The sequence below is a fragment of the Sarcophilus harrisii genome, chromosome 5, assembly GCF_902635505.1.
Source record: "Sarcophilus harrisii chromosome 5, mSarHar1.11, whole genome shotgun sequence".
NCBI classification, from domain to species: Eukaryota; Metazoa; Chordata; class Mammalia; order Dasyuromorphia; family Dasyuridae; genus Sarcophilus; species Sarcophilus harrisii.
The window spans coordinates 199014235-199084077 of NC_045430.1; the positions used below are offsets into that span (position 1 = coordinate 199014235).

General features: G+C 40.2%; 3 protein-coding genes across 7 annotated transcripts; all 3 read left to right on the forward strand.

Moving 5' to 3' along the window:
* The first annotated feature begins 6664 nt into the window (after positions 1-6664).
* Positions 6665-25695, forward strand: ZNF212 (zinc finger protein 212). The gene is made up of 5 exons (XM_031939351.1): positions 6665-6810; positions 13055-13444; positions 13581-13707; positions 15911-16015; positions 19903-25695. The coding sequence occupies exons 1-5, from the start codon at positions 6787-6789 to the stop codon at positions 20787-20789; spliced, it is 1533 nt and encodes a 510-aa protein (XP_031795211.1). The 5' UTR covers positions 6665-6786; the 3' UTR covers positions 20790-25695.
* A 1262-nt stretch (positions 25696-26957) lies between these two features.
* ZNF783 (zinc finger family member 783) lies at positions 26958-38527 on the forward strand. Of its 4 annotated transcripts, none has more exons than XM_031939350.1 (7): positions 26958-27255; positions 29774-30175; positions 30310-30391; positions 30661-30777; positions 31349-31501; positions 34363-34476; positions 36200-38527. In XM_031939350.1, the coding sequence occupies exons 1-7, from the start codon at positions 27232-27234 to the stop codon at positions 37039-37041; spliced, it is 1734 nt and encodes a 577-aa protein (XP_031795210.1). In that variant the 5' UTR covers positions 26958-27231; the 3' UTR covers positions 37042-38527. The 4 variants fall into 4 exon arrangements, with proteins under 4 accessions (XP_031795210.1, XP_031795208.1, XP_031795207.1 ...); XM_031939348.1 differs by having other exon boundaries at positions 26959-27255; positions 30265-30391; positions 34407-34476; positions 36174-38527; XM_031939347.1 differs by having other exon boundaries at positions 26960-27255; positions 30265-30391.
* A 1887-nt stretch (positions 38528-40414) lies between these two features.
* LOC100929760 (zinc finger protein 398) lies at positions 40415-59893 on the forward strand. 2 transcript variants are annotated; one of them, XM_023504950.2, is made up of 6 exons: positions 40415-40958; positions 46693-47082; positions 47569-47695; positions 50605-50718; positions 54866-54982; positions 56371-59893. In XM_023504950.2, exons 1-6 carry the CDS (start codon positions 40935-40937, stop codon positions 57564-57566), a joined length of 1968 nt encoding a protein of 655 aa, XP_023360718.1. In that variant the 5' UTR covers positions 40415-40934; the 3' UTR covers positions 57567-59893. The 2 variants fall into 2 exon arrangements, with proteins under 2 accessions (XP_023360718.1, XP_012406572.1); XM_012551118.3 differs by having other exon boundaries at positions 40416-40958; positions 56368-59893.
* Positions 59894-69843: the final 9950 nt, after the last annotated feature.

Here is a 69843-nt window from a genome sequence, read left to right on the forward strand (position 1 = left end):
TTTATTATTAAATCTATTAGATCTATTTATTATTAGATCATTTGATCTCTTAAAAAAGTATAGAGGTAGCTAGATGGGTGCAGTGGTGACATCACTAGACCTGGAATCAAGAAGGCCTGAGTTAAAATCCACCTTCAGACACTATTTGTGACAATGAGCAAGTCATGTCATCTTTTTCTGCCTGTTCCCTCATCTGTAAAATGGGATATAATAACATCATCTGCTTCCCAGGATTGTTGTGAGAATCTAATGAAGTAATATTTGTACAAATATTACTAAGGCTTTTTGCAGACCTTAAAGCTATATACAGTATAGCAACAAAATAAGGAAGATGAACTCCAGATTTGTAAAGTGAATTTCCACATAACAGGCCACACAGGGAGGGCATACAATAAGTAGCAATTAGAGAACAAAGACATGATCGGAGATTGAATTATGTGTTTTAAAGAGGGCAAAAGCAGTACAGAAGTTCAAAGAGAGATCAGAAAAATGGCAGGTCAGGTGGTAGGGAGGCAGCAAAGGAGCTCAGAGGGCCAATATTCACAGGCTGCAGACATTCCTTACATGTGGCTTATGCAGCTCCTCTGCTACCAAGGGTCACTGTAGAATCAGGATTAGCGGGGATCTTGAAGATTCTATGATTCATTCTATGATTCAATCTTATATGAGGCCTGTGGGAATGTCACTTGTCCAAGCTCACATAGGAAACTAGTACTTTAAATAAATGAAGCATTTACTAAACACTATGTGCTTGATACTTGTACAAAGCACTGGGAACACAAAGTAAGGAGCTCACATTCTAATTGGGGAAACAAAGCATGAGGTGTTAAAAGAGGAAGATGCAGCAGCCAAGTAGACAAAAAGCCTCTTGTTTCACTGTACTTTCAATAAAAAAAATCACATTGGTTTCTGGTGGTGAAGTATCTGCTGATGGCAAAGCCTTGGGTGGCAAGAACTTTCTTTTCTGGATCTTCAAGAACTGTGGCCGTGGCATCTGATGGACAAGTCTCCAAGCTGCATCCCCATAATGGCTGTTTCCCATGAAGATACATGGCCCTTCCAAAAAGAAATGGGTTCAGGATCCTGGGCTGTTTCCATTGAGGTCTGAGCAGAGATGGTTGTCGAGTTGGTGGTCTGACTTACCTGGCCAGGCTGTCTCCCCCTCTGGGTGCCTTGCTGCTTTGGATGGCAGTTGGTGAAAATGACCAGTTCCCTTTTTCACTGGGTTTGTTTCCCTGGAGCATGGCTGTGAGAGTTGGGCTGAAAGGAAGGACTCATCGTAGTCCACGAAATGCTTCAACTTTTTCTAAGACTCCTGTACTTATCTGGCTGGTGGTGGCAGCTGGTCAGCAGTTATTGTTGGTGGTGAGGAACAAAGTGAGCCTTCCTCATAATTTCTACAATGATTTCTCCCCTCATTGATGGTTATGGGGGCTGGACTGAAAGAAAGCTGGTGGGATTTTGGGGGGACAAAAGGGGCATCAAGGTTCCAGACTGTTTCCATCAAAATTAGAGAGGAAATAATGATGATGGTTATTTGACTTGAGTGGATCAGGCTGCCTCTTGTCTCTCCCTCAGGGTATCTGCATTGTCCTATGTATGGAGATAGGTTGGTAGTAGTGAGGATGGCTGGCCCCTTCATAAGATTTATTTCCCCAGTGATAGTTTTGAAGACTGCTGGAAACATGTACACACACATATCTGTATATGCAAGTTCAACATGTGTGTATATAATGTAATATATATGTGATATATACACACATAGGTATATATACATAAATTCCCATAAACATATATATACTTGTGTGAATATATTTTAGACATACATAGACATACATGTGTATACTAGCACTAGCTCTAACTAGCCAGGAATGCCAATTATTTGGTGTTTTTTTTTTAACTTTTTGTAAATAATTTATTTGTTTTAATACACATTACTCTGAATCATATTAGGAGAGAAAAATCAGAACAAAAGAGAAAAACCATGGAAGAGATTTTTTAAGAAAGTGAATATAGCTTCTGTTGATTTACAGTCAGTCTCAATTTAGGTTTTGTTTTTTTTTTCTGGATGCAAACGGCATTTTCTGTCCAAAGTCTATTGGGATTGCTTTGGATCACTGAACCATTGAGAAGCACATTCTTACTGTTCCTGTGTACAATGTATCCCTGGTTCTGCTTGTTTTGCTCAGCATCAGTTCTTGTAAATCTGTCCAGGCCTTTCTAAAATCAGTTTGTTCATCGCTTTTTATAGAACATTAATATTCCGTTACCTTTATATACCATAGCTTGTTCAGCCATTTCCCAACTGATGGGCATCTATTCAATTACCAATTCTTTGCTACCACAAAAAGCTGCTACATTTTTCACATGTGGAGGAGAGCCAATTGTTAAATTTTTAGTGCAAGCATTTACACCTTGGAAGCTGACCAAAAAAAATACAAAATCAAGGCTTAATTTGTTGTTTTGAGGTTTGCCTGATCTTAATAAAGTGATGGAGAAATTATTAATAATGTTATTACACTTTATATTGTATTATGACTCCATATTTTTCCATGGAGCTTATTAGTAATTATTTTTTTCTTTTTTAATAATTACAACTTTTTATTGACAGAACCCATGCCAGGGTAATTTTTTACAACATTATCCCTTGCACTCACTTTTGTTCTGACTTTTCCCCTCCCTCCCTCTACCCACTTCCCGAATGTGTTAGTATAGGACATGTAGTCCTATACTTGTTAAATATGTCACAGTATATCCTAGATACAATATATATGTGCAGAACTGAACAGTTCTCTTGCACAGGAAGAATTGGATTCAGAAGGTAAAAATAACCCAGGAAGAAAAACAAAAATGCAAACAGTTTACATTCATTTCCCAGTGTTTCTTCTCTGGGTATAGCTGCTTCTGTCCATCATTGATCAATTGAAACTGAGTTAGGTCTCTTTGTCAAAGAAATCCACTTCCATCAGAATACATCCTCATACAGTATTGTTGTTGAAGGATATAATGATCTCCTGGTTTTGCTCATTTCACTTAGCATCAGTTCATGTAAGTCTCTCTAAGCCTCTCTGTATTCATCCTGCTGGTCATTTCTTACAGAACAATAATATTCCATAACATTCATATACCACAATTTACTCAACCATTCTCCAATTGATGGGCATCCATTCATTTTCCAGTTTTTAGCCACTACAAACAGGGCTGCCACAAACATTTTGCACATACAGGTCCCTTTCCTTTCTTTAGTATCTCTTTTTAGTAAAAATTTACTAAAACACACACACACACACACATACACACACACACACACTATCAGAGAATCTCGGAGAACAAAGTTTCAGTACACAGTTCACTCTCTTATTCCTTTTACTTATTTCTCCATCTTTGCGCCAATGGTCTGCCTTAAAATTCAGTTTCCACCAAAAATACCAGACTTGTAAATGCCTAGGGAGAGGCCTCTCCCCAAATTTCTTGGCTGGCCTTCTCTCCCCTTTCTTGATGAGGGAGAAAATAAGAATTAAATGCATAGTCATTTCTCTGTTCCACTGTCCTATTCTGCTAACTTCTATTGCATAAATAACAGCTAAAGCAAAAGACTAGTTCTCTAACTTACTTTATCTAGAGGGAAGTATGCAATATCACAGAAAGAACTGACAGAAAGGGCCTTAGCAAGGGTAACCGGGAGTGTTATATAGCATAATCCATTAGAAATACCATAGTCAGGGGCTTTAAGAAACAACTTCCTCTTCCCCTTCTTCCAACAATCTATAATCCCCCAAACTCATCCCACCAAATATTTTTTGCAAAAGGGAAAAAAAAATAATCACAAAAGAACAATCTGAGGTACATATTTGGAAGGTTAGAATAATAACAATAGCTAAGATATAGCAGAAGACCCATGATGAAAATAAAGAAATCAGGAGATAAGTTATGGACCTATCGTGCAGAATAAAAACATACATTTGGACTTGACCAATATAGGAATTTGCCCTGATAAACTATGCATATTTGTTATAAGAGTTTTGTTTTGTTTATTTTCTTTCAGTGGAGGGATGGAGGAGGCAAGAGGAAAGAAGAAAATAAATGCCTCACAATTGAAAAAAATTTTAAAAACAAAAACAAGAGACCTGGAAGAACATGAGTTTAAAATAATGACTAAAGAATCTGTCCCTTTGCTTAGAGTCACAATACCATCATGCAAAACCCAAGTTTCCACTCTTTCAGTCATCTTGTAGAGAGTTTCTCAGCCTCTCCTCCAGCTTCCATATTGCAACCAGATCAGTTTTCCTTACTTGAAGATCTAGCTATTTTACCCAATTTTTTCCCCAGAGCCCTTTCCCTGATATTCATTATCACGGCACTCAAGGTTCTTTGCTACTCAATGACTCTGTGAGGGATGTAGAAGACCCTTACCCAAAATGATTACTCAGAGATCATTCAGTAGAAGGCAGAAAAGTTGTTTATTGAAAACCTCCGGAGGATGAGCCATCCCATCGCGAGATAAGAAAGAGAAAGCTAGCGGTAGGAGAGCTAAAGAAGTAGTAAAAATTCATAGTTTTTATACAAGAAATTACATCACAAGTAAGAGAGCATTGAGAAGGGGAGGGGGAAGCATCTAATTGGTTGTTGCTATTTGGGGAGATTGGAATGGAAGGTTTCTATTTCCCTGAAATCTCCTGATTTCAAGGAAACAAAGTCAGGCCTTCAGGCTTAATCAAGCAGACAGTGGTCCAGTTAATAGAGTAAATATCGATAAATGTCAAATACCAATAAATGTCATCAGCTCAGGTTAAGTAAATATGTTTCTAGCTGGCCAAGGCTCAAGTAGATACGAGCCTGCACATATTATACAGGTCATAGGGGAAACACAGAAATAATAAAACACAGAAAAAGAATTCATACATCCCTCTAAGTTCTTCACCTTATCTATTCCCCACAACTCCCTAAAGGTTCACTAAGGTCTCTTCCCGATCTAAATCTATGAGTTTATCTTTGTTTCTCCAGCCTCATTTCACACTTCTCCATGGGCACCATGCTTCAGCCACATTAGAGTACACAGTTTCTTCTCTCTCTCTCTCTCTCTCTGTCTCTGTCTCTCTCTCTAATACACACTTATTTTTCATTAAAACAACACTGAAAAACAAAATTAAACCACGACCATACAATCGGCCTCTATGCACTTGGACTCTCATCATTCTTTATGGGATGTCCCCCCTCAAACCCATCTGTTGAATTGGTATCTGTTCTACAAGGCCAAGGAGGCCTTCTTGACTCTAGAAAAGCTCTTTCCTTTCTCTGGCCCCATACCCTAAGTGAGATAGATAATGCGCTTTAAAGCACTTCAAAACCCTTAAAACTGTGACATAATGTTCAAGGATCCTGGTCATTACTACTTCCGCTCCCTGATCTTTGTTTTCTTTTAGCCTACATTATAATTTTAGTGTGGTTGTGTATCACTATGTCATATAGTAATAAGATAGTGATACAGGAACTGCGTGGAAGAATAGGGAGTCTCCAAAGCCCTGGTGCAGTTTGAAGACTTAGCTGTTTAAGACTGCACCATACCAGCCCTTTTTGTAGTGGCTAGAAACTGGAAACTGAATGGATGTCCATCAGTTGGAGAATGGCTGAATAAATTGTGGTATATGAATATTATGGAATATTACTGTTCTGTAAGAAATGACCAACAGGATGATTTCAGAAAGGCCTGGAGAGACTTACATGAACTGATGCTGAGTGAAATGAGGACCAGGAGATCATTATATACTTCAACAATGATACTATATGATGACCAGTTCTGATGGATCAGGCCATCCTCAGCAACGAGATCAACCAAATCATTTCCAATGGAGCAGTAATGAACTGAACCAGCTACGCCCAGAGAAAGAACTCTGGGAGATGACTAAAAACCATTACATTGAATTCCCAATCCCTATATTTATGCACACCTGCATTTTTGATTTCCTTCACAGGCTAATTGTACAATATTTCAGAGTCTGATTCTCTTTCTACAGCAAAATAACGTTTTGGTCAGGTATACTTATTGTGTATCTAAGTTATATTTTAATGTACTTAACATCTACTGGTCATCCTGCCATCTGGGGAGGGGGTGGGGGGTAAGAGGTGAAAAACTGGAACAAGAGGTTTGGCAATTGTTAATGCTGTAAAGTTACCCATGCATATATCCTGTAAATAAAAGGCTATTTAAAAAAAAAAAAAAAGACTGCACCGTACTCTTGGGGAATCCCGTAGAGATCTTTCCTCCCTTGACAGAGGATAATTTCTAGTCCTTTTAACTTTATCTCGTTTGTGCATTTTATTTTGCTTTCAAATTATCTTTGTATCTCCCCACACTGTTTGCACACAGTAGGCGCTTAAAATAACGTATGAAAAATGGATGAAAGAAACCAGAAAATTTCAAAATGACAATGCCCTGCTAAGCGAATTATTTGCTTTTTGAAAGAGAGAACGGGTTTAAAAAAAAAAAAAAAGATGGCCTCTGCCCTGGGCCCGGTGCTGGCTCTGCGCATGCGCCGGACGCTCTGGTTGCTTTTCCTCCTCCAGAGCGCGTGGTGGCACTGTGCGTCGTTCTGCCCCTCGGCCGACGGACCGGGAGGCTGCTCTTGGCAGCGCAAGGCTGGCGGGGCGGGTCGCGGCTCCCAGGATGCAGTTTGTATCAACACGGCGGCGGCGGCGGCGGCTGCCGCTCCTCAGGGGGTCCGGACAAACCGACGACAGCTCGGCCTGGCACGCGGCCCGGTTGTGCGAGGACAACGGCGGGGAGCCATGGCCGAGGCGGTCTCTGCTCCGGTGAGCTTCTCCGGGAGGGCTGAGGAGCTGGCCCGGGGAGGGGTGGACGGAGGCGGGCCCAGGGGGACCCCGAGGCCTGACCTGAGGTGCTGGGTGCGGAGCGGGGACTGGCTCTGCCGGGGAGCGCCGCCCCCTAGGGGGAGGTGGCCCCCGGAGGCCTGCGCTCTGCTTCCTCCCCCACGGGGCGGGGGCTGCGCGCTGCCGTCCTGGGGAGCTGGCAGCGGCCTCCTCCCTGGCGTCTCGGCTCTTCGTTTTACAGAGGGGGAAACTGAGACCCGGGGAGACTGGCCCAAGGTCACGGCCCAAGAGCCCCCGTCCGCGGCGCTCTAGGGGTTACGGATCAGGCGCTAAGTCCTCTTGTTTGTTTAGATAGCCCGGGGGCCGGGCCGATTTTGAACTCGGGGCCGCGGACCCCAGAGGGAGCGTTCATCTCACTAGGCGCCTGTTGCTGGGGTGTTTGTATTGATCGGGCCTTTTTCTGGGGAGCGTCTCGGACCCGGGGCTCGGCGGCCCTGAACGCCGCTTGGAGTCGGGCAGGGACAAGCCCGTTTCTCGCCTCTCCCGTCGTTGTCCGTGATTCTCCTGAAACTTTATCTCCTCTGTCTGGCGCCTAATCGGCGCTTTGTAAATGCGCGCTGGCGGCGGACCCGGCTTCTTTACGTTCGCGTAGTATGTGAAATACGTGCGTGCTCTTCTCCGAGGGCTCCCAAATGTCAGATCCATTATTGTTGCGTCGGGTCACGCCCTTCGGGACCCTGTTTGGGCTTTTCTCGGTGAAGGTACTTGGAGGTGTTTGCCATTTCCTTCTCCGGTTCGGCCACCCAGGCAAGCAGTTAAGTGACTTGCCCAGGGTCACCCAGCTAGCTTTGGATTCTGGAAGATGGATATTTCTGACTCTAATAGGCTCACTCTAGACTCTTGGCCCCATTTTACAGATTTGAAAACTGAACATTGGCAGGGTTAATTGACTATCCTTTACAACATAAACTCGTGGGAACTTGATCGTGTTTAATTAAGTTTTGTCTTTTTTACCTTATTTTAGCCCAATAAAGAGTCAAACTACTTAATATATTATCAAGTTCCACTGAAATTCACTCAGAATAGAAAACAGAAAAATTCAAACATGATTAATCAATAATTAGGAACTATTATATATCAAACACTGAAGTAGATGCTAAGGATATAAATACCACCCCCCCCCAAAAAAAAAACAACAATCTTTTACTTTCAGAACCTCAACTCTTGAAACCCTTCTCCTCTAGGTTCACTTAATATTCACAAATAATAGTGACCCTCCGTGAATCTTTCCACCAATGTTTGATTTAAGCAAACTGAGCTTAGCACAAGTGCTGCGCACAATCGAAGTGATTAAATAAATAATGCTGCTTGAGTCAACTTTTTTTTTTTTAAGTATATTACTTTGAAGTATATTGAACCTGCAGCCCCATAGCTCCCTCTCAAAAGTTAGTGTCTGCTTCTGGGCCTTTAGACTGGAAACCTGCTGTTGCTTTGTTACTTCTAGAATTCTCTCAAATCCTGCTTTCAAACTTGAGCGTTGCCATGGCATATGTTTCTTCGGGCAAATCCTTTCTTTTTCTAAGACATTATTTATTCACTTTGAATAAAAATGTGATAGGATTGGCGATCTTTAAACTTTCTTTTGACTTTAGCATTTGGTGTAAAATTTAAAGCTATCTTTATACTTATAGCGCTGGATAATCCTATTACTTTTCTCTGGAAGAGTTTGTGACTGGAATATTGGTTGGAAAGTGATTGACTTTCACTATAATGTGTCCTGATCCTTTCGCAAAAAACTGAGTTTTGACATAAAGTACAGTTTAGATGAGTTCAAGAAATATTTATTACTGTACTTGGAGTCAGAGGACCTGAGTTTATTAGCTTATAGCATTGATTTTTTTGGAGAATGCTTTATAAACTTTTAATGTGATTTTAAATCTAATTATTTTTATTATTAATTATTATTAATAGATTTTAAATCTAAATATATAATTAGAGTTGTTGTTGGTTCCTTTAGCTAGTTTCAGGGGGATAAAAGATGAAGAATAACTCATTCCCTGTTCCTCAAGGAGTTTATAATCTAGTAAAGAGATGAGATATAATATTTAGAGGAGAAACTTGAAAATAATTAATAGGTGAAATCAAACATTGGTGGAAAGATTCACGGAGGGTCACCATTAATTGTGAATATTAAGTGAACCTAGAGGAAAAGGGTTTCAAAAGTTGAGGTTCTGAAAGTCAAAGATTGTTTGGGAGGGGGGGATTGGTATTTATATCCTTAGCATCTACTTCAGTGTTTGATATATAATAGTTCCTAATTATTGATTAATCATGTTTGAATTTTTCTGTTTTCTATTCTATTATGAGTGAATTTCAGTGGAACTTGATAATATATTAAGTAGTTTGTCTCTTTATTGGGCTAAAAGAAGGTAAGTGTCTTTCCAAAGGTGATAGCAAATCAATATCAACAAACATTTATTGAACACCTGCTACCATTAGGCCAATGCTTTCCAGACATGGAGCACTTGTGTTTTAATGGAACCCATAAATGCTGTTGCAAGAAAAATGGTGACTTCCTCTGGGATAAAAAAAGGGGGAGGGGGGCTCTGGAAATTTTGGAATAAGCTTGTAGCCAGTAGTTTTGGTACGTTTAATAGCTTATTTTATATTTTAGGAATGGAAATTATCATCACAATGGTATTACAGAGCTCTCACATTTCTTGGTAACAGATTTCTGAGACTGCCAGACTCTTGGTAGAATCTGAAATGTAACTGCATCCCTGACTTCTAAGTTCTCAGTTCAGTTTTGGAAACCATTTGTTTACAAAACAATATGAGGTTTGCATAACTTAAGATGCCAGTTGAGAATTCAAGGCATTCATTACTTGTCTAATTGCCAAATAAATGGTGTACTAATAGTTGTCTCCTTCTCTAAAAAACAAAACAAAACAAAACCCAAAAAACTATTATATCTGAATTTTCAGTGACTTTATGGAAGGCGGGAATTAGTGCTGCTTTGTCTAAAAGTAGGAATTTTCTATTGCCATTTCTAACCACATAAATAACCTAAATCTAGGATTTGTGGGAGAATTGATCAGATTGACTTGTTAAATTTGAAGTAATTAGTGAGACTGCTGGTGATATTTTAATGGGCCCTTGGAAGAAATTGAAGCCTGAGAGTCATTTACATTGATATGATAATTTAAACTTGGTTATAGATTAAAAGTCACCTGGGGAGAGAAAGTAGAAAGAGAAGAGGATTGACATCTAAACCTTCTGAATAGGAAGAGGAAAAGTCTCTGAAGAACACTTGTATGGGGTAAAAGAACCGGCAGAGTAGTTTCAAAGAAATCAATGACAAGGGATGGACTTGTCCTTTGGGATTAGAGATCTTGGAGCAATTTCTGTAGAGTGTAGAGGTGGAAGCAAGGTTTCAAGAGTTTGAGGAATGGGTGATTCCAAAAGTAGGTGAGAAAAATTAAGCAGTGAAGGAGGGAGGAAACAAATATAGTTTGTTGTAAACCATATTAGGCATACATTAATATGGGTTAATGTATATTGCCTTTTTCGTCTCTCTCTTCTTTCTGCTTGTAAATCCTGTAGGTAAAGGAATCTTACAGTGCCTGTTTGTGTTTTCATTATGTATTGCTCATATTTGGAATTCAACAAAAAACATTTGAATTCCAAACCAGCACATATAGTTATCATATGTTGCTGGACTTCAAGTCAGGAAGACCTGGGTTTTTATCTGCTCTCATTAACTGTGTAACAAAGAGCAAAACACTTAAATGTTAAAATGGGGATAATAATAGCACATAACTATTCCAGGGTTGTTGTGAAGATCAAATGAAGTATTTGTAAATTGCTTTGCACAGTGCCTGGAACATAGTAGTTGCTTAATATATGCTCATTCCTTTCCACTATTCTGTTAGAATGCCTTGGCCAGCAGGTAACTGTCATTTTTTATATTGCCTTCATTTTGGCACATATCCTTGTCTACTTTCATACCCTTGGAAAAGGTGTGTTTGGGTGAGGATGTGTCTGTGTGTCTATGTGACAGAGATGGAGAAAAAAAGAAAAGATCAGCAAAACAAAAATATTAATAGTCTTAAAGTATCTATGACTTTGCCACCCATGATCCCCCACCTCTGCAAAAATAGAAATAAGATTTATTTCTTCATTTTTCCCCATGCAGAGCTAACTTTGCTTAATATAATTATGTTTCATTTTTTTATTCTTTGCTTTTACATTGTTATAGTCATTGTTTAAATTTTCCCAGGCTTATTTAAATTTTTTTATATCTATTGTTTTGTGTGACATAATATTTCATTATATTCATATAGCGCTGTTTGTTTAGCTCTTCCCTAGTTCATGAGCATATACTTAGTTTCCACTTCTTTGCTACCACAGAAAGTGCAGCCATGAATATTTTAGTGTATCTGGAACTTTTCTTTGACATTCATTAGATATACTTCCAGCTGTGGGGTTTCAGCATAATTTCATATTACTTTCTAAAATGTTTGAACCAAAGCCAATAATATTAATAAAAGCCTGTCTTTTCAAATCTCTTCATACAGTGACTATTTCCATCTTTTGTTATGTTTGCTAATTTTCTGGATATGAGGTGAAACTTTTCATTTGTTTTTTCCATTTTCCTGAATGTGAGTGAATGGGAACAGTCTTTCATATGACTGTTAATAGTTGTCAGATCTTTTGAGAATTGTTTCAACAAGCATTTTTATAAGATGTTATGTATTTTTTCTTTTTTTATTATTTATTATAGCTTTTTATTTACAAGTTATATGCATGGGTAATTTTATGCATTTACAATTGCCAAACCTTTTGTTCCAATTTTTCCCTTCCTTCCCCCCACCCCCTCCCCCAGATGGCAGGTTGACCAATACATGTTAAATATGTTAAAATAGAAATTAAATACAATATTAGTATACATGTCCAAACAGTTATTTTGCTGTTTAAAAAGAATCAGATTTTGAAATGGTGTACCATTAGCCTGTGAAGAAAATCAAAAATGCAGGAGGGCAAAAGAAGAGGGATTGGGAATTCTATGTAGTGGTTCATAGTCATCTCCCAGAGTTCTTTAGCTGGGTGTAGCTGGTTCAGTTCATTATTGCTCTATTGGAGCTGATTTGGTTCATCTCATTGATGAGAGGGCCAGGTCCATCAGAATTGATCATCATATAGTATTGTTGTTGAAGTGTATAATGATCTCCTGTCCTGCTCATTTCACTCAGCATCAGTTCGTGTAAGTCTCTCCAGGTCTTTCTGAAATCATCCTGTTGGTCATTTCTTACAGAACAATAATATTCCATAATATTCATATACCACAATTTATTCAGCCATTTTCCAATCGATGGGCATTCACTCTGTTTCCAGTTTCTGGCCACTACAAAGAGCGCTGCCACAAACATTTTCACACATACGAATCCCTTTCCCTCTTTAAAATCTCTTTGGGATATAAGCCCAGTAGAAATACTGCTGGATCAAAGGGTATGCACAGTTTGATAACTTTTTGAGCATAATAGAATAAACCTTTTTTAAAAATCTACTTCTAGTATCCTTTCCCTTTTTTCCCCTCCTCTTCTCTCTTATATTTTCTTTATTTTTTTTCTTTTTGCTATTATATCTTCAATGTGCTTGGAATGTACTAGGTGCTTAGTAAATGCTTATAGACCTGTTGACTGTGACTTCATTTGACAGATAAGGAAGCCATTATTCATGCAACTAATCAGTCTTGGATTAGGAATTGAAAACTAGCTCTCTTGTTTCCTAATCATATTCTCCTTCCAATAACCTGACACCTAGAACAGAATTTACTACACAGCAAAACAATGGTTCTTCTAGTGGGATCTTAGCTGTTGAGTCTTCCCTGAAGGTGGTTAAGTTGGTCAGAGGATTATTTATAGATTTCAGTTATTTGGATTAATACTGTTGTTATTGTATTATGTTATTCCCACTTTCCCTTCCTTCTCCCCCCCCCAAAAAAAAAAAAATTCCAGAAAGCCAAGATTTAGTTATGCTGCTTTTGAGTTTCATCTTCAGTGTCTTCTAGTTGTAGGATGATGCTAAATATCTGTAAGCTCAGTGAAATCTTGATACTGCTTTTATTTTTTTAAGTAGGCATTGTTAAACTTTGAAATTTGATGATTTTTTTCATATTGTATGTTTTAAACTGTCATTTCTAATAATTTTGTCTTTCATTCCTCAGAACAAGGGAAAACGACGCTCTACACCTATAACTTCCTCTTCACTACTGCCTCCACCCTCAGAGAAAGATTCATACCTACAAAGTACAGAGATCTCCCTCTGGACTGTGGTGGCAGCCATTCAGGCAGTGGAGAAGAAGGTGGATTCTCAGGCTGCCCGATTACAGACCCTAGAGGGACGGACAGGGACAGCAGAGAAGAAACTGGCTGATTATGAGAAGACAGCAGTAGAGTTTGGGAACCAGCTGGAGGGCAAATGGGCTGTATTGGGGACCTTGGTACAAGAGTATGGGTTGCTCCAGAGGAGGCTAGAGAATATGGAAAATCTTCTCAGAAACAGGAACTTCTGGATCCTTCGGCTCCCCCCAGGCACCAAGGGCGAGGTTCCTAAGGTAATCTTTTTAGGTCTGGAGTTGGGGGTTAGAAGGGGATGCTCAACTTTGTTACTCTTAGTTTCTGGTTCTAGATTTTTTTCTTGAAGGGTGTCAATATGATGAGACACTAAGTGTGAGACCCTTGTGATTTCAGGTTCCTGGGACTTTTGAAAATGATGGAGTTTATTTCTCAGAGCAAGAATGGGAGAACTTGGATGATTGGCAAAAAGAACTTTACAGGAATGTGATGAAGAGCAATTTTGAGACCCTCGTCTCTTTGGGTAAGGAAGCTTCCCTTTTTAGAATTATCTTAGTTATTCTAGACTCTGGGCCAGTTTTGATCTAGGCTCAAATTTTTGTAATTGGGCCCTTATAATATCCATTGCCACCAATTCATAATGTAGGACTCTTCCTTTTTTTTTTCTAATTTTGAAAGATATTTAGAAATCCCAGTGCTGGTCCTCTAGCGTTTGTTGTCTTTGACCAACTTGGTAAGTCTTGATTTTTCTTGCTAATAAGAAAAGTATAATCAGATGCAAAAAACAGTGTCAAGAGAATTGGATTTGTTTAATCACTTTGTCTCTATATTCTTAGATAAATCCTTTTTCTTTTCTCATCAAGATAGATAATATATGTCTTATGTCACTGGGTTTTTATGGGAATGAAATAAGAAAGTGATATTTTTGAAGAATAGTGTTGTAAATAGTATAGTAGTCTTGCCTTTACGATCTAGTATATTCATAATATCGTAGATTTAGAGTTGAAAATAATCTTAGAGATCATAAATGCAATCCTCAGCTTGGTGGAATCACTTATTTATACTTCTCTTAAATTTGCTGTTTGAGTGAACTTGTGTTCCCTTATTACTACACAATTTATAGTAGTGGAAGAAGATGGACCAGAAAATTGTAGAATGTGACAAAGAAGTAAACCAGCTTATCTTTCCTTGAATAATTTATGGTTAAGTTTTTAAGAATATTTTGTGTTACTGCCTCATCCAGCAGCTTCATTACAGGTTCTTTTTGACTAAAGAATTTTTCTGTAAATTAGCTATAGATTCTATTCTATTCTATTCTCTTTTTTTTTTTTTTCTTTAATAGCCTTTTATTTACAGGATATATGCATGGGTAACTTTACAGCATTAACAATTGCCAAACCTCTTGTTCCAATTTTTCACCTCCTACACCCCACCCCCTCCCCCAGATGGCAGGATGACCAGTAGATGTTAAGTACATTAAAATATAAATTAGATACACAATAAGTATACATGACCAAAACGTTATTTTGCTGTACAAAAAGAATCAGACTCTGAAATATTGTACAATTAGCTTGTGAAGGAAATAAAAAATGCAGGTGGGCATAAATATAGGGATTGGGAATTCAATGTAATGGTTTTTAGTCATCTCCCAGAGTTCTTTCTCTGGGCATAGCTGGTTCAGTTCATTACTGCTCCATTGGAAATGATTTGGTTGATCTCGTTGCTGAGGATGGCCAGGTCCATCAGAACTGGTCATCATATAGTATTGTTGTTGAAGTATATAATGATTTCCTGGTCCTGCTCATTTCACTCAGCATCAGTTCGTGTAAGTCTCTCCAGGTCTTTCTGAAATCATCCTGTTGGTCATTTCTTACAGAACAGTAATATTCCATAATATTCATATACCACAATTTATTCAGCCATTCTCCAACTAATGGACATCCATTCAGTTTCCACTTTCTAGCTACTACTATTCTATTCTCTAGGTGGAAAATGTTTTACTTTATTATTAAAACCTTGTCTACATTTCTTTATCCGTAAAATGATTTCCTTAGAAACATATGTGTTAGAGGTAGGACTGAAACTGAGGTCTTTTAGATGTCAAAACTCTCATTCTTTTCATTATACCTTATTGTTTTTGCAATACTGCTGAAACCTTTCTTTTGCACTTAATCAGAGTTTTTTTTTGTATAATCATTATAAGTATCCATGTCTTTTCTGCTGTGTTAAATTATAAACTCCTTGAGAATAAAGTATAAATCATGCTGTTTTTGCATTCCCAGCAACTAACATAGTGTAATGTCTTAGTGCCCATTTAATAAATATTTATGGAATTGATTAGTTTACTTAAGACTTTATTTTTTGTTAATATGTAAAAGATCTCTAGGAAATAGAAAATGAATGAAATTGAGCACTTTGAGCAAAATAAGTTTAAGCACTCCTCATCTGTAAAATCAGCTGGAGAGAAAGTGATCAACCACTTCAGTCTTTGACAAGAAAATCCTCAAAGGGACCACACAGAGTTGGACACAACTGAAAACAACTAAACAATAACAAAATCATACAATCTAAGAATTTATTAAGTGATCTAAGCAGCCTGGAAAGAGAAAATAGTTGTAGTTTTCTCATGAATCTTCTGAGGTCTAGCATTGGGAATTTTGGTCCCAATTATAAACCAGATGCTCAGTTTTTCTTTTCTCCTCCCCCACCCCCCTTCTTTTTCTTAGACTGTGCCATTTCCAACCCTGAAATCCTGGCCCACCAGGAAGAAGAATCCAGTACAGAGGACCTGGGAGATTTGGCTGGGGAGAGCCCTAGTGGCCCCTACCCAGGTAAAGGGCTATGGGATACTTTTTTTGTTGTGGTTGTTTTTTTGCTGAGGCAATTGGGATTAAGTGACTTACCCAGTGTGGGATACTTTCTACTGCAACTTACTGTAGTCTCTCCCTTTGAAAGTCTTTATCCTCTTGCACTTCTCTGGAGCCCATCTTTGACTACTTTGTGACAGATTTTAAATGAAGTAGGTTTTTTCTATATTATTAATGAGTTTTTAATTAGCATTATAATAATAAACTTGTGAGCAAGAACCATACTTTATTTTCCTTCTGAATTCATTCTAGAATTCAGAATTCTAGATCACCAACTACATAATAGATGACATCATTGGGATAAAAAGGAAACGGTGCTAATTAAGACATTGCCAGTTCCAATAAAGGAATCTGACTGGTCAGTCAGTTAATAGTCAACAAGTATAAAAGCAGCAGTATCATGGTCCCTGATCACAAGAAACTCACAGTTTAATAGGATGACAGCATGAAAACAACTATATATGGGATACATTTAGTGTAAATGGGAGATAATCTCAGAGAAAGCACCATGTTTTCTTTTTAAAATTATATTTTATTTTCCTCCCAATTACATGTAAAGACAATTTTTAACATTCATTTTTTAAAAATGAGCTCCAAATTTTCTCTTTGTCTTTTCATTTCCCTGAGATAGTAAGCAAATTGATATAGGTTATCCATGTTCAGTCTTGCAAAACATTACCATATTAGTCCATGTTATGAAAGAAGATTCATATTTAAGGGGAAGGAAATATGGGAAAGAAATATAGAAAGTGAAAAGTAATATGCTTTGAGCTACATTCAGACTCCCATTCTTTTTTTTTTTTTTTTTTTTTTTTTTGAGGTGGATAACATTTTTTTCATCATGAATTCTTTGGGGTTGTCTTGGATCATTGTATTGCTAAAAATAGCTAAGCATTAACTGTTGATTTCTGTACAGTATTGCTGTTACTGGATACAATGTCTGCTGCTTTTTGCATCATTTCTTATAGGTTTTTCTGAAATCGGTCAGCTCCTCATTTCCCAATTAATGGGCTTTCCCTTAATTTCCAATTCTTTGTCACTACAAGAAGAGGAGCTATAAATATTTTTGTACAAATAGGTCCTCTCCCCCTTTTTAAAATCTCTTTGGGATACAAACTTAGCACTGGATCAGATAGTATACAGAGTTTTATAGCCCTTTGAGTATAGTTTCATTTTGCTCTTCAGAATGGTTGGATCAGTTTACAACTCTACCAACAGTGCATTAATTACCAGTTTCCCCTATCCCTTCCAACATGTGTCATTTTCCTTTTCTGTCATGTTAACTAGGTGTGAAGTGTTATTTTGATTTACATTTCTCTGAAAGATGTTTTGATTTGCATTTCTCTAATCAGTAGTGATTTGGAGCACTTTTTCTTACACCTATCTATAATAGCTTTGATTTCTTTGTTTGAAAAGTTCCTTTTCATATTTAGCATTCATCATTTGGAGAATGACCTGTATTATATATTTGACTCAGTTCTCCATTTATTTTAGAAATGAGGCCTTTATCAGAGACAACTACTCTAAAGATGGTTTTCCAGCTTTCTGGGAAGCACCATGGAAAGGCATAATACATGGATAGCTAAATGGCACAGTGGATATAGAGGATGGATCCTGGAGTCAGGAGGATCCGAGTTCAAATGTGATCTCAGACACTTAACACTTAAAAGCTGTGTGACCCTGGGCAAGTCATTTAATCCCAATCTCCTCAGCAAAAAGCAAAAACAAACCAAAAAAGGCATAATACACAGGTCACTCAATACCTGCTCAACCTCTTCTACATGGATGCTCTGCTCATTTTTGATTTATACCTTCCTTCACTAGCATCCCAACAGCTCCCTTACTACCATTAAGCCAACTTTTAAGAAAAGGCTAAGGCAGATTCTTTAATTCTCACACGGAATGGGCCTCATGTTGATCAAACCATGTAGTTCTGTTGCATCAGTAGCCCTTTCACACAATCTATCCTCTACTAGCCAAAATGAGGCCATTTAGAGTCTTATTCTCTGGACATTCTTCCCCAGAAATAGAAAATTTCGGGGCACCTCAGCTCTCCTAGTTCAGCCGTGCCATACCAGACTCCATCTCTTCTATGACTCTTCTCACATTTTTCATGCATTTGTGTAATTACTGCAGCAGCAGAAGCCATAGGATCACCCTTAGGTACTCTGATTTCCACTGAAGAATTGGGAAAGGAAGGAGAAACTTAGTATCAATCATTTAGTACAACCCTGTTGTTTTATTTTGTTTTGTTGAGGAAACTTGAGATGCAGCAAGGATAAATGACTTGCCTTTGTTTGAAGATATGTCCTTGAACTCTAAACTGGCTTTCCTTCTACTCATACCCTATACTTTAGCTATAGGGAGAGAGAGAGCCAGCAAATGCCTTCAGGCCAGATTTGTGTGTTATGTTTTATTTTTGAGGGGGGTGAGAAGGGCCAGGGCCAGGATTGCCTTCCTAAACAAATAATACTTCTTTAATACAGGCTGTTTGTGGTTTACTCCAGTGGTAGTATCACATTTGTCTCTACTTTCCTTGAGTCTTACTCAGTTACTCTTAATATTTACTTTCTGAAGTTCCTGAGTTTCTTCACATATCTTCTAAATATAGGATGCTACTGTTCTACCCTTTTTATCTATTCTTCTTTTGTATAATGCCCTATCAGAGCATGTTCACCTTGTAATTCTACAAGTTTTATGAAGCGATTGAGACCCAAGTTCCCAACATCCTTGGTCCCATTGTTCTACCACACCTTCCCTTCCCATCTTTATATGACCTTTCTGCTTATGTTTATATCACTCATTCTCACTACTTTTTCTTTCTTAATTACCATGTTCAGCCTGGCTAAATAAAGGATATACCAACCCATTTCTATATGGCCACCCTGAATAATCTAGAAATGTTGCTATCAAAAGCCAGTAGTTTCCAAAATTTCTCTCACACCCCATCAGTAAAAAAAATTTGTACCTGTACCCCCAAAACATATGAATTTACTTGTAAATCAAATATATGTACAGTTCTACTGATAATTATGTGCATTATAAAACCTAAACAAAAAATAGAATTTAAGAAGCAAGAGATAAAGGTGAAATAAGAACTCCTGAAGTTTATTAAGGAGCAGGAGGTGATATGATCAGACTTAAGCTTTAGGAAAATCATTTTTTCCCAAATCTGTGTGGAGATTAGGTTAGAATGAGAAAAGACCTGAGTCAGGGTAACTAATTAGAATCTATGATAATTTTCCCAGTGATAAGGCCCTGAACTAGTATTATTGTTATCTGAATGGGAAAAAAGAAATATACATTTTTCATTTTACATTAAGTAGAGCTTTCCATGAAGTGATTTCTACATAATGCAAATTTGCCCCAAAACCCCACCCCCAAGGAGCTGATGACAAAATTGAGAGAGGAGGAGGAATATGTGGAATGCAAGGGAGAGGAAACAGAGGTATTTTTCTTTCTTTCTTTTTTAATTAAAACGTTTTATTTACAAAACATATGAATGGGTAATTTTTCAACATTGACCCTTGCAAAACCTTGTGTTCCAAATTTTCCTCTCCTTCCCCTCACTCCCTTCCCTAGATGGCAGGTAATCCAATATATGCTAAATATGTTAAAATATATGTTAAATCCAATATATATACATATTTGTACAATTATCTTGCTGCATAAGAAAAATCATATCAAAAAGAAAAAAACGAAAAAAGATAACAAAATGCAAACCAACAACAGAGTGAAAATGCTATGTTGTGGTCCAGACTAAACTGTTTTAAGACATTTTTTGGTCTAGAGTTCAAGAGTGTTAGATTTCACTTTTTGTTTCTTTGCTTTTCTCTTCTTCTCCTTTATAGTAGATGGAGTTATGATTAAACAGGAGATGAAGTACCACCAAGAAAGCCCTGAAGATTTGCCTGGAGAGTTTTCTGGTAGTGTTGAACAGCATACTCTGCTAATCCCTGAACAGGCTGCAACTTGGGATGGGCAGAGCAATTCCATCCTTTTGGAGACTGACCCAGAAGTTGCTAAACTAGAAGAAGCTATTGAGTGTGACCAGGACCGAAGTGAGTCCAAAACATTGGGTTTTCATCGGAAGCGAAAATCTAGTGGGCAGGCCCGATCAGGTCAGGAGTGCAGACAAGGCATGAGGTTGAAAAGGAGCCTGGCCCACCCACGGAGCCCCCCAGCTACCAATTCATATGAATGTTCTGAATGTGATGTCAGTTTCCGATACAAGCAGCAACTAGCTGTTCATATGAGGACCCATCCTGGTTGGGGGTCCTTTGGGGAGCCAGAGCCTGAGGAAAATCTACGGCCCAGGCCTCAGCTCAAACCTCAGGCCAAGAAGGTTAAGCCGCATCGGTGTGAGGAGTGTCTGAGAAGTTTTAGCTGTAAGGCAAGTCTTGTGACCCATCAGCGATGCCATCTGCAGGAAAGTTCGAGCATGGGTCAACGAGTTCAGGAAAGGTTCTCACCCAACAGCCTGGTTGCACTACCCGGCCATATCCCTTGGAGGAAGAGCCGCAGCTCACTTATCTGTGGATATTGTGGCAAGAGTTTCAGCCATCCTTCTGACCTGGTACGGCATCAGCGCATTCACACAGGTGAACGGCCCTACAGCTGTGCACAATGTGAGAAGAGTTTTGTCCAAAAGCAGCACCTATTACAGCACCAGAAGATCCACCAGAGAGAAAGGGGTGGGCTGGGTCTGGAACCTGGAGGGAATGATGGGTTACTCTAAGGATGCCGGCCCCTCATCTATCCCTGGGGCAGGGGGGGCCGGCAGAAGCCCCCTGGAAAGTCACTGTGCAGGGGTGAGGCAGCTCTCAACTAGATCCTGCCTAAGAGCAGGGTGAGCTCAGCCACTCCCCTACCCTCTTCTCTCCTTTCTCCGACCAAGCACTAGACTGAGCCCGAACTCTTCCCTGAAAATCATGCTGAGATGGGGTAGGTAGCCTGAAAGCCAGGCTTCCTTATCCTGCCTTCCACCTGCTAATGAGTCAGCCATTCTTTGGAATCCTTTGTGCCTCTGTTTTTCACATTACCCCAGGGCTTGTGGGTTGGAGTGATCTAAGGTCTACCACCTGGTGGGAACTTGTGTTAAGTTGCCAGGCCCTAGTAACATTCTTCACAAGAATCCCACAATAGAAATTCCCACAGATGCCCCTTCTACCCCTCTAGGTGACCTGTGATTGCCTCCAAGGCCTATTTGGGTATTTTGTAACTGCCTCTCGGGGAGTGGGGCCAGAGGTATTAGCAATCCTGTGGCAGGAGGTTGGGAAGCACAATATTGCATTTGTTTAAAAAAAAAAAAAAAAGTTATATTGGTGTTAACATGTAGAAGGATTAACTTAAATGAGCCACTTTCTTTTCTCTGCTGGTATCTGTTTTGATCTCAATTTGAGGATTTTTTTCATTTAATTTTTAAAACCAGGATTTCTGACAGTTGGGTTTTGTTTTGTTTTTGATTTTGATTTTTGTTTAATTCTAAAAGAAGTGGTTGTTCCTAACAATGGGACTGGGCCCACCCTCTAGGAGGGAATAAAGGATATGAGGTTTCTTTAGTGTTGCCTTCACTGTGCACAAATCAGGGAGCAGAGAATGCTTCTGGTGTCCCTCTGACTAGCTCCCGAAAGTCGTAAGTAAGAATGACTTTATTAGAGGATCAAGGGGAAGAGAGAAAGTGGCCAAAGCTCTAAACCCCTGAAAGATTGTGAAGGCAAACTTTGAGCCCTTTCACTGGAATAAATGTAAAATCTGGTTTCAGGGCTTCACTTTTGAGCAAGGAACTGGGCCTATTTCTTCTGTAAGTATGTATGGACTTAGTTGCTCCATGAGGGTCTGTGTCCTTGGTTTATCAGGGTTTTTCAGGTTTTGGAATTGGCTGTGGGTGTTTGTTTCAGAGGGACAATAAAAGGAAGTATCCAGTTCCTCACCTCTGAAGCCGATGCCAAATGCTCATTACTATTACTGATGTCTCTGGTGGAAAAGAGGGAGAGGGTTCCTGAGAAAGACAGGAATTCCTCATTGTGCTCTGCATAGAATAAAACTGCTAACTAGCAAAAAGCCCTTATCTGGTGTTTTCCTCCTGTCAAAAATAACTTTCCTACTTTTGGGAAGTTGAAGTGAGAGAGGCAGCCTTACTTGGAGTGTTATGTTGGAGGAAAATGGCCAAGAAGCTTGGACTTAAGGCTCTGTAGAGTCAGCAACTTCCATTGCATTTAAATCCAGGTCAGCTACATGACACAGATTTGTCCTGCCATAGAACTAAACCTCTTAATGTTTGCAAGAACACTCGGTGTCTTCTCTGCTTTGTGTCCTTTCCCTAAATTTCTTCCTTTAAAGACACTCCTTTTAGTCCTCACAGGATTAGACTTATCATATTTTTTGAACATTTGTTTTATAAACAAGAGAGTAATAGGCATTATCACTTACTTAGATAAAAGAACTATAATATTTGGTAAATTTGATGATAACTAACATTATTGCTGTGAGTAACCCTTACAGGTTCTTAGTCTAATTTCAATTTTGATAGTTCATTTCTAATTAAAATTAGTAAAATCTACCTAGTGAGGCCACCACAATTTAGTGTCTCATTTTCAGTTTTTTAGTATTACAACTTTGACTTGAGAAGGACAGTGATGAGCTGATGAATACTAACTACATTTTTAAGAGATGGCTTTTTTATAAACAATGAAAACTTACTAAATTATAGTGGGGGACATGCTTGGCCTGAAAAACCATACCCTGGACAACTCAGGAGATTAAATAAACATTTAGAAAGTTTGTTGAGCATAATAATAAAGCAAAAGAAGTTGGATGTTTCTTACAGATATTTCCATCAAGCTAAGATCGAGATCTGATATATGTGGAGAAGAGTGAAAAGTATATATACTATGTAGTAGGCTGTAAGGATACAGACGTCGTGACACTTGTTGCCTATTTGTCAAAACAGCTTGTTCGGAAACTGAACAAAGCTTAAGGCTTGTAAAACAAAACAAAAAAACAGGCCACTGCAGAATTTCCCCAATATATTTTGGGAGTAGTATGGGGGCAGTACTAGTGAGAAGCAGAGCAAGGCCATTTCCTAAAGAGGTTTGCCATCAATACCATTCTATGGTAAACTGATGGTCTGAAGGATATAATTGCTATATTTTCTATTTCATTGTTGCTTCATTCATGTACTTCTTCCCCAGAAGAGTTCAGAATCTTGCATCTGATGTAAAGGGTGGAGAAATTCTATGAAAAATTAGGCAAAGCCCTTCAAATTGAATCATTATAAACCTTGATGTCTCTGTGCCAAGTGGTAAACACAGAGGAAGTACATAGAGTAGGGAAGTAGATTCTGTGATAGTTTCATTAGTATAAGCAACAACTAGGTGAGGAAAAGTTCTCTGCTAATGCAGGGTTGCAGTGAGCTTCAGAAAGTTGCCTAGAATTCTGAGGGCAAGCAGGTTTCCCAAGTGCGGCTTAGCTTTGAGGCCAACATGAAGAAATATACATAAATCAAAAGTAAGAAAGCACACAGAAGTAAATTCTTTTAAGAAAAATGGGAAGTTGATAAGGTCAGGTCAACGTGACAAAAAGTGAAAATTATATTTTAAGAGAAAATTATTGATGTAAGGATCATTCCTAAATCAATTTCTATATGCAATTCATTCCTAAATCAATTTCTACATGCAATTAAACCACTGACTTAGAGGAAAAAATCTAAATTAGTACAAAGTTAAGCGGATGAATATTCAATTTGGGAATTTGGAAAAATAAAAATGAAGAAAATGGCACAGTATTAAAATTGCAACCTTATTTTAAACGAGTTCTAACTACATAGAATATGGACTTGATTATAAGTTTTATGCAGATATTTAACTGATATAAATAATTTAATAAAAAAAGGAAACCAAAATATCATAGAAACTGCATCAACCACTAAACATGACTTGATCTGGCCAAGGACAGTACTAATTTAGGAAAACAGGTCATTTATAAAATCTTAGAGAAAAGATGGAGAAGTATTGCTTTTATATGCAAGCTTGTTGAAAGATCTAAGCAAAGTCATCTGGAGGAATCTGATGAAGCTGAAAGGACAGCAAACATTGCAAAATTTCTAGAAAGATTGTTATAGCAAACTTTACTTTCAAGGATAGTTGAGCTCACCACATTTGGATTCAGTATAGTTCTGGATGTTCTGATGGAGGAAATGGCACTAAAGAAAACCAACGGAAAAGACATTTGGATTGCACTAAGGAGTTAAGTGCTTGGGGTGACTTAAGTTGGAGAGCCCTAAGAAATCATTTCTCAAGTTTGTGAAAGGAAAGTGTAGAAGTGAAAAATCTCAAATCCTCATCAAAAAAAAAATCTCAAAAAATAGTTACTAATCTGTTTGCCTATTTTCCTATCTATATACATTTTTTTTTTTAAATCTTTGGCACACATTGAGGGAGTCATGAGGTTAAGTTATAAACACATTTCAAGCAATAGGCAAATATATGACTTAAAGGCAAGATAACATTTATTGTGCTTACTGGTTGACCATAAAAAAGCACTTGATTTTGTTAAGCAAAACATTTCCATAAAGGCTTTTCTCCAAAAAGTCTCCCATAATAAAATCCTATCTTGAAAGATGTGAAGACTTTGTTCAGTGCCCCTCAAATTATTGGGCAAGTGGACATGTATACATGGCAAAGGTTAAATCTAATTCCCTATAAATGGTGAGGCCCTCTTTGTAGATGGCAGTTTATCAAACATCAAGCCCTGGAATATTGCAGATTTCTAAATGAGATCAGTAAGTGCAAACTTTAATTTTGGAACAAAGTTTCTGATAGTAGCATATAGTTTTGAATTGGGAAATATTACTCTGAAGAACTGAAGCTAATATTCAGTGCATATTGGGTACATTACAAATGAGAAATTATTCCTGAAAAGTCAGGAATTGAAAATATTAAGTGTTGGGCATATAGATTGTGAGTCCACACACTCCATTGGTATCCATTTGTTGGAAAAAAAAAAATCCTCGGCATTTTGGGTGGCAGCTAAGCACTGGCAAATTTGTGGGGCAATACAAATGAGGGTTGGATTTGGATAGGTTGAGATTTTTGTCTTTGGGTGGTGAACTCATATAGGAATGTTTTCTATTTTTCTTAAAAAAGCAAATCATCTGATGACTCATTCTGTCCCTATTACATGGAGCATGGCAGAAAGCTCTTGTTTAGTTTATGGTGTGACCTAGAAAGAGGAACCAAATCTAATTAAAGTCCAGCTTAAGAGTCAAAAGTGGCACAAAAGCCATGAGGAAGAGCCTGCAAAAGGAGATTGTTTCCTGGCCCTTCATGAGGCTAAAAGTTTTGGGGATTTTGGTCAGTGTGGTGCCCTGGCCTTAGGAGGAAAATGAAAGCTTAAGGGGTTCCTGATTCAAGAGTGATGTAAATGTCCAAGGAAGAAGTTAAGCTTCATAAGATACTAATTTTTATTTCCTGTAAAATGGGGAAAATAAGTTTTTCACATTAAAAACAAGAGTACCACCAGGTAATATGTATCTGGATATACCAGACAGCATTTTTACAACTGAAATTATATGCAGTATTTGTTTTCAACAACATGTAGTTACTTTTAAGCTCTGTAATGGGTAATTAAAAAATTCCCCAAAATTTCTGGCTCCAGATTTATGTGATGTGATATTCCTAATCCCTTTTTGCTTAATATATAAATTATTAAAATTACTAGTTTTCAGAATTTCCTATATTAATAGTTTCAGTGAATCTTAAAATCTTGAAAGAGAATTCTGCTATCGATTTTGGTAGTTTTCGAAGTGGTTTCTCGTTAGGGCATACATACTCTTCTATCTTAATGGAGGTGGGTTCTCTTGGTAACTAGACAATGTTTTAAGGAAATGAAGTAGTTACTGCCAAATAGTGACAAAAATGACTATATGGGGTGTCTTTTATGAGTAGAACCCTCCAGAACCTGTATCATTTAAAAATATATAGCAGAAGTTATGGAGAGCATGGCTAATAAGAGTAAGTGGCTTATGATCTTCACCATTGGACATAAGATTGGAATACATAATTTATATTTTGAATTTTTTTCATGATTGAGCCTTAATCTTAGAAGGGTTTTAGGCAATTTTAAGAATTCTAATTACATGTAAGAACAAAACTGGCCGACCCAATAAACATTTTTTAAGCACCTGCTGTGTAGGTGGGGTGCCATTATTTAAAACCTAATTTAGACAAGGGTCTGTATTCCTGTAGCTTAATCCTAGTCTAGAGATAGTAACATATCAGTATCTTCTTACTAGATAAGTGATAAATTAAAATTACAGTTATATGCGAAGTCCAAGGCCAGCGAGAAGGGGGGATTATCAAGCTTTTAATTTCCATTCCTCATAAATTCTATGATTTCTCATATTCCTCCCGGGAAGGAGCCTTAGAAATCAGTCATTTTTGAAGACAGCAGATTGTGATTTGCCTAAGGTCGGGCAGACCCCTCCCAGCCTGTTCGATATCCCTCGCGCTGGACACCGTCTTTTTCTTTCCCGGTCCAAGTTCATTTCAGCCTGCTAAGCGCGCCCCGACTCTCCCTCCAGTAACAGCCCCTTTCAGGCTATTCGTCCTAGTCAGGTAGGTTTGGGCCGCCTGGGGCCCCGGGAGTCTGGAGTGGGCGTGGGGCACCGATGGGAGTGGCCCCCGGCCTCCGGGGCTTTCATCCTCAAATTTAAAGACATTTGTTTTTACCTTCTTTACATCCAATTTGGAAATACTCTTTTCATCAGAACAAAGGGGAACCTTTATCATGGCTCTCGCCGAGACCATTTTAGCTTGGCAGATCGCGAAGGGGGTTTTCCAAATCCACTTTGCGTTTCTCCCCCCGGCTACTGCTAGAGAGCCTGCAGCCCGGGCGGAACAAAGCAGCGGTCGCTCGGCAGCTGCGCAGTGCGGTCCTACGGCCACAGGGAGCGCTGTCGGCTCTTCAGACGGACACTCGCTGCGCCCGGCGGCACGTGTCCTGGGGCCCGGGGCGGGGCTTGACAGGGACCCGAGGGCGGCTTGGCTCCTACTGCTTCGTGTGGTCGGTGTCCGCTGTCTCGTCCGCGGGCCGGCTCCGGCTCCGCACCCCGGCACCGACGGCCTCCTGCCGGGGGCCCAGACCGCGGGCAGGTCCTCCAGCGCGGGGCGGCTGGGACCATGGCCGAGGCGGCGCCGGCTCCGGTAAGCCCCGAGGCTGGGCGGCGGAGGCTGGCAGGAGGGTGGTGGGGAAGGAGAGCGGCGCAGGCCAGAGTCCTCGAAGCCTGGCGCGGGGCTCAGGCCCTTCGCCCACAGCGTCCGTGGCCCTCCCGGCATTTCCGGCTGCGGGGTTCGGCCTGCCCTGCCTTGCCGGTGGCCGTGGCCGCGGACGCGGACGGAGAAGGGGAGCGCCGTAGGATGGGCGGGCCCGGGAGACCCGAGCTCAGGTGGGGGCGGCGCTCCAGCCAGTCAGGAGGACGCTGCTGAGAAGCAGAGAACCCCACCCCCACCCACCCCTGGCCGGCCGGCCGGCCCAATTTGTGGGAGCGCAACCCCCAACGGCGGCTAGAGGTAGATAGCTGTGATCCGCCGTGATTGTGGGTCTGAGGACCGTGGCGCCGGGAAGAACAGGGGCTCTCCAGTCCCAAGCCTTCTGTTCGACTCGTGCCTCAGTCACCTACGCTTGGTGATGGTGGTCAAGTCCCTTCTTGTCTCAGGGTAGGCCTCTCTTGTAAGGCTGAAGGATCCGAAGCTTAAGTTCCACTCTTGTAGTCCTTGGGTCCCGCAAAGGGTAGTTTTCCAAAGAATTGTGCAAGAAAACTGGTCTAAAGCATGCCATCTCCAAAATCGTGTGCTGCTGTGTGGCTGGCTGCTGAAGCCCAGGGACCCTTCCTCAGAATATTGTTGAAGACATAAAACACATAGCATTACAAAGGAAACCAATTGTGTTGCAAAACATATCAGAAAATACATGCGCGTGTATATATATATAATGTATGCAAACACATTTTTCAAGTAGTGACACTGAAAAGATGGACATATTCTATAATGAGGGAGCGAACAGAGGGAAGCATAAATAGCTCTTATGCTTTCTGTTCCATTAGCATCCGCTTGATTTCTGAAGAATTCAAGGAAACAACAGCACTTTTGGGTAGGTTCCCAGGGATTCACCTGGGAGGTCAGGGACAAGAATCACTGGAATCACAGACTCAGAGTTTTGAAGTAATTTTAAACTGTGTTAATAATGTCTGCTTTTTTTCTTCCAGCATGATTTCCTCCATTAACATTGACTCTTTGTGGGATGAGGGGAGGACAGGTATGAGGTGCCAGTGATTGAAGTGTCTTACCTCAAGGCCACACAGCAAATTAATGACAGAGACATGAATAAGAAATCCAGTTTTCCTGACTCTAGTCCAATTTTTAACATTAGACCATAGACGTATTTTCTATTGTTTGAGTTTTTATTTGGAGGAAGAAAAATTTCCTTTTTCATCGGATGAATTTTGACAGTGTCTGGCTGTGTTTAGTAATTAGTTTGGAACTTTTGGATGTTCTATACATCTTACCACATTTATTCTTTACTTAAAATTTTTTATCTTCCTTTGTTTTTTAAATTACCTACATTTCTCTTCTCCAGTCCTATTTCAGACAGCTATCATCTCTTGTAATAAAATAAAGAAGAAATAAGCTCCATAAAAATAGCTAATATTTCACAAAAGACAGACATTGAATGCAGAATTCCACACCTTTTGTGACCCATCTCTGAACAAATGAAGGAAAAATATCTTCTCAAATCTCTTCTTTAATACCAAGCTTGGTCATTATAATTTCATTGCATTCACTTTTGATTGTTTTATTATCTCAGTATGTACATTGCTATAAATGAGCAATTGTACATGTTATTTTCGTATTGATACTTACTTTTACATCAGTTCATTTGCCTTTCCATGATTCCCTGCATTCACTGGCCTCATTATTTATTAAATACCAGTGTGTTCAAGTACCACAGTTTGTGTAGGCATTCCTCAGTTTATGGGCATCTACTTGTTTTCAATTCTTTTGCCACCACAAAGAGTGAAGCTATAAATATTCTGATAGACACATACACACTCTTTTTTAATTATTCCTCAGGTACATGATTTTGAAACTTAAAATATAATTTGGCTAGATTGTTGTAGAGAATTGGTATATAGAATAGATAATTTGCTATAAAGAGTCTGCATCTACTAATTCAGATTGACACCTATTCTGTAATTTATGACTTTAGTAAGGTGTTAGACACTTACTGTTAAAAAAAAAAAAAAGAGATAATTTAAAGAACAGTAGAAGTAGATATGCCTATTAAATATCTATATTTACATTACAAATGTAAATTTGTATTTAATTCTATTGTACTAATCTAGGTAAAGAGGGCTGGTGCTTGAGTGGGATAGTATAAAGGCCTACTATATATTTTACAGTGTTGAGAATGCAGTAATAACTCAATTAAAAGCTTATTGATTTAATGAATACCATCTTGTCTAGTAGGCCTGAAAGTTTCTTTAGGGAAATCCATGACTAATTTCTCAGGAAGGGCATGAAGTGGAGGGACCTAATAGGAGAGTTCTAAAGCCTAGGGCTTGTTCTTCCCAGGTTTCTTTTTAGAGTAGTAAATGATTTTAAAAAATAAAACAATGTGTCATCCTATAATCCTGAGACTATCTCTAATTCTCTTTGCTAATAGGTCCTTGAGCAGGATGTACCATCTGGATCCTTGAAAGCTTTGCTGACCTCCCCAGCTCTGCAGGTGTCTCCTGAGAAAGATTCATGTCTGCACTCCCCAGAGATCACCCTCTGGACTGTGGTGACTGCCATTCAGGCTGTGGAAAAGAAGGTGGATTTGTGCCTGGCCCGATTATTCACTTTAGAGGGTCGGACAGGGACAGCAGAGAAAAAACTGGCAGACTGTGAGCGGGTGGCAATGGAGATTGAAAACCAGCTGGAGGGCAGGTGGGCCATGCTAGGCACCCTACTCCAAGACTACGGGCTGCTCCAAAGAAGGCTGGAGAACATGGAGAACCTGCTGAGAAACAGGAACTTCTGGATCCTGCGGCTCCCCCCGGGGAGCAAGGGCGAGGTCCCTAAGGTAATCTCTTCTAGCCTAGGAATGGTGGGAACTTGTGAGACCCAAGTAGAGTGTATGTGTGCGAGAGTGTGTGATACTTGTGATTCTAGGTGCCCCTGACATTTGATGATGTGGCCGTGTATTTTTCGGAGCAGGAGTGGGGAAAGCTGGAGGAGTGGCAGAAGGAGCTTTACAAGCACGTGATGAGGGGCAACTATGAGATGCTGGTCTCCTTGGGTAAGGTACCAGACTTGTTCCCCATTAAAGAGCTTCTAGGAGTATACAATTCGAAATTTGACTTTTATTTGATCTCAGTACTTTTTGCCTTTGTGTACTGACTTGTGGGAGGCTTGGTCTTTATCTTTGCATAATCGGATGATTATGTGTTTCTCAAATGTGTTCCAGATTGACATGAAGTGCTTTGCTTTGTTGTCTCCTTGGTTGAATCTATCTTCCCAGTTCAGGAATCAGACTGATTATGTCTTCTTCTTCCATCCTGTGCACAGACTATGCTGTTTCCAAACCTGATATTCTCTCTCAGATTGAACGAGGAGAAAAACCATGCCTTAAGGACCAGTGGGGCTCAGATGAGGAAGTACTGTGTCCTGGAAAACTAAGTACTAGTAAGTATGAGGTAGAAACAATATGGAAGACTTTGGGAATGAAATGCTAAGAGGAAATAGAAGCGTTTATTTTTATTTATTGTGCTCAGCTTTTCTATTCCCACTTCCTTTGTATTCTAGGGAGGGTGGAATTAGGTATTTTGGTAATTTATGTTTTCTAAAAGCAAAACACTAGACTGAGGACTTCAATTATAGATCTCATTCTTAGTGCTAAATAGTGAAATCATTTCATCATTATAGGTCTCACTTTTTTTTTTTTTGTCTTTAAAATGAAGCCACTAGACTAGATCATTTCTAATGTCTTAACCTAGTTCTAACATTCTAGATTTGATTTGGATTCTGAAAGAGATACAAGTATAAGATAGTCAGTGGTTCTGCACCTAGTCACTGCCCCAGAGAAAAATAGCCACCTGAGAATTAAGTTATCTGTTAGATAGTATATGTGAGATAATAGGTATTATCTATTAGATATTTGTTAAGTTTCTGTTAGAAATTCCAAGAGATTTCTGGTGAATTCTGGAAATATGGAAGATTCACCCTGGACCTATTTATATATTCTACTCAGTGTTAGTTATATCATTTCCCCCTACTCCAGGCCTACCTTCTCCAGAGTATATTTCCAAGCACCTTCAACCTGCCCAAGGAGAAACAAAGGAAGAACCAATTCTTACAGATCATCAAGACTCAGAAACACAAGGAAGTCTGATTGAATCAAGCTTAACTGGTGAGTCAGAGCACAGAGTGGTAGCTAAAGGTAGATAAACATTTGGCATATGACTTGAAGCCCCACTGCTAGAACTGCTTAGAGAGTTTTCTGTAGCTGCAGCCTTCCCAGTGGTGAAGGGAAGCATAGGGATTTTCTGAGGGCTGTAAGTTCTAGGACAGGACCCATTCTTCTTTCGCTCATTGAACAATAACAGTGATAACTCACAATTTCATAAAATATTTGAGATTCACAAAGTGCTTTTCTCAAAATCTTTTGAGGTAAATAAGTTCAAGTGTTTTTACCCATTTGGCAGTTAAAGAAAATAAGACCCACAGAGATGAAGTCACTTTATTCATTTTCATATCATTATTAAATGTCAGTAATTAAAACTCAAGGTTCAGGTTATTCACCTAGCATTACTGACCCAAGTGTTCTTTCTGTTATTCTAGTGGACTAGTTTTTACTCACTGTTCCATAAATGGATTGTGCATTTTTCTACTTCCATTGTTGCTTATAACAGTCTTTCAGCTTAGAATGACTGCCCCTCATTTCTTTATTTGAATTTTGCCTTTCCTTGAAAGCCTTGTCAAAGTTTCATGGAACAGTGCAGCAGACATTAACTCTGGAATCAGAGGACATGAATTTACATCCTACCTCTGATCCTCACAGTCTCTTCAATTGATCCTGGATAAGTCACTTCAGTCCCTGGGTCTCAGTTTTCTTAAATGAAAAAGAAGGGAATTGGACTAACTAGGTCCTGAGTTCCCTTCAATCCTAATCCTCTGATCCTATGCTCTTCTATAGGATTGCTGTTTCTGACCTGCACCCCTTGTTCATCTTCTGATAGAGCTTCCTGTCTGTGTTGCTGATTTTGCACTTATCATAATAACTCAAATGTATATAAAATTGAAAGATTTCTAGAGCACTGTCCTTATCCTAACCCTGTGGGACACAGAAGTTAAGAGACTGACTTGCGATCAATCAGAGAATAAATGGTCAGTCTGTGATCTGAGATCTTATGATTCCAGCTCCAAAGTTCCCTACTATGGAGTCAGACTTCTCTTTCCCATTTAGCAGTGCTACCTTATGTTTATGTGGATACATATAAGTGATCTATCTTCCCTAATAGATAAAAGGTTCTCCAGGGATATTGATTACATCTTATGCCTGTTACATCCCATGTGCTCCCTAGCACAGGGCCTCACATTCACAAAAATAATCCTTCCCTGTGAAAAGATCTGTGCTGGAAACTACCTTAGCTACAAAGATGTATATAGTCTAACTGATATGGGATAAATCAATAACATGATAGAGTGGATAGTGGGTTCTAGTCCTGCCTATGTAATCACAGGGAAGTCATTTGAGTTTCTGGGCCTTAAGCAACTAGTCACAGAGAAGTTATAGATCTGCAGTGGTGAAGAGCATTTCCATACAGGGAGTTCTCTGTGCTGATGAAATCACGTGTATGGACCTCAAAAAGATTAGTGTTAGCTGTGTTCATGGTGAAGTCATTTACCCTCTCTGACCATGGTTTCCTCATCAGCTAAATGGAAATAATTTATGTTTTCTACTTCACAGAGGTTTTGTGAAGAAAGTAGTTTATATACCTTAAAGTTCCATATAAATGTCAGCGCTTATCTATTTCTAGGGCATGGTCTCTTTCTTAAAGGATCTTCTAATCTAGTAAGAAATATACATACATAAAAATCTAAACATTATTGTGAAAAGATGCTATTGCAAAAGATGTCATAAAATGGTATGTAGGGTTTTTTGTTTTTGTTTCTTTAACCAAGTAAAGAGCATAGAGAATAAGTGCATTAGATCAAAGGAAAGATCAGGATGGTCAAGGAAGGCTCTTTTAGCAAAAGTAGGACTTGAACTTGATCTTAGTTTGAATATATATAGATAAACTAAGGGGGAGTTGCATTACTTCTGGGGTAGAGGAAACTAATCAGAATTGAGATAATGCCAGATGAGTTTGGAGACTGTGATCATAACAGTTTGGTTGCAGCAGAGGAGGTTTTTTCTTTTCAAAGACATTTAGGGGGGAAAATGCCCTGGGAATTGTAACTTTGGTGATCAAAAAATTTTTCTTAAATTAGATTGAAATAATTTCTGCCTTAATTTAATCTCATTTGTATGTAGATCTTCATAGGGATCAAGAACAACTGACAGCACTGCACCTTTCAGAAAGACACAAGTATCTCCCTTTTTCCTCTTCCCCTTTTATACTCTCTAATCTCCAGAATTGTTTGCTTTCTTAGGACTAAGACGTTTACTACTGACTATATACTTGCTTTGACCTAACTTTGTTGTTGTTGTTGTTGTTGTTGTTGTTGTTGTTGTTGTTGTGTGTGTGTGTGTATGTCTGATCTCTGTGATATCTCCACATTCTTGGGGCAGCCTGTTACAGTCCAAACTCAGGAAATTAACCAGCGGATGTCAGAATTGGGGAGTCCTGACCCTTCGTAGCTGAGTGACTTTCCCTGAGACTCAGTTTCCTTATCTGTATAATGAACAAAATAGGCAGATGCCACTTACTTCCTAGGACTGATTAGAAAATGTGTAAAATCTAAAGCACTATAGAAATGTCAGTTTTTGTCATTAACAGGCTAACAGCAACCTGGGCTTCTTGGCCTCCGAGATGTTGGCCTCATTAACTCTGTGCTCTAACCTCCTGAGCCATGGTTGATGGGTGACTGACTTCAGGTCCTCAATCTGGAACCCGATGGGGATCCTCCTTTACCAGTAGGTATCTGCTCAGAGTGTATAAAGATGTTTCATACCGCTGGGGAAACTGTGATGCTGAGCCCCATTCTTGTACCAGTTAGGACATCCAGCATCCAAGGAAGACCTTAATAGGATTCTCTCTCTCACAGAGCCCTCCCCAGCTGGCATCAATGTTTTGTCCTCGATTAAACAGGAGGAAGAACCACCAGATGGAGAAGTATCAGCCTTCCCACAGAGGGAAATTGTGCCCTATCTGAGACTGGGTAAGTGATAGGGGGAAGGGAAAAAGCATGTGTTAAGTGTTTCCCATGTACACCAGACTAATAATAGTACAACACAAATATTACCTCATTTGATCCTTAGAACAAGCCTGGAGGGAAGTAGGTGCTATTATTGTCCCCATTTTGCATTTGAGAAAACTGAGGTAAACAGAGTTATATGACTTGCCCAGGGTCTCACAGGTAGTAAGTGTCTGAGGCCTGATTTGAATTCAGGTCTTCCTGACTTCAGACCCAGCTCTCTCTTCACTGAACCAGAATACCCATTCTATAGCCAACGTCAAAAAAAAAAAAAAAAAAAAAAAAAGTTCTAGTTGGCTGATTTTGAATTAGGCTCCAAAGGTTCTGCTTCTTTCCTCTTGCCACCTTCAACTCATCTACTTAATTCTGCCCCTAGGGGAATCTTGTGGCAGTGATGGGATTACCTTCTATAGGGTTTGGGAAATAGGAGGATCTAGATGCTGGGTTTTTTCACCCCTTTACCCCTTATTTCCACTTGGGGCTTTTGCTTGTATATTGGCCCCTATCCCCTGGCTAAGTTGCACATTGCTAATTTCCTCACTCATTTATCCTCCATTATCTCCATTACTAACTTCCCACTGTCCTTAGTATGGAATAGACTCGGCTCCAAACAAACTAAACTAATATCAAGGAAGTCCCTGCTGTCTGTGCTGAGGTAAGATGAGCCTTGGACTATAGCAAGAAGACACAACCTACCCTTTTGGTTGGATAGTAAGAGGAAGAAAAGAGTAGCAGGAAATTGCTTAGCTCCTGCTTGTGTAGCAGTTTTCTAGGATAAATGAGATTTCCCATAATTCTCTCTCTTCTAGCTTAGTCTTTATCTAGCTACCACTACAATTGGGCTTTGGCAGGCAGGCAGTATTTATCAAACTCCTGTTATGGACAGAATGATGATAATAGAAACAGTGATGATGATGATGATGATGATGATAGTTCATGGTTTATATAATGCCTTCAAGTATATATGCCACTTTCTTTACAATATTTTATTTGATAATGCTAGAACCACAGGCCCTGCCTTCTAGAAGTACAGACTATTTGAAGAAACAAAATGGTATAAAGCAAGTTGGACTCAAATGCAGGGTGGTATGGTTCAGACTGCACTCCTACAGAAATTCAGATAGAAGAGATAATGGTAGGGGGATGCACGGTCAGGGAAAGCTTCATAAAGTGCTTGGGATTTCATTCAGTCCTTTCAGACCAGAAGCCCAGCTCCAGAGGGTGTACTGGCTCAGCAGCTAAAAGCCACGGGGTGGTCTTCCTTCATTGAGCCCCACAGCACTTTTCCTTCCACTCATTTCCAACAAACCTCTGCTTTCGAACTTAATGGAGCCAGGAGAGAATTGCAGTCAGACAAAACACTGTATTCTTTTCAGCTTAGTACTTTTTACTGTCCTTGATTGCTAGTCCTTTCACCTACTTGCAGTGTGTCTCATCAAACGTCACATCACAGTTTGCTCATCTATGACATGCAAGGGCTGGGCTCGGTGATCTGAAGGTCCCTGCCACTGCAGCATGCTAGGATTCTGTGTCATTAATGTGGAGAAGGGAGAGAATCATATGGTGTGAGTGGTTGAGGAAAGCTTTGTGGGAGGTGGACTGGAATAAAAGGTGTGGATTTGATTAGCATGGAAATGGAAATGATTCTGGTTTGTTTGAAGGATCGCATGTGGATTCTTTTCACCAGATCATGGACTTGTGAGCATCAAATCAGAGAGTCCAACAGATGAGACAGTCCCACAGCAGCCCCACTTGGGGCAGGGCTCCAGCACAGCAGAGCATGCAGTCTCTAACGGAGGCGGGGAAGACATGGCTGAGCCAAGGGAGCTGAGCCGAGGCCGTCCTGGTCTGCCCCGGGCTCGGGGAAGGGAGAAGCCCTTGCCTCCTGCTGCTAGTGAGCCCCCTCGTGTCCTCCCCCGGCGAAGAGAGCGGGCCTTTCCATGTCCAGACTGTGGTCAGAGCTTCAGGCTAAAGATCAACCTGACCATTCACCAGCGTAGCCACTTGGAGGATGAGGACTGGGCATCCCAGAGCAGCTGGCCAGATACGTGGGGAGGGCCTGCTGCCCCCCTGGAGCCAGGGGAGGTGGTGGTGCCAGGCCCCATCATTCAGTGGCTCCCTGAAGAGCCGGACAGCCCTCAGGCCCTGGCTGGGCAGTTATGCCAGGAGCAGCGCCCTTCATCCAGCCGGGCATCTAGGCTATACCACTGCAGCGAGTGCCTGCGCCTGTTTGAGCAGCGGAAGAGCCTCCTGTTGCACCAGCGTCTGCATACCGGCAACAGCCAGGGCTGTCCCACCTGCACCTATTGTGGCAAGGGTTTCCGGCGACCCTCGGACCTATTCCGGCATCAGCGCATCCACACGGGCGAGCGGCCCTACCAGTGCTCTGAATGTGGTAGGACGTTCAATCGCAACCACCACCTGGCTGTCCACATGCAAACACACTCCAGGAAGCATCAAGACAGCCCCCACTGCTCCAGAAAAGGAAGTCTGGCCCTGGCCCGCCCCGGTCCTGCTGAGGAAGGTTGAGCCCAAAGGGGCCCCTGGGGTGGGGTAAGCTCTTGCCCCCTTGGAGGGCCCTCCTGCTCCCTAGTGGCAAGAATCTGCTAGCTTGATGCTGCTGCTCCACCCGGAGGGTATGACAAACCTTCTGTCTCTCCCTGCCTGGCAGTCTTCTCTTTGTTTGGCGGAGCACTTGCCCCAGGACAATTTAGGAAAGTTTTTCTTTGTACTAGAACATTGGGCAGGTGACACATATTTGGAGTCATGAGTGTGGTCAGACTTATATTTTCTATTTTCCAAGTCTGAACTTGTCCCTCAAGGTCACTGAGCCTCAGATGATCAAAGGAGATGGGTTCTTGGGGCAGGAGAACCTTATCCCTTGGCACAGTTGGTAGGCTGGAGGTACTGGAACTTCCTCACTCCCCAACTTCCAGGGCTTTTCCCACCAGAACTCTGAGATGGGCCTGGGTGCCATTTTGTATGCTCAGTCATCTGGATAGGCATTTTGGTACATAGTTCCTTGAGCAAAATCACTGTCCTGATTGTTCTCTCATTCTGATGTTTGTCATGAAATTCCTTTCCAATGGAGTTTTTTTTTTTTTTTTTTATTGCTTGCATAAGTGGTCTGAGTTATTTCAAAATAATATAGCAGGGACCTGACACAAGTTAACATACAGTGCCTCTGTGAGTGAGTGAGAGTGTGTGTGTGTGTTTGCCTTGTAGTGGTCCTGATTGTATGTTTGAGTAGACAGAAGCTGACACAACATGTATGTGGTTCTGATTGTTTATAAATCTATATGTGTGTATATGTATATAAATGCATGTATTTTGTGTATGAACACAGATATACCTATATATGTGTGTATTTGTATCACATACACGCATGTCCACACATAGAAAACTTGAAAGAAAGCTTCAGTCTTTTTAAAAGACAACTAAGCCTTGAACTAACTAGGATTCTAGAGCCTGTGATTACTATCCTCAGGTGTGGTATTTGTCCAGCATTTTCCTTAAACTTTTTTATCCAAAAAATTACATCATATCAATACTACATCACTACTGGTAATAATTATTTTATATCTTTCTAGCTCTTTATGGTTTATAAAATGCTGTCCTCTTGGCTGAGATATCTGAGGCAAGAATTATCATCCTCCTAGAGATAAGGTGAATAAGGTTCAGGATAGCCTGACTTGTTTCCACTAGTGTTTTTTCCACTGTTCGATGTTATCTGTTATTTTATTCAAATTTGACTTGTGCTTTTATGGAAAAACCAGAAAGAATACAGTTCTTCTGGGCTATATCTGCTCATGTATAATGTTATTCTAGCCAAACATCTGTCTTTATGGATAATAAAAAATTAGCCCGAGAAGCAAAAACCCCATCATTTATCCCCAGCAAAGAAGGCAGCTGATCTAGCTACCAATGACCTTCAATCAACTTCATTTATAAGCCCTTATGTGTTGTTTGAAAATATTATTCATCTCTCAAAAAAAAACCCAACAATGACAACAGACACTGCTTGTTGTGTGGTACGTATACACTTTATTGATTAGGTTATTCCATCTCAGTTGTCATGGGTAAATCAAAATAAGCCTGAACAGGAGTGAAGAATGTTAAAAAGTCTCCCCTAAATCATTTGGGAAAATCATAGGATTTTTCTAGGTCCCAGTTTTTTGCTCTGTTGGTTAGGGACAATAATTCTTTCTTTTTTTGGAAAGGTGATTGTTGGGCTGCAATAAGATAATGAAGATAAAAGTACCTGGGAAAATTGAGTTGCTTTCTAGGATTGTCCTCTCCACCCCAAAGCACCCTTTTACTTATTTCCTCATTCTCTCCGTCCTCTAATCAAAATTTGCTCTTAGTAAGAGAAAAATAGCTGATAAAACTTTAAAAATTTGTATTTTGCAACTGGGGACAGAACCTTTTGTTTAAAAAAATCTTAAAAGAATTTTAGGTACCAACCAATAGCTCCTTAAGGAAATATTTTGGCAACTTTGATATTAAGTATGGATATCTTCCTACTTGGTCTGTGCATGAGGAGCCCTCAGTATGAGGATTATTATAAAGTCCTGTTATCATTGAGGCTATTGTGAAAAGCAGCCTCTGTTCAGGTAAAGCCTTGTTCTTGAAAGTGGCACCAACTACCTCCTGTCCATTCCAAACAACCCCTCCTCCCTTGGTTCCTCAGGAGGTGGCAGCTGTGAAGAAGGCTCTCCCATTTGTCCTTTTGCTCTTGAACTGCTGAATAGACACATGTGCATTGGCCACTTTCCCCCTTTCTCTACCTGCTCCTTCCCCCTTCTTACAGGCCAGCGTGGGAGTTTGGAACATGGAGAAATCTGCCCTAAACTCACTTAATTGAGGAGAGGAAGGTAGGTCATACAGATCGGCTGGAGCACCTTCCTCTCCCTCTGCCTGTAGGAGGAGAGGGGCTGCTGGCAGAGCTTACTTGAGCCCTATCATGGTTTGGGTAAAGGAAGTTTTTTTTTTTACTGAAGAGAAATGTAGCCACCTCAAATTGTGGCATTTGGGCAGGAAGTGGTTCGAGTGGAGATAGGACACATGCTTGGTGGGGAGAAGGAGCGCTATTTCCTCTGGGAACCTCAGCATAAAGTTTTTCAGGGTAAAGCTCCCATTGTTCCTCTTGCAAATGTCCGGTTTGGGCCCCCAGTCCCCCTTCTCTAACCTCCCCTGCATATGGATAAACTAGGAGATAGCTGGTGCCCATGCTGCCTAATGAGTGCTTAGTGTGCAAGGCCAGGTTCAGCCCCTTACTGCCCAGTTAAGCAAATGCTGAGCCAGGCACAAATTTTCTTTGGCTGCCAGGGCCTTGGCCCAGTAGTGGAGAGAGCATGTCATGCCAACACCTGGAGGAGAGCTTCGGGCTTCAAGAGAGGGGACCTTGTAAATCAGGAAGTGTCACATAGGAGGTGGGGTTGGGCTTGGGCCTCCTGGGAAAAAGTGTAGGGTGGTGATGTTAGGGTTACCAGGGTGTGGATGACCCTGAAGCAGGTTTTAACTCATAATCTTTAGCTGCTCAGCAAGAAATGATTCCGGGTCACTGGAACTTGTTGGGAGGGAGGGGGACATCCCGGACACCCGAGTTTAATTCAGTCCACTTCCAAGGGTTGCTCTGCCCTCTACAGGACCCCCAAACGTCTCAGGGCCCTTTTTAGCTTTATCCTAATACGCTTAAGGTGGCCCCGAGACTCTGGGACCCCTGGGTAAGAACCAAAGGCGCAGCCAGCACGTGCAATCGGTTGTGCTCAGCGTTGGAAAGGCCTTGCGTCGGAGGCCAGGCTCGGACCACGTAATGGGCTTGGACCACGTAATGGGCTAGGGCCGCAAGGACACTGACGGAAGCCGCTCCGGTGCCGCCTTTCTGCAGTTCGCTCCTACGGGCCCTGGGGGGCGCTCGGCCCTCCGCGGCCGGGAGGAGTGCCCAGCGCTTCTCCTTCTCCGCCAGCCAATGAGCGGGCTGAGCTCCCAGGATGCAGTGGTTATCAACACGGCGGTAGCTGCGGCAGCTGTGCGGCTCGCGCTGCAGAGGAGCAGGAGCCGGAGCCGCAGCCAGGCCGGGCGCAGGTGCTGCAGAGCCGCGGCCGGACGCGGCGGAGTCTCTCACGGGGAGGAGCGGGCCGGGCCGGGCCTGAGGCTGAGCGCCCGGAACTGAGCGCGAGGCCGGACGCGGCGGAGGCGGGGACGGGGGAAGCGCCGCTCGGGGCCGGCCCTCCGGGAGCTCACGGCGGCCGGGGCCCCCTCTAGGGCTTTTGGATCGGCGCCCTCTCCGCTGACGGCTTCAGGGCCTAGCTTGGCCAAAGGAAGCCCCTGCGGGTCCCTCGTGCAGAGAGAGGAGGGCCGGACTGCTCCGGAGCCCGCTCGGCAGTGCCTCAGCCTCCCCGGGGCCTGGGAACGACACCATGGCCGAGGCGGCTCCTGCTCCGGTAAGAGCCCCCTACTCCCCGGTCCCAGTTGGGATCTGTGAGGAAGGCTCTCCCCATCGCAGGGCCCCGGGCCCAGCTCCTCCGAGCACGGCCCTCCAGGGTCGGGCTCGGGGCCTGAGGTCAGAGGGCCAGTCCGGGGCCAGTCTGCACGAGTTACTTGGGGAGGAAGGTCCTGCGGGGGCTAGCCTCCCCACAGCCCGGTGACATGCACGGAGACCCCTCCTGCTGGTCACCCTAGGTCCGTTCTGCTTCCCCGATGACCTTCATTCAGCTTCCTTTCCCAGCCCGAGACCCCCAGCCCGCATCCTCCATTAGGACTAAAAGAGGCGGGTACTGTATGTGACCACTGTTCTGCTCACCTGCTGTCCGAAGCACCCGGGCCAAACGTTTGCATCAGAGACCCCAGCTCCCCGTGTCTCTCTCCGTATGGGGGGGGGGGGGCAAGAGCTCGTGCTTCTCCCCGGCCCCTTGCCAGCTTGTACGGAGGAGGGGAGGGAAGGACTAGCAGTCTTATGTAACTTAGGCCCACTGATTGATAAGAGTCTTGTAATAGCGGCATTTCGGCGTTTGGGCCATAGCCAGGCTTGTTTTGTAATGGGGAGCTAGTGTCTTAATGAGGCTCGGTTGTATCCAGTGCTGTAGGAACTGCCGCCTTAAAGAAATGGCTTCAAGAAAATTTTAGACCAATCTCTTGGTGACAGATGAACTATTAAAAGGAAATAATCCTATTTAGGGAATTTCTTGATTTGCAATAATTAAGGGGGAAATAGCCATTGACTTCTCTCAGCCTTCCTTTCTTCCCTCAATTCGAGAACCAAATCCCTGGTGGAGGGAGTTTGGGGCTGGCCTACTAGTAGTAATGCCTTTTCTAAGGTTTTTCTGAATTTACAAATCCCAGGAAGACATTGTAGCACCTCCCTTTTTCTTCTCTTTTCTGTTTGTTTGAAATGTTTACCATGAGGCTTTTAAACTATCTCTGTTCTCGTTCAGGGTGGGTGGGCCTGACCTTGCATGGATGTGACCTAGGTTGGTTGGAGGCTAGAAGTTCACTGAACCATAGAATTTGAGAGCTGGCAATACCTGACTGAATTAATATTTGGGTATGGTTCAGTTCATTTTCAAATGAGGAAGCAGGCCTGTTAATCGAAGAGGGCTTTTTTCTCTGCCTGAGACTCCATTTCACATCCCTGGGAAGTTTCTCAAGGCTTGGATTTCATCTCCATTTTCAGTGGCTCCTATCATATCGATCATGAGTTTTCCTATTTTGTCAGTCTTTTCCTAGCTGGGAAGGATCAAAAAAGCAGTAGGAATAAGCTTCAGTGACTTTGAATTTTCACTTAGCTGAAATATGTCAAATACCTGATCTCCCAACACCATAATCTGAGTGAACAAGTTGGTGATCAGCAAACATTTAGAAGTTGCTACCAGGCCATTATACAAGATGATGTAGAGAGTCATAAAAAAGACAAGCTTAGAGGATACATTATATTCACAGATAAGTTATAGATATATATACAGTGTTTTTGAAGTTGATGGCACCTGATCTGAGCCATAAAGGAAGCTGGGGCTTCCAACACGTGGAGTTATAGTGGGTGGAGGTATAAAATGAGAGCAGTTCAGGCATGAGAGAGCCATGGTAAAGACTAGCGATGAATATAATATACAAGGACTAGCAAGCAGGTTAATTTGACAGGAACACAACTCCCTCTTGCTAGATTTTCTCAAAATAATGGCCACAAAATACTCTAGTGTTTAAAATATATGGATAGAACCCATAAATGTCGACTCCTTTAATGAGTGGAAGTGATGGGTCTAGGGGTTTGTAATTTTCCCATTATAAAGAGTGGTTGAGGGAGTTCTTTTGAAGCAAGATAAGAGAAATTAAACCATTCTTCATGCTGGAAACTTTCCATAAATATAAAGAATTTGAAATACTTTAGTGAAAAACATCACTAATATTGACATTTCTCCTCTTGGAACATTTATTCACATAGCCTTTGCTTTGTGAAAATTAAGAGTTTAGACTAAATGATGTCTAAGGCCATGTCTGATCTAAACCCTAAAATCCTGTGGAACTCAATTTGAAGAAACTCTAGTCTACTGAATCTGTATTCTTCTGCATGATTGTCAAGGCCTTCGCCAAGATGGCCAGCACACCTTGTTCTTTCCTCCCTAACTTGTGTTTTCTGCTTCAGCCAGGGTGAATCCTGTGAAAAGCTTGTTCTTCACCTTAGTTGATATTATTTCATCCTATTGCCCCTCATATTTGGAATTCTCTTTCTCTTCCTCACAATTTTTCCAAGTTCTCTCCAACTTTGAATAGTCAGTTCTTTTCAACCTATCTCACCAGATTTTTCTGAATTTTAAAAAAGTCTTTGTCACTTACTTAACATTTAAATGTTTTTTCTGATTCTTTTCATGAATGTTAATTCCAAGTAGATTGTGAGCCTTTTTAGGATATTTCCCATATTACCTAGCATAGGCTGGGTTGCTCAAAGAGTTGGAAGAGGCCTTAAAAATCATGGAAGCCAACTTCTTCCTGTGAGAAAGTAGGCTCAGAGGAGTAAAGCAACTTGTTCACAAGGAGAGACTGTAAGAGTCAAACTTGAAACTAGGACCCAAATTGCTCGATCCAATATTTCTTCTGCTGCACTGTTTCTCAAATTGTCATTTTCCTTTGGAATGTAAGCTTGTTGAGGGAATCATCTAGAATAGTGCCTGGTGTACATAGCATATGATTTATAAATGATTTTGGACTCACTGCTAGATCTATATGAGTGATGGGAAAACCTGGTAGGGAAAGAGTTTAGAATTTCAGTGCCCAGCACAAAGTAGGCACTTCATAAATATCTGCTGAATGAATGATATACATATTGGGTTTTATTTTAACTGCCTGGAATTTTGGTCGTATCCTGCTCCTCCTATCTTGTCAGACTTGGAGACTGGATCAGAGATTTATCCCCCCAAAAGGTATCTACTGGTAGTGTCAAAAGTAGTAGACATCAAAAACCCAAGCTCTAAAATGTCAGTTTGAAGATCCTAAACTAATTATCTTCTGTCCCACCCTTTATCTAATTTGATTGTATCTCCATTGTTTATTGGTGAGTTAATGCTTTAATTAGGGAAGGGACCATGTTACAGTACAAAGAAGTTTTTAATTGAACTCAAGATACTTGTGTTCAGTCCTTAGATCTAATACTAAGCCTATGTGATTACAGGTAAGTCACTCAACATCTCAGGACCTCAGTTTCCTCATCTGTAAAATGGGGATAGTTATACTTTCCTTATCTCATAGGGTTATTATAAGGAAAAAAACTTTGTAAACATTAAAACACTACATTTCCATGTAGATATGTGAGTTGTTGCTTCTCTAAAATTGCTTTTTCCATGTCACTTTGTGATCCCTCAAAATCTTTACTAATTGATCCCTCCTACTAGTGAATTGCCCCTTTCTCCCCTCTCTATAGCACGGATATGTATCATATCATAAAACTACTTTTATGTAATTTGTTTACAACTTAATTGTATGTAAAATATAACTTGAGCCACATTTTAAAGGTATTAAGGGAACTTTCCTTTAGGAATCTTTTAATAAATCATTGGCTAGCTCCAATTGCTGTTTTTATATATTTGAGATTCTTATTTTTTTTTGACGGTTTTCTTTTTCTTTTTTTAATAGTATGCTTTTTTTCCTATTACAAGTAAATGATGGTTTTCAGCATTCATTTCTGTAAGATTTTGAGTTCCATTTTTCCTCCATTTCTTCCTCCCTCCCCCAGGACAACATGCAAACTGATAGAGGTTATACATGTACAGTCAGGTTTTAACATTTCCATAGGAGTCTTGTTGGGAAAGAATCTATGAGAAAACAACAGCAAAAAAGGTTTTTTCTTAAAATCTATTTAAATTTTATTTTCTCTCTCTTTTTAAGACTAACTTAAGTTATCCACAAATATTAATATTTCTATAGACAAAAACAAAAAAGAGGATTATATATGAAAATGAACATCAATTACATAACTCATATCACATGATGGACCTTCTGGTCATACACTGCTTTGATATCCTTTATGCTACTTTGTATCGTGTAATTCATTATTTGTAGTATTCTGTGGCCTACTTTCACTCACCATATAACCCTTTAGTTACTTTGCTTTTCCTGTATGCCATAATTCAAAGCCATAGAGTAATAATGGAAGAAGGTTGGTGTTATGAAGTATGTATTATTTATAGATGCAATGCTTAATACTATCCTTTGCATATAAACTATTTAATAAATGCTTTATTCATAATGTTGGGATTTTGTTTTAAGGAGAAACTTAAGAGTTATTGAAAGCTCTTGAGAAATTTCCCAAATGCAGTCTAGCCTGTTTCCTTTCTCCTCCCTTTCCTCTGTTTCCTCATTCCTTTTTCTTCTTATCCTCCTCCACTTTCTAAAATAGGTTGTCGGGACAATCCACTTTTCATTTTCTTATGTAGATGGTTAGATTGAATTTTAGTATTAACAAAGTTTATTTCAGACTCTGAGCAAAATGATTGTTATCTGTCTAGTCCTTCTTGAGAGTCTTCCTGGCACAAGAAATTGTAGTCCATAGGGATATGGAAAAATACAAATAACTATAAGATTTAATTCCTCATCTCAAGGAGTCCTCTCTAGGGCAATCATTACAATTCCAGGAGAGCCCCAATTTCTCCAAAGCAACTAAAAACATTATTCTATCTCCTAGTCTCTTTTTTACTGATGTTTAAGCCAATTTTCCATCAGATGGTATTTAGTAAGTATTTAGAGGAATAATTAACTCTAAGGAGACCTTGGTTTATTAGCAATGTGAAAAAATGAATGAAATAAAGGGAGGAAGGCAAAACCTACAAAGAACAATAAATTTAAGGCTTTCTGTTTTGATCTTATGTCCTTTTCATATGATGCTATTTGTCTTCCCAACTGAAGCTGGAAATTCTTATAGGAAGAAGAAATCCTTTTATAATCTCTTTCCTATTCTGTGCAATTGGTGTTTAGTAAATTAAGTTGGCTGTTTGAACATATTGGTCCTGGGAGGAGGTAGTAACTCACATTTCTGTAGCTTTTTTTTTTTTTTTTTTATTTCTATAGCATTTTAAAGTTTATAAGGTACTTTGCTCTAGATAGAACATTGGACCTAGAAATCAGGAAGACTTAAATTAAAAACTTAAATCTAGCTTTTGATACTTACTGTATGACTCTGAACAAGTCACTTAATCTGTTTGCCTCAGTTTCCTTATTTGCTAAATAGCGATAATAGCACCTAACTCCTTGAGTTATCTTGTGGGCAAATGAAATTATCACAAAATCCTTTGTTAACTTTGAAGTGCTATGTAAATGTTAGCTGTTATTATTATAGGTAATATAAAATTTACTGACTCTTTTTTACAGATGAGGAAACTGAGACCCAGATAAGTGAAATGTATTGGCATAAAATCTTAGTTGTAGTATGGTCTCAAAATTATATACTCTAAATCCAAAGAGCCTTTGAGATTAAGAGCAATGAATTAAGAGACAAGACCTAAGATGTGAAGTGACTACCCATTTGGCACTTGAACATGGCATAATGGTCCTCAACTAGGGTTATGATCTCTTGAGACTGGGACTCTGCTTCCAGTTTCTAGTTACTGTCTCTTTGTTGCCAATTATGATAAGTGAAAATAACCTCCTCCTACTCACTTACCCTAAGTTATTTCTGTCTCTCCTTCTGTTTAGTCTCAGGAATGGGACACTAGTCTACAACACCCAGCGCCTCCAGCATCTCCTACGGTCCCTCAACGTGAAGCCCAGATCCAGTCAGCCGAGATCTCTCTACTAGCTATCCTGGCTTCCATTCAGGCTGTGGAGCAGAAGGTGGAGTCCCAGGCTGCCCGCTTACAGACCCTGGAGGGGCGAACAGGAACAGCAGAAAAGAAGTTGGTTGATTGTGAGAAAACAGCAATGGAATTTGGGAACCAATTGGAGGGTAAATGGGCTGTGCTGGGCACTCTGCTCCAGGAGTATGGTCTTCTGCAAAGGAGACTAGAGAACATGGAGAACCTACTCAGAAACAGGAACTTCTGGATCCTCCGACTTCCCCCAAGCAGCAAGGGCGAAGTCCCTAAGGTAATCTTCTGAGGGATACTAATTTGGCACACAGTGTACTTAAAAAGTCAGGGGCAGCAGGCCAGTACATGGCAGAATTCTTTGTCCCTAAAGTTAGTCAACCAGTTAATTCCAAGGAACATTGGGTTGTTGGAAAGAACAGAGGTCAGGATGTAATTATTCTGGGCTGAAGAAAAGGAAGAGTTTTTATCAAAAGAGCTGGGATATTTAGGGAGAGGTCACCCTGGTAACAGGTATACTAGGAACTGACTATCAAGTAGAGAAGAAACCTGTGAAGACCTATAAGTAGCCTGAAGTTTGGAGCTGGTTGTGGGGAAGGCATATGGAATAAGAAAAGGAAAATTCACCTCTTAGCTCGGTTCACCTTTGAGCATCTTGAGCTTGAGATTAATACTTACCAGAATTTTATCAGAGAGCCTGAGAAATCGCCAGGATGAGAATTGGACATCAGATGTGACTCTGGGTGTCTCATGTATTGGTTTCTAGGTACCTGTGATTATTGAAGATGTGGCTGTGTATTTCTCAGAGCAGGAGTGGGGAAACCTGGATGAGTGGCAGAAGGAGCTCTACAAACATGTGATGAGAGGAAACTATGAAACGTTGGTGTCCTTGGGTAAGAGGCTGCTCTCTGTGTAAAGAGATCAAAGTCTCTGTAGAAACCCTGTTTTCATTTATATCTACTGGCTTAGCTATTTAGAATCCTTTATTTAAGAAGCAAAAGGAACTTTGAAAGAACATCTGTACAGGTAAGGCAAGAAGCAATGATTTGCTCAAGGTTATGAACTTTAAAAAAAAAAAAAAAAAAAAAAAGAAGAATGTACAAAAAGCCTGGGACCTTTGCCTCTCTAGCTGCTCTTGTTATGGGAAGACATAGAGAGGTAGATACTGTTATTCCATGGGTGCACATCTGTACATCTAAGTTATATCCCTCTATGGTGCTATAAGCTGTGAAATAGGTAGGAATTTTGTCTTCTGTCTTTGTATCTCCCAGCACTTAGCAGAGGGCCTTATCCATTGAATGTATTGTGTGTGTGTATATATATATATATTGGCCAGATGAACCAGGTCATAGCAATGACTCATTAGCCTCTTTTCATTTGAGATCTTTATAATCCACATATTCCATTCAAAATCATGGTAGCTATTTTCTATAGACTTCCAGTACATTATTCTTCCTTCCTCAGTGAGTGCCAGTCTCTGCCTCACAGTCCTTCTCAATTACCCTCATACTAGGGGATTACCAACAAATATATCGACTCTCAGGTTCCACAATTGTTAAATTCCTTAACCTACTAACTTCCCATGATCTATTCCTCTATCCCATCTCAACCACACACAAACATGGTCATGTCTTAGATCTTTCCATTACCCACAAATGGGACCATCTCTATGTTCAAGAATGCTAAACTCCCATCATCTGATCTACCTCTCTCTTCCCATAAGAAATCCTACTCTTCTCTCTATTCCATGACCTTCAGTCCTTTAACTCCTCAGTTTTCTCTGAGGCTATGTCCTCTACTCTAATTTCTTCCTCTCTTCTCCCCTTGATCCTCTACTAACCCAATTCAACACTACAGTGATTTCTTCATTTGAGTCCTTAGACTACTCATCATTTTGCCTGTTGTGTCCTGACAGGCTTCGGCCTTTGATCACTCTCATCTGTTGTCTTGGCTACTATACTTGTGTTAATCGATGAAAGTGGAGAAAATCTTGGATTTATTCTGACTGGACCCTCTACAAATTTTGTATTGGTCTTAACTAAGCCTTTATTGCTGCTAAGCAATCCCACTCCACAGCAGCCCTTTTAAATCTTTTCATGGCTCGCTTTCTCTCTTTTCTCCCCAAGTTGAGAACTTTGCCTCATGTTTTACAGGAAAATTTGAATTAATTCATCATGAACTTCCACTTCTCTCTTCTTCCTCATTTATCATTCAGTTGCTTTCTGCAACTATCTCCTCCTTCATTCCTGAATCTCCTTTGCTGGATTTTTATCCAGATCTTGTCTATTAACTGTGGGTGCCCCACAAGGCTTTGTTGTGGATCCCCTTTTCTTCTTTCTCTTTACTACTTCACTTGGTGATCTCTGTTCCCATGAGTTTAATTATCATCTCTTTGCTATTGATTCTCAAGTTTACTTATTCTTTCCTAATCTCTTTGTTTAATCTCCAGGATCACATTTCAAACTGAATGTTCACTAGACATCTTAAACTCAAGTCCAAATTGAACTCTTATTTTCCCTCCAAACTTTCTTCCCTTTCAGATTTCTCTATTACTGTCAAGAATACCACCCCAAGTTCCTGAATCTCACAATCTAGATGTCATCTTCCCCTTCTCATTATCTCTCACCCCTTACCTCATATCCAAGTTGTAGCTAAGATCTATTGATTTCACCTTTGCAACATCTCTCATATATGCCCTCTTCTCTCCTCTGACCCTGCTACCACTGTAGGGCAGGCCCTCAACATCTCACATCTGAACTATTGTAATAGCCTATTAGTGGATCTGTCTGCCTCAAATCTTTTCTCACTCCAACCTGTTCTTCATTCAGTCACCAAAGTGATTTTCCTAAAATACAGGGTATTTTACACCATACTCAATAAACTCTAGTGATTTATTTCCAGGAAATCCTTTGACCTTCAAAGTCCTTGATACCACCCCTACCCCCAAACCTTTCTAGTCTTTTTGTATCTTACCTCTCCCTACATATTCTTAATTCCAGTGACCATCTTGTTCTTCCATGAACAGGATACGCCATCTCCCAGCACTGGGCATTTTCTGATTCTTTTTTTTAGGACTAGAGTGCATTCCCTTCTCATATTTATTGGCCTCCCTGGTTGCCTTCAAGTTCCAATTAAAATCTTGTCATACATAAGAAGCCTTTCCCAATCACTCTATTTCAATGCATTCTTTTTGTAAATTGTCCTATTTATCACACACAGACACACACCACACACACACAAAACAAATTTGTTTGTTTTCTTCCTTATTAGCTTATGAGCTCATTGAGGAACTATCTTTGTGTTTCTTTTTTTATCCCTAACCCTTAACACAGTACATGGCACATAGTAGGCATATTAAAAACGTCTACTGAATGACTGACTCAGACTGGAGGAGGAGTAAAGGGAAAGAATAGAATCTTAGTTCCCATGTTCAGTAGTGTGATCCAATCTCAATGATTTGTTCTTTCCTAGAATACATGGATAAAAAGCCACATGTGTATGTTTGTGCTATTTGAAATATGGTTGGGGTCAGAGTTGGCTCCTCAGTTACTACTTAAGAGCATTAACCCATGGGAAAAAAGTAGAGAACAATGGGACATGGAGATAGAAAACCTCAAAGGCCTAAATTAGGCCTTTCCTCATAAAGTGTAATTGAGCTACATGAAGGATTTGATGGTTTTTCGTTCTTACTTTCCTGCTGACCCCATTTGACTGTCAGAGAATTAGAATCCATGACTTCAAGTCCTAGATGTGACCAACCTAGGTCATGTCTTTCCTAACACTTCACCTTTTTCCCTATCAGATTATGCCATCTCCAAGCCAGATCTTTTATCCCGAATTGAGCAAGGGGAGGAGCCCTGTGGTCAAGAGCTCTCGAACACAGAGGAAAGGGAGAATCCAGGCCATCCCAGTGCTGGTGAGTAGCTCTGCTATGGAGGGGGGATGCAAGAAGGATCTTTGTCAACCACTGGCAGCACCATGGCAGGAAAAGCATTGGGATAACTGGGTCCTTTCAGAGTAGGATGGGACTGGCAAAGCCATTTCTTTCATCTTACATAGGAGAAACTGGGGCTTAGAGAAATGCCATTTTTTTTTAACCAAGTTCATAGACTTGATAGGGCAGAGCTAAAAGTAGAATCGCAGGTCTCTTTACTGTTATATTCTTTACTTCTTCCCACTATAGTAAGGAGATGCTTTACCTTGGGGATGAGTCTTTTAATCTTTTGGGACTCTGGCTTCCTCATGTAAAATTTTTGAAAAAAAAAATTGATTAGATAATCTTTGAGGTTTCTTTTAGATCTAAAAATCTAGCCTTTGATCAAATACCACCCTAATAAAACCAAAGCCATAGCTTTTTCCTCTTATATGACTTAGTTAGTTCTGTTTACTAACTTAACCATATGTTTATTATTAGGATTGTAAATCTCTCTCATTATTCAAAAAGGGTAACAGAACTATGGTCTTCTTCCTAGACTATGGATAAAATTTCCTTCAAAGAAGACTGGAACATGACCCTGTATACTCATTACTGATTCTAAAGTCTGAACTGATCCTTCTTGGGATGTTTCTTTTCTTTTTTAATTTATTACTATGAACTTAATTAACAATTACAATCATTTCCTTCTTTGTATGTTTGAAATGTCTTATTGATTCTTTTTTTTCTTTGTCACTACCTACTAACTGACTTAGCATCCCCAGGTAGAAGCTTTCTCTTATAAATTTGTGTAATGGAGCAAAACAAATCAATACAATGGGCACATCTGAGAATATGTTTCATTCTGTATCTCTGATCCATCACCTTTCTATCAAGAGATGGGAAGTGTGAAACTGATAAGATGTTAAGCCTGGGATTAGGAACACCTGTTTTCAAATGCAGTCTCAAACTCTTCCTAGTCATGTGGCCCTGGGCAAGTAACTTAAACTGTATCTTGTTTCCTCAACTGTAAAATGGGGGACGTTATCCAGGGTTAGGATCCAATTGAGGTAATATTTATAATTGAATACTTTTAACAGAAGTCCTGATAAAAGAAGAGATACTTTCTATCTCTCTTCCTTTCATTATCAGTCCTTTAAAGTCATGATTGATACTTTTGTTAGCAATATGAGATCTTTCAAAGTTTTCTCCTAACATTAGCAAATTTGTTACATAAATTGTGCCATTGGTTCTGTTTGTTTCATTCTGCTTCAGTTCATCTTTCCAAGTTTTTCTTTCTTTTGATTTCCAAAATTCCATTCATCACCAAATTAAAGTCCATGGGGTTAATGTTACCAGGACTTGGGTGGGATTTGTAGCTTGTATGACTGTAAGGAATGGGCAGTATTATACAATGCAGCGAGTGCTACCTCTGAAGTCTGCTTTCTGTGGGATCTTGGACAAGTTACCTAACATTCTTAGGCCTTGAGTTCCTCAATTGTTTAAAATAATAAAAATAAAGGAGTTGGATTAGATGTGTTTCCAGAGGTTGATTCTAGTTGTAGATCCATAATCCTGTGATTTCTTGAATCTAAAGAATAGTTTTCATCAGTTCTCGGGCGATCTTAGAGCAGATCCTTCAATCAGGTGTTTATTTTTAATAAAATCATACCTCTCTCATCCTTTGCTATGTGGTGTGGAAATGAAAAGAATCAAATATTTCTGGACAACTATACCTATTCACTAACATAAAGTGAAAATTCTAGCTTTTGTGTGGGTCCATGTAACACTCTAGAAATTTTGATTTTATTCCATGAACTTTTCTTTCTTTCTTTTTAATGATATGGATATAATTTATTTTTTATTTTGCCCACATTTCCCATTATATCCTTCCTTTCCACCCCTTGACAGAGATCTGCTCCTTATAGTAAAGAATAAAAAGGAAAAAACTTCCCCAGAATGAACATAACAAAAAAGTATGTTATGTGTATTATCTCATACCTGTAATCCCCCATGCTTTTGCAGAAGAATGTATTTCTTTGTGACCAAAGTTGTTCACAATTTAGGATGGTCAGAATTTAGGATGATTCTGCTTTGATATTGTTCTCTCCATTAACATTTTATAGTTATGTGTATGTTCTACTGGTTCTGCTTCACTTTGCGTGTGTTCACATGTCTTCCCATGTTTCTCTGTATTCGTCATGTTCATTATTTCTTACAGCACAGTAGTATCTTTTTACTTTAATGTATCACAGTTTGTTTACCTATTCCTTAGTCACTGGTTATCCATTTCTGTTTCTTTGCTATTATAGAAATTAATAAGTTAACAAGCATTTTTTAAGCACCTTCTGTGTACTAGAAGTTTGCAAAGGAAGACAAAAAAACCCCCAGTCCTTTCCTTCACTGAGCAGTTTACAGCCTAGTAGGGGAACAGCATACAAATAATTATAGAGGGATAAGACATTCATGGGATAAATTGGTGATCATCTCAGAAGACTGACAAAGGCTTCTTGCAGAAGGTGGGACTTAGCTTCTCTGGTTCCTATCAAGTCTCAGCTAGTTGGTGGAAATGATGGGATAGATAGTTCCCAGCCGATGAAAATGCTTTTATATAAGCATTAGCCAGGAGAATGTAGTCCTTGGATCGTAGAATATGTGTAGGGGAGTGAGATGGAAGAAGAATGGAAAAAGAAGGGGCTAGGTTTTGAAGAGCTTTGAAAATCAAACACAGGATTTCATATTTGATTTTGGGGAATAATAGGAAGCCCTTGGAGTTTTTTCAATAGTGTGGTGGCATCATCAGATCTGTACTTAAAGATCATTTTGACAGCTGAGTGGTACGTGAATTGGAGTAGAAAGAGATTTGAGGGAGGGAGACCAATTACTGTTAAGACTACTGCAATAGTCCATGCATGATGCAATGAAGGCCTGGACCAGGAGGGTAGAATTCTCACGGCGGGAGAAAGAGGCATAGAGGAGTGTCATTACAAAGGCAGAAACAGTAGGGCTTGGCAACTTAGTGGATGAGGGGGAAGAGAATGGGGGAGAGATGGAGAGGAGGGGATAATAAAGAGTAAAGGATATGTAAACCGTGAGCCTCAGGGACTAGGAGGATAAAGGTTCCTTCAACAGTAATTGGAAAATCAGAAAGAAGGGAGGGTTTGGGGAGAAAAATTATGAGTTCGAACCATTTTGGAGATGTTGGGTTTCAGATTAGTCTTTGGCCCATCCAGTTTGAGATGTTTAGCAAGGCAGCTGGCGGTTTGAGAGGTTTTGAGAAAAAAAAAGGTCTGGAAATAGATCTGGAAAACATCTACTTAGAGAGAATAATTCAATCATGCTTGTTGATGAGATCACCAAGTAAAATAATGTAGAGGAAGAAGAGTAGGAGGACCCAGGACAAAGCATTGGCAGATCATTTTGCCTAGATGAAGACTGAGCTTTAGTCAGATGCTAGGAGAGCCAGGAAAGAGCCGTGTTCCAGAAACAGAGGAAAGTATTCAGAGTTGCAGAAAAAGCAAGAAGGAGGACAATTGAGAAAAGGATATTAATTTTGGCAGTTAAAAAAAATCGTTAGTGACTTTGGAGAAAGCAATTGAGTGAGGTCAGAAGCCAGACTGCAGTGAGCAGAGTGAGAGAAAGGGAAGTGGAGGTACCTTCTCCAGAACTGTAGCAGACTAGAACTGTCCCCTGACTGGCAGTGCAGTGGGGAACTCAAACACATATTTGTTATAAGCTTACTACATGCTATAACATTGTGTGAACCTCTAGATATAAAACAAAAACAAACAAACAAAAAAAAAAAAGAAAAAGTCCTCAACTGATAAATCTTATATTTTAATGTTCAGTCACAGCCCTTTTTAGAGCTGTAGCTCATCTTATAACACATTTAGGAAACTTAAGCTTAGGCTTTTTGTTTTGTTTTGTTTTCTGCTATACCCACACATTTCCATATCATCTGAATCAACCCTTTGGTCCTTTTAGTATATCAGGGAGATTTCATGAGTTTGTAACATACCAGGGGCAAATTGTGTATTGAATCATGTGCCTTGTTGCTTTATGTCTGGCTTCTGATTGTACCATAGGCAGTATGTCCCACAAAGCAAGAAAAAGCCCAGTGGTTTGTAACCCTTAATTCTTTCCTCTGTAGAAACTAGTACACTGGTTTCTTCTCAAGATGTACTCCCCTGGATTAAACAAGAAGGAGGATGTGGGAGGAATCAACAGGGTCTGCAAGAAAGTGAGATCTCCACTGATCTCTGTACAGGTAAGGGTTGAATCTCTTCTCCCTCTAATGATGGGAACAGCCGTCAGGGAGAATATCAAGGCAGGTGTCCAAGACTTCCAAAAGAACTCACTAGACATGGCAATGCCAGCATATCTTGGGAGAAATCCTCCTTCCATAGTAAAGCAGATGTTGCCTTGCTCCAAGAATTCCCCCTTGAGCTTTCCCAAGGAACAAGTCCTTGCAGGAGAAATGGCAGAAAAAGCAACCAACATAACCAGATTTAGCCCTGGAAGGGTCCTCAGAACTCATCTAGGCTAGTCCCCTCATGATAAAATGAGGACAATGAGACAATGCCATGATCACAGTGGCTCCGAGTCATGTTTGAACTTTAGGAATATTCCTAGATTGAGTTCTAAACTTTTGACTTAGGACTGTTGCCTGAAGTCCATGCTCCACCTCACTGTGATTGCTCTTCCTTTTATCTAGGAGGAAAGAAAATATTATGAACTTGAGAGTCAGTGCCAGGGTCTCTATATCTCATTTATCTTGTCTGCTGAGGGCTTCTTCTCAGGCAGCTTGATTTAATAAGGCATTATTTCAACAGTTGTTGATGTCTTCATTGAGCAAGTTTATGTTAGTCTTTGGAAGGGTGTGTGTGTGTATGTGTGTGTATTGTCCATGTGTGTGCATGCAAGGCATGGGGCATATAAGTTGAGTAAATGGTACAATAAACTGTTCCCTGCCTTCAAGGAACTTACAGTCTAGGTAGGGAAATGCAACTGAGGTATGTAGAATGTATGTAAAAACAATACTGAAAAGTCACAAGGTGATTTTCCATAAATGCTTCAAGGTTGAGGAGATGGTTGCAAAGTCAGGGGTTCTAGGGAAAGCCTTATAGAGAAGACAGAGCTTGAGGCAGCCTGGCCTTGAAGCATGAAGAGGGTTGAGAGAGAAATGGAGAGGAATGGGAAGGACATCCCAGGAAGGGTTGTGGCCTGCTCTGTTTAGAGAGAGGATTATAAATTAGAAAGATTGATGTGGAGATGTGACATAAGAAAGGAGTGGGGGATAAAGATTGATTGAGACGAGGCTGTGGAGAACTTTGAATGCCAGGTCTGCATCAGTCCTCACTGACTTAGAACTACAGGACTCTGAGGTAAAAGAGGGGAAGGAGCTATTCTAAACTCTCCTGATATTATCTTATTTTGTTCTAATTACGCATAGAGATAGTTTTCAGCATTCATTTTCTCCCTCCCCTCCCCCAAGACAGCAAGCAGTCTGATAGAGCTATCTCTGTGCAGTCATGTTAAATGTTTTGCGTTTGTCACATTCCAGACTCTTGCTGAACTATTGTTTAAAGAAACCAAAGGCAGAAGTGATTCACGTGTGTGCGTGTGTGCATGTGTGCGTGTGTTTTCTCCCAGCAGAGGACTGGCTGGTCAGTAAAGAGAAAGAGAAGAACCAGGAGAAAGGGTCCAAGGACCTGGACCCAAGTTGGGTTTTGCAGGGCCGAGACAAGGAGAGCCTTCATCAAGCCCCAGATCTAGGTTTAGGAGGGGGGTCTTGTGAGAACCCTTGCAGTTCATCCCTTCTTAGAGGTCCACCCGGCAAGTCTGCCCCATGGGAGCGAGACTTCAATGCCCTTCCTCCTAGTCCCTACTGTCAAGATGTTCCAGCATCAGTTTCAGTGGAAAGGCCTTATCCCTGTGCTGAATGTGGCCAGAGCTTCAGCCGAAAAGAGCATCGAACACAGCACCAGCAAGCTCTCCATAGCCCTCGTCCCTTTGCCTGTCCACAGTGCCCTAAGAGCTTTGCCCAGCAAGCCACTCTCACCAGCCATTACCGCATACACACAGGGGAAAGAGCCTATACCTGTGCTCAGTGTGGGAAGAGCTTCATTCACCAGTCTACTCTCACTACTCACTACCGTACCCACACTGGTGAGAAACCCTATCCCTGTGCAGAGTGTGAGAAGCGTTTCAGCCGATTGTCGACCCTCTTGGAGCATCGGCGGACCCACACTGGCGAGAAACCCTATCAGTGCACTGAATGTGAACGCCGCTTCAGCCGCTTGTCCACGCTGGTGGAGCATCGGCGGACCCACACTGGTGAAAAGCCCTATCAGTGTGCCGAATGCGAAAAGCGTTTCACGAGGCTGGCCAACCTGACAGTACATCAGAACACCCACTCTGGCGAGCGCACTTACAAGTGTGCCCAGTGTGGTAAACGTTTTGCCCAGAAACCCAGCTTCTTGCGCCACCTGCGCAGTCATACACAAGAGAAGCTCTACCCATGTGGGCAGTGTGGGAAGAGCTTCATTTGTCGTTCCTGGCTGGTTCGGCATCAGGGCAGCCACGTTGGTGAGCTGCCCCGTCCCTGTACTGAATGTGAGAGGGGTTGTCCGCCATCTAAAGATCCTCCTGCTGGCCCCCTTGGAACTGGAGGCCAAGAAAGATTACAGACTCCTGAAAGCCTCTTGGGAAAGCATGATGAAGGGGCTAGGACTGGGCAAGACCAAAAGGGACGCCGAGGGGCCAGAGAACAAGGGAGTAGTGCCCAAGTGAGCCTTGGGGAGCCATTGCACAACCCCCATTCCTATGTGAAGATGGAGAATGCGGGCTAGCAGCTCTGGAAAAGCCCTGCTCAGGGCTGAGGGGCAGGTGGGATAACCCCACTTTCTTTGGAAGGGAACTATGGGGCAAGAAAAACAACATCTCTGGGCATGAATGACCACATTTTCTCAGGAAGGAAAACTAATGATTAAAGGGTGGGATGAAGCATGTGAGGGCGTTTCTGCAAACCCAGGAGATGTACTGAATGGGAGCACTCCTTCCAGTTGAGCTTTTATTATATTTAGCTGACTGCAGTGATGTTAGGAGAGGAGATCCTAGATAGGTGGGGATGGGGGGGAGAATACAAACTTTACTCTCCTTACTGTTCTGAGGTTGGAAGCTCAAGCCTGTAGCTGCTGTTTCCTTTGAAGCCCCAAGTTTTTAAGAAGAGTAAACTTTTAACTATGCAGATTCTGACGTACTTCCTCAGAATGGATTGGAGGTTTCCCAGTGAAGAGTATTCTAGTTTTGCTGGTCCCTGTCTTCTCATTTTTAAATGACCACCATAGAGGACTGGAGTTGTACCTTTGTTCTTCCGTACCCTTTACTAATCCCTCCCTTGCCATAAAGGCTTGAGCTGGAGGGTTTTCGCAGCTCTGCCCTCACTTAGGGAGCAGTGGTTGCCAGAGCTCGCTAGATGAATTAGCTAATGCTTCCTGGGCCACTTGGCTTGGACAGTGTAAAGACTCATGGGCTCAGCAATGTCACCTGCTCGATTGACTTCCAGCCCTCTCCTCTATTAAAAGAGATTGTATGGGTGACCTCTAGGTTCCCTTCCAGTTCTGAATCTATGATCCTGAGAACTCTTCCTGAAAGTGTTCTGTCATATTTGCACTAGTTAGTGCCCGTGGGCCCTCACAAGTCTCCTCTGAGAGGATCTGGACTTTGCCTAAGGACAAGCTTTACCTAGCCCAGGTTACTGATTGCAAGGTAATTACAGTCTAGCTGCAGATAGGCTTGGAGTTCATAGAACATTTATATCTGGTTCTTTTTTTTTTTTTTTTTTTTTTTTCCTTCAACTGTATTTGAGATTTCTAACCTTTGATAAAGATCAGTTTTGTTTTTTGTTTTTTGTTTCCTTTTCTAAAATAGCTTAGTTCTGTTATTCATGTGATCTCAGGACAGTATAATCATCCTTTGGTCTTACGCTACTCTCTCCAATGGCTAGAACTGAAATTCTCTTATTGTTTCAGAGCTCGTGTGTCCTTACTACTGGGCTACCCGATGCTTTCCTATTTCTGGCCAGACAGGTGCCCCTTGTTCTCAGCTCTCTTATACAGTAGGAGATGACTGACAGATGTGATCAAGTCTCTGATCAATGACTGATCCCAAGTCTCTCCTAGCTCAGGTTACCAAGTTTACCCACTTTGCTAAGTTCTCTCCTGTGCATCATCCCCTCAAGTGGATTAGTCCCCAGAGAGGAATTGTTTTCCAGAATTCTGTCCTTAAAATTTCACAGTATAAAATAATCACAGTCTGCTTCTGTGTTATGGGAATTGGGTATACAAAAGCTTTCTGCCTCTTTAAGGAGATTATATATGCACATGAAAAAGGAAGCAACAGTACCAAGAGTTACTTAGTACCCATCCCAAGGATTTAAAGGGCCTCTCCTCCTTTTGAAAAAAACATACTTGATAGATTTTAGACCTGTCATTTTTGGGGCTTCTAAGACTGAATTTGACCAGATAACCAGCTTGGGACTCCATCTATCTTAAGTTGAATTCCTACTCCTTTGGTGGAAATTTTTGCCAAAGCTGGACCGATTGATCCAGCCAATTGACCACTTGCCCATAATGCAGTTATACCCTCAAACTTTGTTCAGTTTTCCAGTGACTATAGCTGCAAGGAGCTCTTCCCTTGGCAATTAATCTTGAGGATAGCATTTGAAATATATGTACACATTTAAGGAACATATCCTAATGTCTTTTATAAGAATGGGTAGAAAAAGTTGCTACCTGTTTCCTTTGTCCATCCCTTGTCTTGGTTTTAGGATACATTGGGAAACTCTAGCAAAACATCTCACCTTGAAACTGCACTGGGGGGACAATCGAATGTTTTTTTTTTTTTTTTCTTTCATTGCCTCGTAGTGTCTGAGGCATTTGTATCTTTATCTGGGAGGCAGGTGGCAAATGTTTTGGAACTTCCACGAATTGGTTAATTGTCATGTATACTTAACAAACTCTGTAATTAGGCAAAATATTTATGCAGTTTTGGGGTTGAATTTCTCTCCTTTGCTTGTTATTCCTTTGATGGTTATTTCTTATTTATAATTCAGTAACTGTGTTTTTGACTGCAGGATCTGAGCAGTGGTGAAATAAAGCTATTTTCAAATTGTGCATATTCTTTGAAAAAATTTTTTTAATGTTTACAGTGGAGTATCCAGAGTAAATGGCAGAAAATTTGTCCTAACAGTGTTTTAAAAAAAGGCATAAGAAAAAGAGAACTCAATTCAATTCATCAAATTTTCATTTGTTATTGGCTATGTGCAAGGGACACCAGAATGTCAGTCCCAGGTGACATTTTCCATAGCATTGGGTAAGTATAGCAAAGTCCCTCTCTGCCTCAGTGGTTGTGCCTGTCTACCTCCTAGCAACTCTGCTCTTTGTCCTACAGATCCTTTGTAGTCCCTAACCCTGGCCTGCTACAAAATCCTTAACTTCCTAGCTGGGATAAAGGCTGGCGGGATAATCCTACTTATTTGACATCCAGGGGCCTCCAGACAGATCTTTAAACTTAAGCTATCTCTGCCTAGAAGATGCTTAAGATTACTCCATTTGGACCTCTCACTCTCACACTAGGGCAGACTCAGCATATTCCTGGAGGAACACTTGAACGTCTGATAATTGTAGTGCTTTCCCCTACTCATTCCTGAGGGGTAGAAGAAGGGTTATAAAGAAAAAGGTAAAGTCAAAACATCAATGATATTTTGTAATTGAGAAATTGATGGAACCATTATAAAAGGAAAAATTTTCTTTGGTTTGGTGGGACCCAGGAAGGAAGAGTTCTTTTGGGGAGGGAGGTTTGCTCATTGAATTTGAAGTACCAATGGCAAGTGAGCTTGGAAGGGAGATCAGCACTGCAGAAATGAGTCTTCCTAGTAGAATTGACACCATGGGAGATGGCAGAGAGAAATATGAAGTTTGTTGAATTTAAATGAAAATATAAACCCTCTCTAATTACTATGATTAAGCTTAGCTCTCTAGAGAAGAGGTGAGAAAATGTATTTTCTCTTGTGGTTAGTGGGAAAGTATGGAGGTAAGAAGTATCAAATAAGTGTGAAATATTGTGTGTATTGTCAAATGCAGTTGATGTATAGATTGATTTTTGTTTAACTTTTAAAGATTTGGTGCAAAGAAAGCTTAGAGAAGTAGGAGAAATATACAATTAGAAAGCATTGTGGTATTGTATATTGTCCATTATCCATCACAGAATAGTCAGATTGGCAACCCTGTCCCAGTCCCAATATTGGTCTAATTTTTAACACTGGTAAGTATAGTGCCCTATCCTGGTCAGTTTTCCTGTGCCTCCGGGTCCTTTGGGGACATAACCTGTTGAATATGATGTTCTCTCTTTAATTTGGAGCCTTGTCCTGATGTTTACTATCTGTGAAACCTTGGGCAGATAATTTAATTTCTCTGGCCCTCAATTTCCTCTGTTTAATAAAATAAATACAAATAATGTGTTTACATATTATTTATACTTATTTATTATTCATCTCTATATTAAAATATAAACATAATAAGCTATATAATAAAGAAATTAGATTAAATAAATCTCCAAGGTCCCTGTGAGCTCCCAATGTGGTCCTGAGAATTATAATCAAGCTTAAATAGAAAAAAGGTTGGAGGCCTGATAAAGCTGAGTCAGCCTTTTTCCACTTATATGGATCCCTTGCCCAGAATTTACCAAGCACTCAGCTGTGGTGCTTCCTCGAGGAAACACATAGAGCCAATTCCCAATAGTCTGGCATGCAGAGCACACCTGTCCTTGTCTTGCAACAGGCATCAGTACCCTCTTTCATCCAATTTTTAATCCTTTCACAAACCATTTTTTTCCTTCCCTTTCTACTCTCATGTAGTAAATACCAAGCAAGACTATTATTTCCCTTAGCGATCAATATTTAAAATACAAAAGGTTCATAAACACTCATCACACATAGCTAAAACATAAACTAAAACCAGTCACCTCCATTGTGCTCTCCCAGGGTATAGACTCCAGGGAGACTTGTGAATGAGCTAAGTAAATATAAACATTCACCTCAAGATTTGTTATCAAGAAACACTCGAGTTTTATATCATCTGGCCATCCCTGGAGTGGCTGATCCTCTTGGAAAGGGTCATTTCACGAGAGAAGAATGTAGATGCAGAAAGCACCCGCTGCTGCCCAGTAACATCTGAGAACTCTGGAGCTCAGGAGGTGGTAACTTGGACTAGAAACATTCATTTGGGGATTGCCATTTAGTCACCCGCACTCAGGCCAGAGCAGGCCAGAGACTGGAGCCCATGAAAAAGCCTTATGTACACATTGCATTACATCAGCAGAAAGATGGGAAGAGCATCAATCTCTGAAGTTTTCCAGGTGAGAGAGACTATAACAGGGAGCTTAGGGCACTCCCAATTGGTTCCTTCTCAAAATTTAGCTAGAAGACTCATTCTTGTCCATTTCTTTGAATTTCTTGGGTTTTAAAGTACTTCCCTGATTTTATACAGACTATTTCCATGTTTTCTTAGCCAATTCAAACATGGTTCCCAAGTGATATATCACCTCTGCCACTATGATCTTTGCACATTGTCTAAATCTACCATTGATTTGACATGTTCTCAAAAGATTAAAGTATCAGAGGACAACATTTTATTATTTAATTTAAATGAGCTGGGGTGACTTGATAGATTGATTTGCTCAATCGACCCCTTATTCCTATACTCTCCCCCCACCCCCAGTTTTAATGTGCTGTCTTCAGCAGACATACTGGAGTGTTTTTGTGAAAGCACACAGTCCCAAATCTTTGATCCTGCATGACTTAGAGAGGGCCTGTGTTTCCTTTTTAAATATCTTTCTTAATGTTTGTACTACATACAGTCTTGTAAAAGTCTACAAATGTGATATAATTCTTAATCAAATCCAGTACTTCACATTCTATCAAATAAATTGTTGTTACTTATGTCCAATTCTTCATGGACCCATTTGGGGTTTTCTTAACAAAGATACTGGAGTGGTTTGACACTTTCTTCTTTCAGCTCATTTTACAGATGAGGAAGCTGAGGCAAACAATGTTAAGTATCTTTGCCTAGGGTCACAGTTAGTGTCTGAGGTCAGATTTGAACTCGGGAAGATGAGTCTTTTTGACTCCAGGCCCAACACAATTCACTGTACTATTTAGCTGCTCTTCCAAATAAATAGTGATAGAATTTAACAAACCAGTACAACTTTACCAAATTTTAATAGATTTTCTGCCTGTCTTTGTGCTTGCTGAAACTCAAAACAATAAAGAAAAGAGGACACAAAAATTACAGAGGAATCATGTAACCTTCAGTAGTTTTTAACAATTAAATGTTTAATGTTTATGTTAAATGTTTAATGAATGAGATATCTCATCAGTTTTTAGGAGACATGACATAGGGCTAGCAAGGACTACAGTTTTCTTTTTCTTTATTCAGGTTGAGAACATTTGACCCAGAGATCTGTGTATAGCTTAAAGATATTTTAAAATGACCTGCAAGTGGCTAAAAACAAGAGGAGTGAACCAGAAAGCCAAAGTAGTAATACTCCTTGTGCAGAGAAAAAAAGTTGCCTTAGCAATCCAATTGAGTAATATGGGCCACAAACTTATTAAGAAATTGAGATTGATATTAGGAGGAGCTGAAATGATGTGATTGAGATTCAGCACCAAATGATAAGATTTATATTCAGGCAACAAATGTTGAGATTCAGTCAAGTGAGAATTCACAATGGCCATTCTCTTTGCCAAAAGGGAAATTTGTTTAGGGAAAGAAGTTACAGATAAAATGAAGAGATATAATAGACACAAAGAGTGGTAAATATGAAATAGATTTGGGAGAGCATATAGTTAGAAAGGAAGGAGTTTTTAACAACAATAGAAAAGGCAAGTTCCCTAGTGGAACTCATAATTAACGAGGAGAAAGGAAATGCTCCATGAGGTGTGACTATATAAATGACTGGCAGGCTAAATCTTAAGAATTAGCTATAAGAAGGAGAAAGATACCACAAGGCAGAATGTCATGGTGGGTTAACCCCAAAAGGGATTCAGCAAAGATGGTGTGGGCTGCGGACAGATTTTAGAGGGGATTTTATAGGTTTGACATAACTTGGTTTTCAGGCTTGATACAGCAAGGGGAGGCTGCCCAATACCTCCACAGAGTGGGACTATAAAGTTGAACTGATCCCCATAAGTGCCCTTCCCTGTTTACCTCAGGGTACTTGAGGATTTCTCTACCAACCCTACCTAGTTACCAGGACCTCATCAGGAGGGCCTAAAAGGTAGGGGATACCTGGATTTGAACCAGGGACCTCTTGATCTACAGTCAAATGCTGTTCTCCTGGCCTGCAAAGCTATCCTCAGTGAACACCTTTCCAAGCTTCCAGCCACAATTCTTTGCATCTGGGTAGTTCTTCAACCACCAACCAATTCCTGGTATGCCCACCTATCACCCACCTATCAATCCAGCCACCTCCATGTTGGGCTCCGTGGGAAAACTTTTTCTACTGGTCCTATAACTGTTCATGGACCCCATTCTCAAAGGTCAATAGTTTTTAGAAGGGAGCAATCTGCAATACTGGGGAAGATACTCTACATACATACATACATACATATATACATACAAGTTTTACTTAGACCTCTGAGGTCATTGAGGGTCACATTTATAAATCCTCTTCCCTAATATGGTCCATGGAATGTCATTTCACAATACAACTCCAATTCCAAACTCCCCAAGATTGTGTTGTTTTGAGAGAACCTGACCCCAAAACACGAAGGTGAAGCATAATGGAAGTAGAAAGAGGATTCAGGCCCCTTCTCTTTCTATATTTCCTGACTGTATTTCCCTATCCTGGACTATAGAATTAATCAAATAGAATTAACATGACTTTTTCTAGGGAAAAAAAAAACTAATATATGAAGCGCATGTAGTAAATACCAAGCAAGACTATTATTTCCCTTAGCGACCAATATTTAAAATACAAAAGATTCATAAACACTCATCACACATAGCTAAAACATAAACTAAAACCAGTTGCCTCCATTGTGCTCTCCCAAGGTATAGATTCCAGGGAGACTTGGGAATGAGCTATGTAGATATATACATTCACCTCAAGATTTGTTATCAAGAAACACTCGAGGTTTATATCATCTGGCCATCCCTGGAGTGGCCGATCCTCTTGGAGAGGGTCATTTCACGAGAGAAGAATGTAGATGCAGAAAGCACCCGCTGCTGCCCAGTAACATCTGAGAACTCTGGAGCTCAGGAGGTGGTAACTTGGACTAGAAACATTCATTTGGGGATTGCCATTTAGTCACCCGCACTCAGGCCAGAGCAGGCCAGAGACTGGAGCCCATTAAAAAGCCTTATGTACACATTGCATTACAAAGCCACTGTAACTGCAGCTGAGTGTGGGCAGGGGAGAAATTCTCATTCCCTTCCTATGAAAGGCTTCTTTTGTCTTTGGTGGTGTTTGTCCTTCCAATCTCAGAGGACCGTGACAGCAGGGAGGGGTTGCCAATTAATTGGATTGAAATGAAGAAGGGCTGTGCAAAGTCATCAGCCTCATATTCTCTTCCAGACCCATCTGGGGGCTTTGGCAAGGCAGAGATCAGAGCGGCTGGGGATGGCTCCTGAATGCGGCGAGATCTTGGCCTTTTTAAGCGAAGGTCTTGAACAGGTGTCAGTTTGAGTCAACACTCAATCAGTGATTAAGTCGAGCCTAGAAATGAAGCAGGGAATAGCCTCTTTTCCCTAGTCAATAAAATAATAATAATAATAATAATAATAATCTATCTGGGAGGGGAAGATCATCAAGGTTTCTGGCCAAAACAGAAATAATTGCTATTTACACAAAACCCAAGGGGGCTTGGGATGAAACTTATTGTCAGTCAGTCAGTCAGTAGAAGCCAGAGTGATTTGAGTTTAAGGCATGGGCTTAGCCTGTAAACCCCAGGCTATCTTGGGAGGTTTCAAAGAGCAAAATGTATATTCCTTTGGGGAGGACACCTTCAGGTAAGGGTAGGATATGCCCTATGTGGACAGAAGGGAGGGAAGTGTGAAAGAAGGAAAACAGATATGTTGCCCAACTGACTGGTTCCATTTAGATCCCCCATGGGGCCTCTAGGGAAATACACCTCAGCAAATAGCCAGGAGCCTCCAATTGGGCAGCTCCTGAGAATGGGGCTCAGGAAGGGCTACCGGGAGGCCCATCACCATTCACACTCACGTGAGCAGGGCACATCCCTGGGCCATTCAGCAGATCAGCAAACACAGTGGTCCTTCAACCTGCTTTTCAATACTACTTGCTCTCCTAACCTCAGCAATATGGGGCCAACTAGTAGGAGGGTGGGAAGCTGGTCCTTTGAGATAACTCAATTACAGTAACCCCCGTCATCTATTTTTGTACTCAAACACCTCTTTTCATTTGCTTCCTTTAACTCTGGGTCCGCTAAGACCACTTGGGTCTTGGAAGCACACTAGGGAAAATTTGTGATTCCATATCTGGAATGCTCATAATTTTACTGACATATAAGGTCTTCTCATATCTCATTTAACAAGGAGGTCTCCCTGAGTGGACAGGCCTGCACTACAGTTCATTAATAAGTAAGTTAGATTGTCCCATTTCCCCCATCTCACCTCAAGCCCCATCCCCAATACATAGTTTTGAGAGAGAAGGGATTGAGTAGCACAGGATGAGCAGATACAGACGAATTACCATCTATTGCAAGTCTCCTTCCATAGTCTTTTCACCACAAAACTCAATTCTAATTATTTTCCCTATTTCTGTTAAAAACACCATTAGTCATTCAGTTGCAAGTTCTTTGTTTTTCTTGACTCAGCATTCAAATGAGCTAATCTTTTTGTCAGTACAAACAATTACATAATTCACAACCTGAAGGCCTTTCCTGAAGCCTCATTCCTAAATTCTTTGCAAAATTTGAAATTGGGAATCTTTTTTTTTTTTTTTTGCTGAGGGAGTTGGGGTTAAGTGACTTGGCCAGGGCACACAACTAAGAAGTGTTAAATGTGTGAAATCACATTTGAACTCAGCTCCTGGTACTCTATCCACTGTACCCCACCTAGCTGCCCCAGAATTTGAAACTTTTAACTATCATTTCAACCTTCACACTCCTCTCTGGGCTTCTGAAAACAATATATATGCTATAGATAAGTACCCACACTTTCAAAATGGGAAAAAAATTTGAGAGGCTTTAAAATCCCTAAAGGGAATGTCAAAGTGACTTTTAAACCAATTTATAAGATTATATAAAAATACAACACATACTGATTAGTTTATAAGAACAACTGGCCAAAATAGGGAAGGTAGAAATTTACCTGCTGAAATACAACAAAACTCGTACCATAATACATAGTTGAAAAAGAAAAATGATTATTAAAACTTTATTGAAAAAGGCCATCTACTTCTCACATAACTCACACATACCATTAGCAAACACATACATTTATAGAATAAACATTTTAGGCATGGTAGCTTTAAAAATTAGAACAGAAATGAAAACAAAGAAACAAACAAAAAAACCAAAATCAGAACTTAAGATAGCTGTAAAATACAAACTGTTAAACTTAAATAATAAACACAATAGATACCTAGGAAATATATATGCAACATTTAAACCATGTTCTCTTACACTGCTTTCACCAAGAGAAAATTATTAATATGAGTATTATCCAGATGATATTACTTACAAATGACAAAAATAGGTCAGCTAATTATGTTAAAATTTTTGTTTTAGTAAAGGTTCTGTATTTTATTTGATTAAAAATACATAGGCACAAGAAGGTCATATGAACATAATTGATAGCCTGATTGGAAAATGCTGATGAAAACACTTTGATTAATAGGGGACTCAATAAGAATAGATTAGATATTAAAAACCATAACACACCCACCCACCTATGAAATCTCAATTAAGAAATTCTATTTCTACATAAGGGGAACTGAGGCAAACAAAAATTAAGAGTCTTGCTCAAGATCACAGAGCTAGTAAACAATGAAATTGGATTTTAACTAAATCTTCCTAACTCCACATCCATGGACATTTATTCTCGTGGAAAAATGTTTTGTAGAAGGTGAATGGATTGGTGGAAGATTTCTTGTAGATGTGGGACCTAAAGAAACTAGAGAATCTGAATATGGAGATTAAGATGAAGAGCATGCTGCTATGTTGATGCAAGGGAGAGGGAGATGGAGGTCTTACTTGAGGAACAGCAAGGCTATTATCATTGGATAGCAAAGTACAAAGAGGGAAAATGGTAAAGAAAACTGAAAGATAGGATTATAAAGAACTTAAAATGCCAAACAGAAGAGAATTTTATATCTGATCTTGATAGTAATAATAGTTACTGTAAATTACTGACTAGGCAGGTGACATGGCCAGATTTCAATTTAACAGCAGAACGCATAAGGATTTGGAATGGAAAGAGACTTGGAGACAATGAGATCAATCAGGAAGTCTATTGCAATAGTCCAGGTGTAAGTGGGATGGAGGACCAGGGTAGAGGCAGTACTTGAAGAGAGAAAAAGTGATTTATATAAGAGATGCTATGAAGATAGAATTGATAAGACTTACAACTAATTGGAATTGGTAGTTGTGAGAAAGAGTGAATAGTTGAGGGTAATTCATAAGTTGTAAGTGATGATCATTGTGAGACTATGGAAGTTCAGAAGAAGGTTCATTTATTTATTTATTTATCTTGGGTGGGGGAAGAGAATGAATTCAGGATTTTATATAAATATAGGATGTCTGTAAACATCCTGTTTGAAATGTGCAATTGGACAAAGCATTTACTTCCTTTTTCTGTATTACTGTATTATATTTGGTACTTGTTAATGTGATTTTATGATGACTTATTAAGATCTATTAATTATTTGATCTATTATATGATCTAATTATTATCTATAAAACTCTTAGGGATCTTTGACTCAGAGGCTTTTTTTAACTGTACAAAATATTACTATTGATAAAATCCTATTCCAATAGGTTTGGGGGACTTTCTAAATTCTTAGGTGTACAGGAATTTATAATAAATATTACTTGAAATATCTAGGATAAGGTTTAGATTTTAAAAAATATACTAAACATTTAGTTGAACTTCTCTATAAGAGAAGTCTCTATAAGAGATTACCAAGAAGCTATATTTTTTTTGAAAAAATAGTCAAACTAAAGAAAGTTGCCCAGTTTCACAGAAAATTAGCTATGGTCACTGCTCCCTCAAAAAAACCACCCCATGACTCAAATGACATACACTCAGCATCAAAATTGATGATAATATCTCTCAGACTTAACCACTTGTTCCTCATAAGAGAACATATGAGCTTTAAGATGTATTAAAAGCTCTGTGTTTCTGGGAAGAAGAGTCAATATAAATAAACCTTTGTGGTTTTTGAAGAGAAGAGAATTATGAGTCTATAGGAATACACAGAGGAAGAAGATGCAGAGCTAAAGATAAATAATTCCTTAGCTAATCAGGGAATTATAGGACTATACTAAAAGATGACAACTTAAAAGCAGTAGCAACTGGAGAATCCGTGAGTGCATATAATGGCAAAGGGAGTCAGATTCTGGAAAGATAGAGGATGGCAGAGGATGGCACATACTATTAACCCAGTCTCCAGAAACTTATAAATTGTAATTTGTAATTGTAAAGGAGTCAGAGACTTTACTAATTGTTATTTGAGTTTTTTGGAGACTGAGTGACAGATCCTAGATATGAATGGATGGTTGTGATTGGTTATAGACAGACTGCTTTATAGAGAGAAGACAGTTTATGAAGAAAATAGTTCTAATGAGAAGTTTATAGAATGTTGAGTATATAGGATTACAAATTAAATGGGAATTAGGAGGTGCTGATGGATAGTAGCTTCTGTCACATAGGTACTATGAGTATAAAAAGTTCTTTGTTTCATGCATAGCAAGAAGGTTTTGCACTGGTCTCTTGATCATTAGCATCCTAGTGGCATTGTAAAAGCACCCAGTGAGGTAATTTCCACTTTCTCAGATCTGGGAGATTCTACTCTGTACTGGTTTCACTTGTTACTACATGAGCA

Bases quoted from the DNA above. Each gene is read 5' to 3' on its own strand.
- ZNF212 (XM_031939351.1), top strand. From the start codon at position 6,787: ATGGCCGAGGCGGTCTCTGCTCCG. The intron at 6,811-13,054 runs GTGAGCTTCTCC...TTCATTCCTCAG, and splicing joins CCGAGGCGGTCTCTGCTCCG to AACAAGGGAAAACGACGCTC. The intron at 13,445-13,580 runs GTAATCTTTTTA...TTGTGATTTCAG, and splicing joins CCAAGGGCGAGGTTCCTAAG to GTTCCTGGGACTTTTGAAAA.
- ZNF783 (XM_031939347.1), top strand. From the start codon at position 27,232: ATGGCCGAGGCGGCGCCGGCTCCG. The intron at 31,502-34,362 runs GTGAGTCAGAGC...TCTCTCTCACAG, and splicing joins GATTGAATCAAGCTTAACTG to AGCCCTCCCCAGCTGGCATC. The intron at 34,477-36,199 runs GTAAGTGATAGG...TCTTTTCACCAG, and splicing joins TGTGCCCTATCTGAGACTGG to ATCATGGACTTGTGAGCATC.
- LOC100929760 (XM_012551118.3), top strand. From the start codon at position 40,935: ATGGCCGAGGCGGCTCCTGCTCCG. The intron at 47,083-47,568 runs GTAATCTTCTGA...ATTGGTTTCTAG, and splicing joins GCAAGGGCGAAGTCCCTAAG to GTACCTGTGATTATTGAAGA. The intron at 54,983-56,367 runs GTAAGGGTTGAA...GTTTTCTCCCAG, and splicing joins CTCCACTGATCTCTGTACAG to CAGAGGACTGGCTGGTCAGT.